The following is a 64,381-nucleotide window of genomic DNA, read 5'->3' as shown; positions in this document are numbered from 1 at the left end:
CATTTGCTTTCAAACCACTACAGGCACAAGTTTCTCACTTACTACTGTGTTAACTACCATCTACTGCTAAAATAAGCTCTCTGGTGAAGGCTGAGCAATACTCTGATCTGTGGGCATAGTAATATGTCATTTGGAGTCATTTTATTGCTATGTTAATTTAGCAAAATAATAGTAATAATTTTGCCCTGGAGTCCATGACCTATGTAGTGTCAGGTTCTTGGCACTACTAACATGTTGGGTATGGGTTCATTCCATCTCAAAGAAGAGGACTTTGAATCACCCAAGAAGGAGGTGGTTACTCCTAACCTGTGCCATAATTGCACTAGTGGGTATATCTTGTAGGCAAGTTGCTGTTTTAGGTCCCAGGGTTTGTAGCTGTAAGAGAGTCATGATTAAGTTTCTTCTCCAGCACTGTGCAGAGTACAAAGAGTACACAAAGTATACCTTCCAGCACCATGAATTCTAGTCAGTAGGAGTAAAGCTTCTAGCTGACACCAGCTCAATTTTTCCATGCTTGATAACATAATTACTCTTTTGTTTCTTAGTTTGATGTGGGATTCTGCTCTGTATGCTGTGAATACCATTGGTGAATAAAGAAATTGCTTTGAGCCTATAGCAGAGCAGGGCAAAACAGAGGTAGGCGAGGAAAACTAAACCAAATGCTGGGAGAAAGGAGGTAGAGTCAGAGAGAAGCCATAGAGGCACCACAAGAGACAGACATGCTGAAACTTTGCTGGTAGACCATGACCTCGTGGTGATTCACAGATTAATGGAGATGGGTTAAATTAAGATGTAAGAGTTAGCCAATAAGAAGCTAGAGCTAATGGGCCAAGCAGTGACTTAAATAATATGGTTTCTGTGTGATTATTTCAGATATAAGCTGCCAGGTGTCCAGGAAACAAACTAATGGCCTCCATACAACATTAGTTCATTGAATTATTTCTTTACATTTCTCTTTTATCAAGATTTATTTATTTATTATGTATACAATGTTCTGTGTGCCTGTATCCCTGCAGGTGAGAAGAGGGCAGTAGATCTCATTATAGATGGCTGTGAGCCACCATGTGGTTGCTGGGAATTGAACTCAGGACCTCTGGAAGAGCAGCCAGTGCTCTTAACTGCTGAGCTATTGCTCCAGCCCCTACATTTCTCTTAAAGCAATTACTTTGAACTCTTTGTCTAGAAACTTATAGCTCTACATTTTTTATGGTAGATTTCTGGTGGTTTCTCTCCAAATGAAAAAAAAAGAAAAAGAAAAGGAAAGGACATGACTGTTCCTAGGTAAGCTGGAGGAGAAAATTTAATATAGATATGTGGGAGAGCATAGTCAGAGGCAAGAATATTTGAAAAAGTCAAGAGTGGACATGACCAGACTGAGCTGGGCCATCTGGAAGATGGGGAGGGGAAGCAGAAAGGAGAGAGGGGAACCAGGTGCAGCAGTCAGAAGGTAAAAGATCCAAAAGGGAGCAGGTAACTAAAATGTCTGGATTACATAGGGAAGTCTCTGGGGGAAGGGCAGCCCAGCTCCTGGACTGGAAATCAGGGTAGAAGGAGGGGTTTGCAAGCCATACTGTAACAGGTAGAGACCAGAGAAGCTGGGAGGACCTGGTGGTCCAGCTTTGATGGGTTAAATAGGCACCTCAGCTGTTTGTCCCCAGTTTCTATGACTGCATTTGAACAATGTGACATCAGTTGGTGCCTGGATGTTTGAAGAAATGTGGACTTGTCTTAGGCACAGTAGTCGCAACATCTATAGTTTATTGGCAGGTCACCTGATTTGGTCCTCAAATGGGCTCTCGGCTAGAGTTGTTGAACAGTTGGCCTGTTACTGGAACGTGATGGTCCCGTGGAAGTATTTCCATAGATAAATGATGTTCTCACTGGTGTTTAGGAACATGGGGGAACATTGTTCCTCCAAACAGCTGCATCACCACCAAGTCCTACCTCATCACAGATGGGAACCTCAAGAGTGCTGTATCATGGACTCACCCTACCCCACCTTTCTGGTTTTGACCTCTCATTTATCATGTGTATATGCTCGGCTTTACGGATGAAATCTGTGCCCAAATAAACACACCTTCCTAATCCCCTTCTTGCCTCCCCTATTCTTCCTTCTTTCTTTCTTTCTTTCTTTCTTTCTTTCTTTCTTTCTTTCTTTCTTTCTTTTTTTTAATCTTTTCTCATTTTACATACCAATCCCAGTTCTTCCCTCCTCCAGCTCCCTTCACCTTCCCCACCATCCCATCCCCTATCCACTCCTCAGAGAGGGTAAGATTTCCCATGGGGAGTCAACAAAATCTAGCACATAGCTTTGAAGCAGGACCTCCCCACTATACCTTGGTTGAGCAAGGTATCCCTCCAAAGAGAATGTGCTCCAAATCCAGCTCAAGCAGTAAGGATAAATCCTGGTCCCACTGACAGTGGCCACACAGACTGCCCCAGTCATACAACTGTCACCCACATTCAGAGGGCCTAGTTTGGTCCTAGGTTGGGTCCCCTGCTGTTAGTCTGGAGTCAGTGAGCTCCCATTAGCTCAGGTCAGCTGTTTCTATGGTGTCCTCATCATGATCTTGACCACTTTGCTCATATTATTCCTCTTCCCTCTCTTCAACTGGACTTTTGATGCTCAGCCTAGTGCTTCACTGTGAATCACTGCATCTGCTTCCATCAGTTACTGTATGAAGGTTCCATGGTGACAATTAAGGTAGTCATCAATCTGATTACAGGGGAAGGCCAGTTCAGGCACCCTCTCTTCTGTTGTTTAGGGTCTTAGCTAGCCTTCCCCATTTCTAAAGGACTATCTTGGGTTGCCTGAACTATTTCCAGGGTCTGGGGTCTTTACAGGGTCCCCCTCACTGAGACAGGGACACACGAAGAGAACTCCTCCCCCTCTCGTCTCTGTCTCTCTGTGTCTCTGTCTCTCTGTGCATGTGTATGTATTTATCATGTGCCATATACACTACTGTCCATTGATATACAAACCCTCTGAGCAAACACTGATGAAACATAAGAGCCCATCATGACATTCAGTTGTGGTCTTCTCTATATTTAAGAGGTGATGGAAAATTTTCCTTTCAGTTGGATGCACACATGCACACACGCAAGATCCGCCAGCATCTGACAAGAACGGCACTCAACCCAGCTAAAAAGGCATTGGTGGGTGAGGGTCTGTAATAAACCCTTTTAGGCTGGGGAATGGAAGGGCAAAATATGTTGAGGTACCTAAAGAACAGCCACAGTAGGAGGTCTTTAGCACCCTAGGCCAAGAAGGCAGGAAGAGACATGGCAGGCTACCCAAGCCGGCTGTGAGCCAAGCTGTGGATCAGAGGCTGCCTTGCAGGAGCAGCCTTGGTGATAGGCTAGAGAACCTGAGACTCACCAACTGGATAAGTACGTTGCCTTCTTCCTCCTTCCTTCCTAGTTTCACTACACCTCAACTCTTTGAACCCAAGAGCAAATCAGCCTACAGGAAAGCCAGCATTCACTAATCCCTGGGAATCCTGGGACATAGGGCCAGACAGAGAAAATCAAACAGAGGTAGACCTGGGGGCAAACACGAAAAGACCATCACCAGTCCCAGCAGAGACTTTTCGTAAGGGTAGTCTCTAAGCCTCACACACGGGAAGAACATTGAGGAAGGGCCTTGGGATCTGTGACTCCTCTGTTTTGACCTCCTTGTTTTCTTGACTAAGTTCCAAAAGAAATAGGCTGTTCCGATGCTCACCTCTCCCCTCAGCCACCACTCTTTCTTTTCCACTGTATACTAATGGATGCTAAGTACATCCTTAGACTAAACTCCAAACAGAGTATTTGTTTATACTTCCACACTTTGAGTTAGAGCAAGGCCGACTTGTCTACTCTTCAAGCTTCCTCAAGCAGACATCGTCTTACATCTCTGTGCCTCTCCTGCCTTGTGGACAACACCCTCTGAGACCCACACTCAACTTCCTCTTCTCCGGCTCACCTCTTAGATGCAATTTATCTACTTTTTAGTTCTCAATCTTTTTTTTCTTAGTCTGCAAATTCCATATGAGCAAGCCAACCAATATCAACCTTGTCAAATAACCAGTGGTTTGCAGATTGCTAATGTTACTGGCTCTGGAACCGCGGGAGTTGAGCACTTACAGTGGTGTAGTTCTATAGTCATTGCTGGGCTGGTTAGGTAGTGAAAGGTGATTGCTACCAAGCCTCACAATTTGAATCTGATCTCCAAGACCCACAAGGTAGAGAGAGCCAACCCCTGAAAGTTATTCTCGGACCTCATTGCTCTTTCTGTGATTCTGAGTCAGTGTTGGGTCTTCACAAGCCAATGACAGTGATTCTAAAAGTTCAATCTTGGATACTGTTCTTAATATACTCCTTATCCTTCTAGATAAAAGCCTTGGCCTTTGGTGATCAATGTCATTTTGAACACATTGTAATACCAAGAGTCATCAGTAATGCAACAGTGTGCATTAAGAACAGAAATCAAAATATTTCCTCTTGGTGTCATTTAACCAAGAGAGAGCCCAGATTTGAAAGCTCAGCTTTCCCTTTTTCTGTGGTGTGGGTCTGAGTCTAGGCCTGCCTGAAGGCCATCTTATCCATCTATCTGTCCCCATCTTTCTGTGTGTCCCTAGAAAAGAGCTTCTGCTTTGTATTTATTGAAGGGCACACACGGGGAAGAAATGAGGAACATTTTACAGAAATCTTTAACATAATTTTATAAGATGTTAAGTCACTGCCTCCACCTGATCCCAACTCACACAGGCAACAAACAGTATTACTGACATCACTGTTTCTCAAGCAATATCCATACACTGTATCCAATACTTGTAGTGGATTACCTGTGAGGCAACCTACAAAGACACATGCATTATTCATGGGTAAGGAGCATGGAAGTCTATATATGTTAAAATTACAGCTGTACATTAGTATAGGTTGTAAAGCTGATTTCCTCAGGGCAGTGGTGGTGCATGCCTTTAATCCCAAGACTTGATCTCTGAGTTAGAGGCCAGCCTGGTCTACAGAGCGAATTCCAGGACAGCTATGGCGGCCGTACAGAGAAACCTTATCTCAGAAAACAAACAAATAAACAAAATAAAACAAACAAAAAAGTTGATTTCATGGGAAAATCAAAGCAAATAAGTTAGACAGCCACACTGTTCTCCTAAGAGCACATTAAATAAACAGGCTGAGTACACAATAGGGGAGTGGTCTTAGGTCTTAAGTGACCCCAAAGTTTATTATTAACTCTGGCTGCCAGGCCCAGCAGGAGTTCCGGGGTCTTAGCATGAAGAGATATTCTCATGGCATTGCATCACCACATAGGGACTCCATCAATGTGTCTCTGTCTTAATTACTTTTGTGTCTTCAGTACAGAGGCCCAGTCCTTCTCAGTCTTGACAGCACCTTGGGGGTTATCTGGGAATTTGAAAACAGACAGTGTCCAGACACACCCCTAAAGACACTGATTCTACCTAAAGTGAACTGGATGCACGTACTGATATTTTCCTTCTGCTGGACAGAGACCCAGGCCTTTGTACGTGCTCCACAAGAGTCTACCACAGGAGTATCTCTGGCTCCAAACCAGGCCTTTTCTCAACGTTCCTTGAGTGTGCCTACCATGAAGGCAAGGTTAGTCACCAGTGCTGCAGATCCTCATAGTGGTCGTGCTCAGGAAGAGGTGACTCACTGTAGAGACACTACATGCAGCACTGAGAAGGAAGCCTAGGCAGGTTCTCTTGGGTTCCTTCTGAAGCTGCAGCCTCTGCAAGCGTGGAGGTTCCACACTTTAGAGGTGTTGGGGCTGCTGTATTCATGCCTGTTCCCAGTGCTGAGGTCTTCCCCAAATGGGATTGTCACCCAATTTCTCAACCCCTGTCCATGTCATCACTGTCTTCTTTCATGAGATTTGCTTTAAGAGCCACACGAAACTGGGATGGCACAGGAGTGCCCTTGGTAACAACACAAACACTAGTAAGTGGCATTAGTAACTCAGCATTGAACTGTGTTCTCAGTGACTTACACATGGCTTCCTCTTGTTTGTTTGTTTATTTTTCAAGACAGGGTTTCTCAATAGCTATGGAGGCAGTCCTGGAACTTGCTCTATAGACCAGGCTGACCTCAAACTCACAGAAATCCACTTGCTTCTGCCTCCCAAGTGTTGGGATTAAAGGCGCGCACCACCACCACCACTGCCTGGTCTACACATGGCTTCTTATTCATTACACAATATTGCCAAGAACTATCAGTTCACAGTTTATAGATGAAGAAACTAAGAGTCAGAAGACGTGGTGGTTTAAATAAGAATGCCCAACCCCAGGCAGGATTATTTTTTTATCAACTTGATATAAACTAAAGTCATCTGAGAAAGAAAATTAAGAAAATGCCTCCAAGTTGGGCAGTGGTGATGCATGCCCTTAATCCCAGCATTTGGGAGGCAGAGGCAGGCGGATCTCTGTGAGTTCAAAGACAGACTGACCTACAAAGGTAGTTTCAGGACAGCCAGGGCTACACAGAGAAACCCTGTCTCAAAACAAAATAAAAATAAATAAATAAAATAAAGGAAGAAATGAAGAAAAGGATATGCTTCCATAAAATCAGACTGTAAGGAAGCCTAGAAGACATTTTCTTAATTAGTGATTGATGAGGGAGGGCCCAGCCATTGTTGATAGAGCCACCCTGGACTGGCAGTCCTGGGTTCTATGAGAAAGCAGGCTGAGCAAGCCACAGGGAGCAAGCAGCACTCCTCTGTGGCTTCTGCATCAGCTTTTGCCTCCAGTTTCCTGCCCTGTTTGAGTTCCTGTCCTGGCTTTCTTCAGTGATGAACAGGAATATGGAAGTATATAAGCCAAATAAACTCTTTCCACCTCAAGCTGCTTTTGATCATAGAATTTCACCACAGAAGTAATAACTTTACTAAATACCCCCATAGGAATATTAGGGAGTGGCACTTCTTGATTCCAAAACCCAAGCCAGGCCCAGAGGTTCTCTTTTCCTGCTGCCTGCAGATCCAGATGTAGAACTTTCTTTCAGCCACTTCTCCAATACCATGTCCATCTTCATGCCTCCGAGCTCCCCACAATGATGACAATGGACTAAACCTCTGAAACTGTAAGCAAGCCCCAATTAAATGTTTTCCTTTATAATAGTTGCCGTGGTCATGGTGTCTCTTCACAGCAGCTACAAAACAATGACGAAGACAGAGGGGTTCTATAGCCTTACACAGTAAGAAAGTAACAGAGTCAGGGCTAGAAATTCCCATCTGATTCCACAGCCACAGCAGAAGGCCATGCCACGCATGAGACAGGCTGTTGGGTATGTTATTCCCTCAGATAATGTGGCTGGGCTCCACTGAGGAATTTTAATGCCATAATCCAAAGAGGCAGCCAAGGATAAAGATTTTCAACTGATACAGATAGAAGAAAAATTACTTCCAGTTCCATCCCCACACCCACACAATAAGTGTTTAGGGCCAAGCACACTTTGTATCAGTTGCCCACCAGATATAACCAAGGTTGTGTGGGTGATGAACTGACCCACGCAGCAATGTTATGTCTCAACTTTCTCTACACTAATCATTTACAGACTGTTGACAGATATTTGATCCTGGGGTCAAGGTGAACATCCACAGTTATATAACAAAACTCTATAAAACCTTTATCAATTGGTGCGTGCCACTATCGAGTCCTCTGCTATGGTGGACCACAGCCTAGAATGGTTTAGCACAATGAAGGTGCTCACTGTAGCACTGCTTCTAGTCACCCTGCAGTATTCCCATGCCCTGAGTCCCACCAACTGTGATGCTTCCGAGCCTTCGGCTGAGAAAGTTCTAGATTTGATCAATAAAGGGCGGAGGAACGGCTATGCTTTCCAGCTGCTGCGAGTCTCAGACGCTCACTTGGACACAGTGGTGAGAATGGCCAATGAGGTGCTGAGCTGGGAGGTCATGTGTGAAGGGGAAAAGGGACTAGAGTCCCTGAGCAGACTGCTTTGCAGAATTAATGACTTTCATCGGGTTTTCCTGTTTAGTTCCTGAAGCTTGCTCGAAATTGTTGGGTTTGCCTCTAAATTAATGTTTGTCGTTGGCATGTCATTAGTGATGCATCAGTCTGTAAGGAGCTAGAAGTACTATGCTGAGCCCATGCACTACTGGGCACTTTGAAAACTAGAACAAGAATCTGCTAAGTGCACAGAGGCCATATTTTGTGACCATGTGCCTGCCGAAGATATTGGAACAATTTAATAACAGATTTCTTAATACCAAAAGGGAAAGATGCTGGTGGGTTTTGGAGGGTGGACGGGGTTTGAATGGTGTATCCTAGCACATTGTCTCCTCTAGGAGAGTGGGGTATCAGAAAGAGGTGTGTTGCGAAGTAATTGAGGAAACAGGGAGGGAGTTACCGAAGTTCAGTGGGGTTCTGAAAAGGGCGGGATTCCGTGTGAAGCTGGAAAAGAGTAAGGCTTATCTTGAAGCCATGCAAACTCGTTGCCTTCATTTAGATTATATGGTTGTTTAGAATGGATTTGATAGGCCAGTAGGGACTGTAGAGAGATGCTGATTCTTCCCATTGCAGCAATAACAGTAACAACAATAGCCTTCATCTTCTCTGGTGAAATGACTGAAATAAGAAAGCCAGACCATGGATAACTGCAGACAACACACAAAACAATTTATACTTTCTACAGCACAGGAGACATGGAAGGACGGCAAAATGCAGAAGATGGGAACACAGGAACTTAAGACAAGCCATTTAATGACCATCTCTACCACTCTAAGCTCTTTGCCACATGTGTTGGACACAGGACGAAAGAGCAAGGCGCTACTTCTACCACTCTAAGCTCTTTGCCACATGTGTTGGACACAGGACGAAAGAGCAAGGCGCTACTTCTGAATGACAGTTCAGAGAGGTGGGAGGAGGGGACACAATGAGGTCGAGGAGACAGAGGCAGGTAATGGGGACATGAACTAAGAAGCTGTTCCTGTATTCAGGAATTTGGAACTGAGGACTAGACTGAGGTGGCAGCAAAGAAAAGGAAGAGATAGGACACAAGAGACATGTCACTGAAAAGCCGTCCAACCTGCTTGGTGATTGGCCAAAGCAAAGAAACTGATCAAAACAAGATCCATTCATCTTTCTCCTTGTTTGTTTATCTTGGCTGCTCCTGTTGCTATTTTTAGCTCAGGCTGGTCTTGAACTCCTGATCTTCCTGAGCTTTGGGGTCCTAGGTATGAACCCTGGGCCTATGCAATTTACATTTGTAGAGCCAGAACCCAAGTAAAGAATTAAGGAAGCCACTGAGGAGGATGAGGAAGTCCAGGGAGATGGAGCGAAAGTGAACAAGTTTAGCTCCAGACAAGATTAAGGAGGGAAAGCCAGTTCAGGAACAGAGGACAGGACCACAAATACAGACCAGAGAAGGCAGTGGCTGCTGTCACTTTGAACTCCAGGCTTGCATTTCCAATACCTCTACTTAAGCCAACAGGGCCATTTAGTGGCACCTTTATAAAGGAGAAAAAAGAAACATCCTGATCCCTAAGGAGAGGATTTAGAAATCACTATTTGAAGCTATTTATTCAAATACCTAGATTAGAGGACACAAGAGAATATCTGCAGAGATTTGGATATGCCAAGAAATTTTGTTTAAGAAGGGCGATTGCTGCCGGGCATAGTGACCTCAGCACTAGGGAGTGTGAAGCAGGACGTTCAATTCCAAGCCAGCCTGGGTTTTCACATCCTAGGATCTGTTCTTAAACAGGAAAGAGAAGAAGCAAGGGACAGAAAAAGGAAAGGGGAGGAGAATAGAGGGGAAGAGGGGGGAAGGGGAACGGAGGGGAATGGAGGATAATGGAGGGTAACAGAGGGGAGGTAAAGAGAGAGAAAGGAAGAAAAGGGAAAGAAAGAAATTCCTATCATTAAAAACAAAAACAAAAAACAAACCAAAACAAGAAATATCTGGATTCCCACATCCTACTGACCTGGTCCTTCCTTGTCATCCTTAGGGAAATGCCACCATCTACTACTTTGTCCTAGATGTGAAAGAATCTGACTGTTGGGTCCTATCCACAAAATCTGAGAATGACTGTCTTGAAGCTTCGCGGCAAACTGAAATCGTAAGTATCTAGGACCGCTGCTCTTCTTTCTTCTATCCACTCCGCTCACTCAGTGGAGCCACATGGAAGCTAGAAAAAGCTGCTTATGCATGAAGATGACGTCAACCTTAAATAGTACTCCCTTAAGAACCATTCTTGGGAACCCCGTTATAGTAAGTCGGCAGGGCTTGTGGCCTCCCCAGGAGAGAATCAGCAGCTAGGAGCCTTGGGCAAATCCCCAAACATCTTAGATGTCAGTCTCCTCAACTGGAACGCCCATGTCATTTCCAGACCCACAGTCTATACATTTATGAACTGGGAACTGTGTGCTGTGAAGACTGATGATCGGTCCTTCTGTTAGCAGTGACAGCCAGGGTTGCAGCGAGGAACACGGCCTTGCTGTGCATGCTAGCCCTGGTTACTGTCACAGGGGACAGCACAAGGGAATCAGCAGACATGGGATGTTAGGGACAGAAGAGAGAGTTTTGCACACCGAGGGGACACACTAGTTCTGTCCCCTTTGAAAATGTTTGGGAAGTGGTCACGATCCATTTAAACAGTTGCTCTCAGCAGGGTGTGGTGTGCCAATGGTGTGCAGCACACGGAGCAGGCTGAAAAAGCCGCTCTGGGACAAGACTGATGGACGAATCCCCAAATACACGTTACATGAGACAGTGTAACACGGCCTTGGTATTCTGCCATAGGCTGTCTGTGCACATGGTTCTGTAAGGGCTTAAAATCGTCTTGTTTTGCAGGTGATTGGACAATGTAAGGTCATAGCTACAAGATACTCTAACGAGTCTCAAGACTTTAGAGTGAACAACTATAACTGCACCACGAGCTCTGGTAAGGTCGTCTGCCGAATTGCTCATTCCAAATTAACACAGAACTCGATCATAAGGTGGTGTTCGTAAGGGAACACATGGTAGCCATCAGAGAGGGCCACAGCCCTTCCCTTCTCCATTCGCACTCACTGCTGAAATAGACAACATCCCCACCCTGGCAAACGTCATTTAAAGAGATTTACTATGTAAACATAGAGACTTCAAGAGGCAGTACACACACCATTAAAGAGATTTAGCTCTGAGTTTCGACCGGCCTGAGCTTAAGTTCAAACTTCCTTCTTTGCCAGTTGCCTCAGAGTCAACACTGTTGGAATGGAATCGTGTCTAGATTTTGTTTCCAAGGTCATGAACTTCTGCCAGCCCAGATATATTATCTTCAAAATAATTGTGGCTTGGGGAGTAGGTTATATAACCTCTTTAGGTTTTTCTCATTTAGGATTCTTGTTGGAATCAAATAGACTGTGTCATCTTCACAGAATCCTTAACACTTGGTAAGAACTGGCTTCGACAGTTAGACGTTCTATATCACTCCACAGTGTACAGAGTAGTTATATATTGTATTTTGTCATGCATTGGTCATTTTGTTTAACCTCACATAAGACTATGAAGTAATCATTGCCAAACTTTCTATTTTAGAGATAAAACTAACTGGATCTGGCAAAGATCCAATGTGTATTTTCAGAAGCGATGGAGACATAATAGATATGCCTATAGCTACAACTCTACAGCGTTGGTTCCAGAGTCCAGACTCCTATTTATTTTTCTGAAAGACTTAGTTTCAGAAAGACAGATTTCAGCATGATTGAACATAGGCAACAACCCAGTAGCTTCTACAGAAAGTTGTTTAAAGAAAGAAAGAAGCAAGGCATGGTGGTACAGGCCTGCCCTCCCAGAAGTCAGGAGGTCAAGGTGTGAGATTGAGGCCAGCTACAGAGTGATTCCTTGTGGTTGGGAAGACAGGAGAGAGCTGGGCGGTAGTGTTGCATACCTTTAGACCTAGCACTCAGGAGGCAGAGACAGGTGGATCTCAGTGAGTTTGAGGCCAGCCTGGTCTACAGAGTGAGTTCCAGGACAGTCAGAGCTACATAGAGAAATCCTGTATCGAAAACCAAAAAATAAAAAAGAAAGAAGAAAGGAGAGAGAGAGGAAAAGAAAGAGACTACTGGATCTTTTTCTGTACCTTTAACTTAAAGCTCGCTCCTTGACAAAGATAACAAGTTGTGAAGTCTGGAGTGGGCAAGGCATCATGGGTAGAGGTCCCAACAAGTACCAGCAGGCAGGGACAGCCTGATGTCTGTGCAGCTTGAATGACTGATCCTGACAAGTTACTTTAAGCATCAGTTCTTCTCTCTTTAATACAGAACCTAGTGTCCCCTGCACACCACACTTACATGAGCTGTATTCAGACCTGGTCCTCTGACCCCGCGGCCTCACCCTCTTTCTTCTTCCTTAGTCTCCTCAGCCCTGAGCAACACCAAAGACAGCCCTGTGCTCCTGGAATACCTTGGAGAGTCCGAGGTTCACAGACAACAAGCCCATAATGCCCTGGAAAAGTACAAAGGGGAGAACAACGGCTTTGCCTCTTTCCGAGTGGACCGAGTAGAGAGGGTTATAAAAGCGGTGAGTTTTCCCTGCTCCGACCTGGTGGGAGAGCTGAGGGGCACACACCATCTACCTGCCTCACCTGGCCAGCTTCCTTTCTGACAGTCACAGCCTTCGATGCTCGGCCACCAGCAAGGCCAATGCACAGCTTTTCTACAACTTCTTGAGAGAGAGTAGAACGAGGAAACACTGAACATCTGAAAGGAAAAAGAAAAGAATCCAAAGGAAAGGCAAGAGCATGATGGGGTTATTTGAGCATTGAAAAACCGTCCAATTTTAGCCTTCTTATATTATGGTTAGAATACTGAGGCTCAAAAAAACAAAAGCAAAATCCTCACCATGACCAGCACTGTCGCTTATGTTACCTCATAGACCACGAATTCTAGGGCCTCCCACACAGAACTGTCTGGTAGAACAGCCAGTTGATGGTTGGCCTTTGCTTTTCATATTTTAAAGATTTTTTATTTGCATGTGTGTGAGTGTTTGCTTGCGTATATGCATGTGCACTTTGAGTGTGCTCTGCCCCCAGAGACCAGCAGAGAGCACTGGATCTCCTGCTGTGGGTACTGGGAATTGAACTCATGTCCTTTGAAAGAGCAGCAGGTACTCTTAACAACCACAGTATTTCTCTAGCCCTGCCAAGTGTTTTGGAAAGGGAAACTCGAATAGGTCATGATGTTTTATGCAACGGGATACATATAATATGGTTTGCCATGAAGAGTGTTCTGGACTCACATGTATTGGCAAGAGAGAAAAAGCAGATTGCAGACCACTACTGAGCTTATGAGCCCATGCAAATGAAATATTTAAATATCTAAATATCCCTTCATGTGGAAAAGCCTAGAAGAAGAAACACATGAAAGCAGTGGCAATGGGGTTGAAGAGATTGTTCACATGTTGAGAGCACTGACCGCTCTTCTAGATGACCTAGGTTGGCTTCCCAGAATCCACATGGTAGCTCACAGCCATCTGTAACTTATTCCATAGGATCTGATACCCTCTTTTGAACTCCTTGGACACTGTGTGTACACAGAGCACAGTCACACATGCAGGAAAAACACCCCACACATAAAAACATAAATAAAATGGAAAAGAAAACAGTAGCAGCGACATCCCCCAAGAATGGGGGTCTGGGTTCAGGGGGGGGTGTTTTCCCTACAGTGCTTCTGCCTGTATATTAGAGTTTCTGCAAAATGGCGATCTCTTATCACCGACGTCATATATTTTTCCAAAGCAGAAGCCATAGAAAAACAGCATGCAGTTGTCATTTTAATTCCCATAGTGCTTTAAGAAATATTGAATAATAAGCATCTATTGCTTTTCCTCTTGATGTTTTCTGCTCCTGAAACTCTACTGATTCCTCTGTTCTAGAGAGGAGGGGAAAGAACCAATTACTATGTGGATTTCTCTATAAGGAACTGTTCTACACAGTATTTCCACAGAAGGCCTCCAGTAAGTATGACACACCTGTGAAACATGTCGTTTAGACAGTGATCACTACTCGAAGGGGCTCTTTCCTGTCAAATTGAGTTCCCTTACCAACACTCGCACCACCACTGCAGAAGGTAAGCGCTCATGTTTTCTCTGGTTTGCAGGTGGGAAAATAGTTTTACCATATACATACACGTGAAATTGAGTTTTCAATTCATCAAGATCAAAGGTTTAGTGAACTAATAACCAGTAGACACTAGGGCCATCAACAACCATGAATCAACCCCCAATGGGATGGTAAATGACAAGAGAAGAAGTGACCCTGGTTCCTGCCCCGGTTCACAGTCGAGCTTGGGTTAGAATCCAGGTCTGTCCAGCAGGACCTCATCCCTGATCAAACTGACCCATTATCTGCCGGAAGATCTTTCCAGAAATACTGGGTATCTCTGCCCCTTAGGCATTGCTTAGCAGGTATTTGGTCACAGTGATGAGAAAGTGGCTAACACATTTACAGCACCTCTCCACCTACTGTCTACTGAGCTTCCCCACAATTCCGCTGAAGCCATGAAAGTGTCTGGCTCCGCTACCCCAGAATAAGGAGGCCTGAAATCTCTTTTCATTTTGGTGGTTTGTTTGTTTGTTTGTTTGTTTTCTAGACAGGTCTCTTTGTGTATCCCTGGCTGTCCTGGAATTTACGTTCTAGTCCAGTGTGGCCTCGAACTCAGAGAAAGTAAAGTGCTGGGATTGAAGGGGTGCTCCACCACCCACCTAGAGAGGCCTGGAATCTAAACCATTTGCCTGTACACTCTTAGCCAGAAAGTGTCAGGAAATAGGAACTCTGTTCCGACCTCAACTCCAGGGCTTGTCCAAAAGGAAGACACAGACCTGGTCCCTTTCCTCGATCTTCACTCCCCTGTACTCAGACACTCACACACACATATGTGCCCATTCACTGTACACGCACTGACATACACTAACAGGCATCTTTTTTCACAGGTCTTTGGATTCTGCAGAGCAGTTTTGTCCTACAATGTAGATGCCACTGACCTGGAAACCCCAGAAAACATTGACATAAACTGTGAAGTCTTCGACTTTGAGGTAGGCTGGCTGAGCATCCTTTGTCATGAGCAGGACCAAGTTAAGTGATCATTTCTGATACATTGTACATTTGACTCATTTGGCTGTTATGACGTGTGTGTGTGTGTGTGTGAGAGAGAGAGAGAGACAGAGACAGAGAGATAGAGACAGAGTAGGTTTGTGTCATCAAGAACATGGCTCTATAGGTTTTATTTATTTTTATTTTATTTCATTTCTTTGGTTTTGTCTTTTTGTTTGTTTTTCTTCTTTTGAGACAAGTCCACACTTCATAACATTGATTGGTCTGGAACTCAGTATGGAAACCAAGCTGACCTCAAATTCCTAGAGATCTGCCTACCTCTGACTCCCAAATGCTAGGATTAGAGGTGTGCACGGTCACACCCAGCCGTATGTAACACTACCATGCCCAACCATAGATTTATTTCTAAGTTAAAGTCTGTTGGTGTAAAACTGTGATTCCAACATGTGGGAAGCTGAAATAGCAGAATAGCCAAATTCAATGCCAGCCTGAGTTACAGAGAAAGACTCTGGGTTTTTTGTTTATTTGTTTTGTTTTTTTTAAAAAAGAGCTCAAGTTCAGGGTTTGGAGACTAATTGTCTTCTGAAAGAGTGGCTATATTCTGGAAGAGTGTCTTTGAAAAACAAAAACAAACAAGCAAACAAACAAAAAAAAAACTGGACAATGTGGCACACACCTGTAATTCCAGCACTTGGGAGGCAGAGGTGAGCAGATCTCTGTGAGTTCAAGGTCAGCTTGGTCTACAGAGTGAGCCAAGGTTACATAGAGAAACCTTGTCTTGAAAAACAAAACAACAACAACAACAACAAAAGGTGTGCCTGTCTGTCCTCCAGAAGAGTGTCTTGGGACTAAGGTGGGAATGTCATATCCGCCATAAGATGCTAGTTTAATAGACAGGTACCATTCCTTGATAGAGTTTCATTACTTTTCATTGAAATGAGAAAAATAAGACAGGGTTTTTCTGTGTTTAGCCCTGGTTGTCCTATAACTTGCTCTGTAGATCAGGGTGGTCTCAAAATCACTAAGATCTGCCTGTCTCTGCCTTCTTAGTGCTGGGATCAAAGACATGCACCACCATTGCCTGGAAAAAATAATATAATTTTTTAAAATGAAACATCATCCAAAGGACCACCATTACTTTTGAGATTATCTTTCTAACTTGTCAAAATAGTATTCCTCTTGGGAAATAATCATGCTATTCAATGACAGTTTTTCTTAGTATTTTCTTTTCTTTTATTTTTTTAAATGTTTTTTAATATTTATTTATTATGTATACAATATTCTGTGTGTATGCCTGCACCACACACATGTAAGAGGGCACCAGACCCCATTACAGATGGTTGTGAGCCACCATGGGGTTGCTGGGAATTGAACTCAGGACCATTGGAAGAGCACGCAATGCTCTTAACCTCTGAGTCATCTCTCCAGCCCGTTTTCTTTGTATTTTAAATGTAATCTGGCTAGAAAAATATTTAAGAACTGGGCTGGCAAGACTGGCTTGACAGTTAAGAATAGTAGCTACTCTTACAGAGGATCAGGGTTCAATTCCTAGCCCCCCCCCCCATAGTAGCTCACAGCTGTTTGTACCTCCAGTTCCAGGAGCTCTGATGCCCTCTTCTGGCCTCCACTGGCACTGCACACACACACAGAGCACACAAACATAGAAGCAGGCAAAACCCCACACACATAAAATAATAATTTCTTAAAAATTCAAAGAGTTTCTTTTGGTATCCTACTTCTTCCACTGATTTGTGAAACCTTTGAGAACCTCTGGTCTAAGTCAAGCCTAACATCTAACTTCTTACATAATTATATTCACTTTCCTGTGTCTTTTAGCAGGCTAGAAACGCGAGTGACATAAAACCCCACTGGGGCCGTGAGCATTCTCCTTTTGGCAAACACCCACGTGGTCCTCATGGTCGTGAGCATCATGGAGCCCCTCCTCACGGACCCCCTTTTTACGGACACCCTCCACATGGACCCCCTCCTCACGGACACCCTCCACATGGACCCCCTCCACATGGGCCCCCTCCACATGGATACCCTCCTCATGGACCCCCTCCACATGGACACCCTCCACATGGACCCCCTCCTCACGGACACGATTTCTATGACTATGGACCCTGTGATCCACCCTCCAATGATCAAGAACACAACGGGCCACCGCATCATCGGGGCCATGGTCCACCACACCATCGGGGCCATGGTCCACCACACCATCGGGGCCATGGTCCACCACACCATCGGGGCCATGGTCCACCACATGGCCACTCAGGGAAAAGGGGTAAAGGGTTCCCTCCTTTCCACCATCGACAAGTCGGAAGTATCTACCGACTCCCTCCACTAAATGCAGGTGAAGTTCTGGCTATGCCTGAAGCCAATTTCCCCAGCAACTCAATGTCGAATTGCAAGACTCCCCTACAACCAGAGATCCAACCCTTCCCCGAGGTAGCCTCAGAGTCATGTCCAGGGAAATTCAAGAGTGAATTTCCACAAATTTCTAAGTTTTTTGCAAATATGCCTCCAAAATAAAACCTGATATCTTGGTGTGGGGAAAAGAGACAAATTCTGAATAAATAAAAATGTGAACAGTAAGAAATGAAAAGTGTGGTTTTTCTAACTTTATTTTCCTACTTAGCGAAGTGTAGGAAAGAAGCCGGCACAAGACAAACAGACAGATGGAATGAGATGAAGGACATCAGTGCTATGAGTCAGGGTTGCATTCTGTCACTGGACACTGCATGGGATGGGGCAGATCTCTAACACTCGGAATTCCTCTCTTTCTTGGGTTAGCTCCCTAATCATAGAGTCTCTGTTCACACTTATGCGATAGCTGGGTGTGTTAGCTACACTGCGGTTACAGCGATACCATACCACGACTAAGGGATCTTACGGAAGCGTTTGTTTTGTCTCGTGGTTCCAGGGAGATGAGAGTCCATTGTGGTGGGGAGGCCTGGCAGCAAATGACAAGCATGGCAGGTGACAGGAACTGGAAGCTGAGAGCTCACATCACAAGCACAAAGTAGAAAGAACTAGAAGCAGCATGGGGCTTTTAATCTCAAAGGTCACATGACCCGCCCCCTCTGGCAAGGCATACTTCCTAAAAGAATCTCCAGAAAAGACCACAAACTGGGGACCCAAAGTTCAAGTATCAGCCTATGGGGACATTCTCAATCAAACCAGTACAGCGGACATACTAAGAAAAAATACATTTTTTAAAAAAGACTGCTAGAAAGGTCACTCACAATGTCTTCTAGTGCATGCTATCAAATTTCATTATAAAGCATTTGATAAAACTGGCTATAAGCTGCAAAGAAAGTTTTAACATAATCAGGAACAAAATTTCAGATGTTCAAGAAATGGCTTTCATGTTCCACCTAATCCCCATTTCACACAGGCGCTCTCTAGGACTAAGGGGACACTAAACCTGGTCCTCTCTGCAGTCTCCCCAGTTTTGTACCGCAGAGTGCTCTGCTTGGGTGAACACAGAAGACCATTGGCCTGTGCTCATCTCTCTTTGAGGCTATTCAATGGCCACTTCTATATCCAACTAAAGATAAAAGATCCCTGGAAGGTCCCCAGGGAACAGGAGCGCCTAGATACACCACATGGCTATACCGAGATGTCTCAGGTGGCTGTGTCGAGACGCCCCACAAAGCTGTGCCTAGATGCCCCATGTAGCTATGCCGAGATGCACCACAGGGATCTTGCCTAGACTGTGTCCTCAGAAGGCAGAATCGAAGACTGTCCCCCAGAAGGGAGAACGGAGCTCGGCATCTCAGGAACCCTTGACCTCTGTTCTTTTCATCTCTTTCCCACAGTCTGAGATGAGTTTGCCTTATTCATTTTTGGTGCTAAACAACTCTTTTTCTTCCACTTGAATACCCTTCTCCCCTTTGTTCTCAATCTGAACTCACACCCCTGGAGCCATATTAATCAGTTCCAGATTTTCTCTACTTCCCAGCCACAATGGTCATCACTCCTCTAAACACCAAATAACCAGCACGGCACAGGCACTGGCCAGTTCTAGCAATCATTTAGGATATTTGGCAACCAGAAATAACCACTGTGACCACTCTATGGGGGCCAGCTAACTGTTGCCCTAGGGAACCTCGTTCTTTTCCAGAAGCACGAACCTAGAGTCAGCTGCCTGAGAAAAGAGCTGAGAAGGGGGTTTTCAGGAAGCCAAGAACAAATAAACTCAGGTTAACAACCCAAAATATTATTTACCACAGATTTGTTTTGTTATTTATGTTGTTGTTCCTTTCTTTGTTTTTGAGGTGGGGTTTCTGTGTAGCCCTGGCTGTCCTGGCAATCACTCTGTAGACCATGTTGGCCTAGAACTCACAGAGATCCATTCACGTCTGCCTCCGGGGTGCTGGGATAAAAGGCGTGTGCCACCACACCCGGCTCGTTCTTTAACTTATAAAGCTTGTTGACAAATATTTCTTGAGTTTATGGAAATACATCTTGAAAAGTACAGATATTAGAAGCCCTGATCATTTTAATAGATATACTATTGAAGTTTCTACAGATAAACAATACAGCAATAAACACAGAAAACAAGCTGGGCACCGTGGTACAGACCTTGAGGGTCCAGAGCACAGGAGGCAGAGGCAGAGGCGGAGGCAGGAGGATCCTTGTGAGTTTGAAACCAGCCTGGTCTACATAATGAGTTCCAGGACAGCCAGAGCTGTGTAATAGAGAGAGCTTGTCTCAAAAATTAAATAAGAAACAAAAGAATCAGCCCTGAAAGGAGTGTCTTTACACTCAACAGGGCCACACCTACTCCAGCAAGGCCACACCTGCTCCAATAGGGCCACACCTACTCCAGCAAGGCCTCACCTACTCCAGCAAGGCCACATCTACTCCAACAAGGTCACACCTACTTCAAAGAGGCCACACCTACTCCAACAAGGCCACACCTACTCCAGCAAGGCCACATCTACTCCAACAAGGTCACACCTACTTCAAAGAGGCCACACCTACTCCAACAAGGCCACACCTACTCCAGCAAGGCCACATCTACTCCAACAAGGCCACACCTACTCCAGCAAGGCCACATCTACTCCAACAAGGCCACAGCTACTCCAACAAGGTCACAGCTACTCCAATAAGGCCTCACCTATTCCAACAAAGGCACACCTGCCCCAACAGGACCACACCCACTCCAACAAGGCCACACCCACCACAACAGGACCACACCCACTCCAACAAGTCCACACCTACTCTAACAAGGCTACACCTACTCCAAAAAGGCCATACCCACTCCAACAGAGTCACCCCTACTCCAACAGGTCACACCTACTCCAACAAGCCACACCTACTCCAATAGGCCACACCTACTCCAAAAAGGCCACACCTACTCCAAAAAGGCCACACCTACTCTAACAAAGCCATGTCTACTCCAAGAAGACCACACCTACTCCTACAAGGCCACATGTACTCCAACAAGGTCACAGCTACTCCAACAAGGCCACATCTACTCCAACAGGGCCACAGCCACTCAAACAAGGCTACACCTACTCCAACAGGCCACACCTACTCCAACAAGGCCACACCTCCTAATAGTGCCACTCCCTGTGGTCCTATGGAATCCATTTTCTTTCAAACCACAAAGTCAGTAACTTTTAGAACTCAGGTTAGAGCTCTGAGCAGCCTCCTCCAAAGCCATATCCTTTACCGGCTGGCTGTTCTGGTTCTGAGTCTCCACTGAAAACATCCACAGTGATCCGTGTCCTTGACAATAGTGTACCTTACTCACTTCCTCTTTTCCTTCTGCTCAACCTGGAAACTTATCTATGGTGAAGAAATACGAAGGCATCTTTATACTCTAAGAGCCTGGAACTGAAAAAGCATGGGACAAAACCGGTCTCGCTGAACATAACGGACAATGAGGACTACTGAGAACTGAAGAACAATGGCAATAGGTTCTTGATCCTATTGCACGTAATGGCTTTGTGGGAGCCCAGGTAGTTTGGATGCTCACCTTAATAGACCTGGATGGAGGTGGGTGGTCCTTGGCCCTCCCACAGGGCAGAGAAACCTGCTTGCTCTTTGGGCTGAGGAGGAAGGAAGACTTGATTGGGGGAGGGGGAGGGAATGGGAGGTGGTGGCGGGGAAGAGGCAGAAATCTTTAATAATTAAATAAATTAATTAATAAAAAAAAGAGCCTGGAACATTAGCGGGGCCTCACAGCCAGAGTTAATGATACACCTTGAAGTCTCTTAAGTCCTAAGACTGCTGTTCTCCTGTGCACTCGGGGTGTTTGTTCGATTTGCCTTCTTGATAACAGTCAGCAACCGACCTTACTTGCCTTAGATTTCCCATGTCAGATTTTACAACCTAAGCTAACACAAAACTGTAATCTTAAATGATGTACTCTTCCATGCTCCTGATACAATGTAATACATGTGTGTGTGCATGTGTGTTATGATAATCATTTGCTGAAAACAGCAAATAGACTGAAGGGGGCTTAATAAAATGAGTCTCAAGCATAAATGTTGAGGGTAACACGGATATTGCTCGATAGCATGTGTTGTTTGTTGTCTGGGTCATTTTGATGTAGGAGAAGCTTGAAGGAGAAACATTGATGCAATAAAGGATTTACAAATGAACATTCTTCAGGAAATATTAAGTTCCAGGAAGTAGAGTTGAGTTGAAGGAGCACTGCCTCTGATACGACCTCAAGGTTAGTGTACTGACCACACTTGTTAGAAACACAAAAGAAATTTTTGTGCCATAATTGAAATGGTAGCATGTGCTGTCATTGTAGGGAAACCTACCCATGTGGAGGGTTTGACTAGTTTAACCATGCACTGATACAGAGGACGTGAAATAGCAATGTAATTAATGTAACAGTAATTGTACCTATTGCATAGCAGGTGAAGGGCTGGCTCCAACAAGGAGCAAGCAAGCGTTACGTCTCTAATGCTCAGACTTTCTTTGCTTCCCCATAATCACAGCTTTGTATGCTACTCTTATTTAATAGAACCTCTGCTGAATTGATTATGTCTGTGTTTTCCTTTGGGGTTTTGTAAACCAGATGATTTGGCCACAGGTTGGAAGACAAGTCACATGATTGAGACATGAGCAGTCAGTCTCTGTAACCTGTGGTGCTGGACTGTTTCATTTACATGAAAGATTACGTGTCTCTACTTTTACCTTCAAAATTTGCTTAAATAAAAGAATTTCTAGGGGATAAAAACAAAAACAACCCCATTAAGATATTTGGCGGGGGGGGGGGGACCTGGAGAGATGGCTCAGAGATTAAGAGCACTGACTGCTCTTCCAGAGATCCTGAGTTCAATTCCCCACAACCACATGGTTGCTCAAGCAATTGTCTGTAATGAGATATTGAGATCTGGTGCCCTCTTCTGGCCTGCAGGCAGAACACTGTAGTAAACTAAAAATGTCTTAAAAAAAAAATTCTTAGCCAGTTCTCCAGTGCCAGAGACAGATTTAAAAGTAAAAGAGAGAGATGGCTCAAAGCTTAACAACACTGTTTGCTCTTCCAGAGGTTCTGAGTTCAATTGCCGGCAACCACATGGTGGCTCACAACCATCTATAATGAGGTTTAGTGCCCTCTTCTGGGAAGCAGGCATACACACAGACAGAACAAAGTATACATAATAAATAAATAAATCTTAAAAAAAAGAAAAGAGTAAAGATATTATGATTTTTAGTCAGGCACTGGTGGAAGATGCCTTTGATCCCAGCAGAGGCAGGTACACTGCTGTGAGTTTGAAGCTAGCCTGGTCTACAGAGTGAGTTCCAGGACAGCCAAGGATACATAGAGAAACCATGTCAAAAAAAAAACAAAACAAAACAAATAAACAAAAAAGATACCATGACTTCCACATTCTTCAGGTGAAGAAACTGAGATGGGAAGGTTATGAGATTCTGACTCACAAACACACATGGGCATACATGGAAACTCACACTCATTCACACCTAGACACATACCCAGCCAAGCATGAAACACACACACACACACACTGACATGCATGCCCTTGCCTGTACAGACACAGTCACATAGACGTTTAGGAGTAGAGCCAGACTGACACCCATGTAGGACCTCTAACCAAGTGCCTATTCCCGCCATGCTCTGTAAAGTCAGCATTCACCCCACATCAACGACAGCACCCCGCCTCGGGCTTCTCAGGCAGGCTCCATCACAAGCTAGAGATTCCCGTGGCACACACAGAGTTCAATCTTTGGGGCTTTTATTACTTCATCCTCTCTTTCTTCTTCCTTTCTTCCCTCCCTCTGTCCTTCCTTTCATTTCTTCTTTGATGTTATTATGTGTGTGTTTATGAGCGAGGATGAGAAGGTGTGGGTGCAGGCACAAAGGCCACAGCCCACATGTGGAGGTCAGAGAAACATCAGGACTATATGACTGTCACCACGGTAAGAAGAGTCTTCTTGTTTCTCCTGCTGTCATACTCCAGGGCTGTGAGCTTCCTGGTGACTCTCACGTCCCCCACCTCCTGGTTCACAGGATCCTAAATGTGTGTCACCATCCAGAGCTTTTTCTCTGACTTCCAGGCATCAAACTCAAGTTGTCAGCATGAGGATCCTGGGGCAGGCACTTTTACCTGCTGGGCTCTTGCTGGCCACTCCCCTCCCGTTTTTGCTTGAATTAATAGAATTGAGCAGAGAGGCTGGTTTTGCAGATGTGCCAGTGCCCTGGGTGGAGCTCCCAGCACTCGGCTGATGTTCCTGGGCTTGCACTTTGCAGGATACAGCAGATCTGACAGAAGCCTGCCTTTGTACACACACATCCCATTTATCCCATTAGCTGCTTCTATACACACTGACATCCCATTAGCCTGCTTCTGAACACACAGACATCCCGTTAGCCTGCTTCTATACACACTGACATTCCATAAGTAATGCTGTGTGGGAGGTTTGTACATTGTCCTCACGTTTACACATGGAGAAACCTTTGTAATTGGCCCAGTAACGTTGCAAGAGGCTAACGGAATTGGTTGTTGCTTTTAGCTCCTCTTTTATTGGTTTCTGCTCTAATTCACTGTACAATGTTGTGCAATGTTTTGGAAATGGGCTCTGCCTTCCCACATTCTTTCCAAAGTCAAAGACGCAGGTCAACAACCCCTGTGTTGCAATGTTCCAGCCTGAAACCTGCTTGGATAGCTAGCTGAGTCTTATTTGTTCTCTGGGAAGAGGGCAAACAGCTTGTGACAGCAGGAATCCAAATAGAGTCCCAGTGGTCAGGCAGGGAGAAAGGAGGACTGGACAGAACAGAGAGGCTGCTAAGAGCAGCTGCTGAGTTGGCTTCCAGTTCTTGTCAAAACGACCCCTCCGATTCTAGAGGGAAACTCGAATCATGAAGCTAATTACTATACTGTTCCTCTGCTCCAGGCTGCTCCCAAGTTTAGCACAGGAAGAAACCACCCAGGAAATCGACTGCAATGATGAGGATGTGTTTCAGGCTGTGGACGCTGCTCTGAAGAAATACAATGCTGGGAACAAAACTGGCAATCAGTTTGTGTTGTACCGAGTGACAGAGGGCACTAAAATGGTGAGTGACTGCTTAACCCTGAGATCACTTGTAATTCGTGCTCTCTGGCATGGGAGTAGAGGACGGGAGGTGGCCAGTCCTTAGGTAAGCAAGAGAGGCTTCCTGAGTGACCCTAAAAGCCGTGTCCTGGGAAGAGAGAAACAGCAGCAGGTGGAGATGTTTGAAAGGGACAAGGCACAGGGCAACCCAGCAACTTAATCAGCCTTGGGTCTGTGAACTCAATGACCTCCCAGTCTTGAGTGAGAGTTCTGCATGGGCGGAATAAAGGGAACAGGAAGAGAGCTGCCATCATTGCCTTGGACCAAGTGAATACCACCGAGTATGTGTAGCTGATTCTTCGAGGTTTATAACAAAATGTCCATTAGTTTTCTTCAGTCTGGGGGGATGCAGGGATGTTGAGGCAGGGTGTCAGGCAGCCTCAGACTGACCACGAGCTTGCTATGGTGCTCATGATAAATGCAAACTTTTCATCTTCCCGTCTGCATCTCCCTAGTGCTTTGATTACAGGCGTGTGCCTCCATGCGAGGTTTATGTGGTGCCAGAGATTCAAACCCAGAGCATGCTAGGTAGGCAAGGACTTCACCAGCTACCCCCCCGCCAGTCCATTTCAGCTGGATTTGACTATGCTTTCATTTCTGCCTTAGTCCACTCAGGCAGGACGCAAATGCAGACAGGATTTATAAATCAGACAAAAACAAAAGCACTAAGAGTTGTAAAAATAGCTGGGTGAAAGCCGGGCAGTGGTGTGCATGTCTTTAATCCCAGCACTCAGGAGACAGAGGCAGGTGGATCTCTGTGCATTTGAGGCCAGCCTGGACTAAAGAGCAAGTTTCAGGACAGTTAGGGCTGTTACAAAGAGAAAACCTGTCTTGAAAAAAGCAACATATATAGATAGATAGACGATAGATAAGTAGATGATAGACAGTTGACAGACAGACAGACAGACAGACAGACAGATAGAGTTCACAGACTAGAGAGGTGGTCGGTGGTTCAGGGCACTGACTACTCTAGTAGGAGACCTGGGTTCAGCACCCATGATCATTCAGAACCATCTATAACTCGGGATCTGGGACCTCTTTTGGCCACGATAGGTACCAGGAACACACGTAGTATATGTATGTATACTCAGGGAAATACTCACACACTTTTAAAACTTTTTAAAAATGTAGAAGTTTTAAAAAATATATAATACAATAAATTTTACTTTTAAAGACTGTTTCTTTGGATTGGTCCAGTACTTCAGCAGGATAAAAATCCGATAACTTGACATGAGAATAAAAAGAAAATCCCAATGAACGTAGACTTGTTTGTTTGTTTTCTGAAGGTAAAACGAAGCCTTTTGTTTCTCGCTACAGCACAGCTCGCATTCTCCCCCCAGACGCTCTGGGCCACTGTGCACTGCTGTCTCCATTGGATGATGGTTGGGTACACGGGAGTCTGTTCTACGATGTCCCTGTAGTCGGCTTCCCCTCCCGGACACTGGGGATTCAGCCCAGGGCACATGTCGCCCGAGCTCTAAGCTGGACCCTGGCCTTTGGGTTTTTGAGGCAGGGCCTCCTTATGTTGTAGCTCTGCTGGCCTTGAAGCCAAGGCCCTCCTGTCTCAGCTCCCCAAGTGTGGTACCCGCATTACAGGCTTCACACTATGCCCACCTTCAACCAGACATTTAAAGACCCAGATATGTACATGTAAACTAGATTTCACAAAAAGAGGGCAGGGCTAATACTATGGGTGCTGCTTTGGAACTGCTAAGAATATAAGTATATTATGAGCATTCTTCCAAGGAGTATTTATGCAAACGTTTATATTTTAAGAAACACAACGCTCCTTGAGTCTGAGATGGTCAGGTATTCATAATGCATCAACTCCCACATATTTGCTGCCGGGTCCACTGAATGCCGCCACGTGTTACCCTTGCTTTCCTCAGGTGGGTTCTGACACATTCTACTCCTTCAAGTATGAGATCAAGGAGGGCAACTGCCCTGTTCAGAGTGGCCTCACCTGGCAGGACTGTGACTACAGGGACGCCGAGGAAGCCGTGAGTCTGCTCTTCCTTCCAAAGTCCCCAGCCTGCTGCGTGGAACCCCCAGGGCTCTGTAACATTTAAATGATAGTGTCAAACTGATAGATCAAACATAAAACTTGTACACATGGTGGGGTACGTCTGAGGATTTGATCCTCATGGGCTTGTTTAAAGCCGGGGTACCTGTCTCCTCAGGCAGCCATCAGCCCTTTATGGTGACAAAATTCAAAACCTTCCAGCCGTTCTGCAAGAACAATATAAAATCCTTGTCTGTATTCACTCGGTATTCTCGCCAGCCCTGTCCTGTCCGCAGCCTCCGGTGTTCTGCTCCTAGCTTCTGTGACATCACCTTTGTTGGCTTTGCTGGCCTGTGCCTGATGCTTTCACTAACCTGCTGGTTCTGGTCCCTTCTGTGCTGCAAGTAACAAGGTTTAATTCTCTAGAATTCTTCCATTATGTATACACACCAACTTCCTTGCCCACTCAGTAGCGACAGACTTTCTTAATTACAAGGGCATGCTTTCTATTATTGAGTTTGTTTATGAAGGATGCACATAAACCTCTCACTATATAGAAAATTTAGCCTCATTCTGTCTGAATTCTTGTGAGGACAGAAAAACCAGGGATATGCCAATCATTAAACAGTCTTGTTGTCCTCCCATGAGAAGATGGTCCTAATAACCAACCAAAGCTTGTGTGTCAGACCCCACAGAGACAACAGATAGACATTTGGGCTGAGTCCAAGGTCTAGTGAAGAAAAATATGGGAACTTCAACTATACTGGGCCTAAGTACAAATCTTGACTTTGCCTCCTAGTGGTAGGAAGTCACTTGGCCTTCCTCAGTAGGTGCTCTAACCTTATTAAAATGAGACAACCTTAGTCTCCCTGGCTGGAGGAGGCTGAAACAAGATTAACTAAACGAAGGATTCTGTTGACAACAGGCATCTTAAAGAAACTCCAGATCTAGCAGCGGATGGATGCCTTGCACGGGTGAGAGGGGATGGCGGGCAGTCATCTGCCTGAGAAGCAGATAATTCTCATAAGCTGTACTCCCCTCCTAGATGGGATATCAGCATCCTCCCGAATGTGCTCACACTGTGGTGCTCCAGGGTTGTAAAAGAGCACAGGGAACCCCAGATTAGGAGACCAGGATTGCTGCGCGCTGGTTCTGCCCCTCACTGAGCCTGTCTGGCAGCTATGCCCTGCAGGGAGGCATGGGGTGAGTTCTAGCCTCACATTATAGCTCCTGATACTCAGTACAGTGGATAAGGCTGAAAAACAAGACAAAAAGCACAGTTCAGTGTTGTAGTAAGAGCAGCGGGCTGCTTTCCCACCGCCCCCGGCTCCCAACAGGCTAGTTTACCCAAAATAATTACGTGAAAACTGTATTCATTTAAACACTCCCTGGCCCACTAGTTCTAGCCTCTTCTTGGCTAACTCTCCCATTTTGCTTTAAGCCATATCTAGTAATCTGTGTATTACCACAGGGTCGTGGCTTACCGGGAAGATTCTAACCTACATCCATCTCAGGCCAGAGCTTCATGGCGTATGCCTGACTCTGCTGTCTTTCTCCCAGCATTCTGTTCTGTCTATTCCACCCACCAAAGGGCTGGCATTTCAAAAGGCCAAGGCAGCTTCTTTACTTAACCAATGAAAGTAACATGTAGACAGAAGGCCCTCCAACGCCAGTTAAGCACCATGTGTGGACAGCCACCATGGAAGTGCTGCTTCACTGGGCTCTTTCTGGCTGTTAGCATGTTTACTCCTCACAATGACCTGTTACATGCATGTGGTGTATCTCTACAAGATGGGAAAACACAGGCATTGAGAGGCACCAGGGCACAGGGAGCTGGCATGCAGCACAACGAAGGGGTATATTCTAAGAGGTGAAACCGAAGATTATGTAGAGAACATGAACCCACTGACTCTAAAAGGGACATCAAGGAGGAGGCTTAGCCTCTTTTCCTGAGGCACAGCATCTGTCTTGGCGACAGAGAAGCCTCTCTAGGACTCCACATCAAGGCTCAAGTTCAGAAGCCTTACTCTGCCTCTCCCTGACCCTTGAAAATCAGTGGCCTGTGGGAGCAGTCACTAAATATTCATTCCTATGTCTCTAAACTTTGTTAGAGGACTGGAGAGATGGCTCAGGGGTTAAGAGCTCTTGCAGAAGACCTGGATTGGTTTCCTAGCGCCCAGATGGATTCCATAACTCTGTGGCTCTAGTTCCATGGGATCTGAGCTGTCTTTTGGCCTCTACAGGCACCAGGATACATACAAGCAAAACATTCATGTACATAAAATCAAATAAATCTTTAAGAAAAACTATTAGGAAAAAACATTAAATCACAATTAACAACAAACAGTACTAGATAGATACATACATGAGAAAGAAAGATTTGACCAATTGGCCTCTTTCTTTTCTTTTAGGCCACTGGAGAATGTACAGCAACAGTGGGGAAGAGGGGAGCTAAGAAATTCTCCGTAGCTACCCAGACTTGCAATATTACTCCAGGTGGGTGATATATCAGGGGGACTTCCCTAGTGGTGGCAGCGGGTAGGAGCCTGGAGGGAGGGTGAACAGTGGGCATTAATTATTTGCATGTACCAGGAACACAACCCAGACCAGACTGCTTTACCTTTGCAGACGGTGACAATGCAATGCCATCTACCGTGTTTGCACTGTGGCAGATGTGTGGGCAGAGTAGCCCTACATAGGTTTTTGGATTGGGTCAGGCTGTGTCAATCATCCCCTCAGACCTATCCTAACTCCTGTGTTGTGTCAGCTGGGATGGTGTGGGTGGAGGCTGAAAGAGGATGAGGAGACTTGGACTTGCCTCCAGTCCCACAGCGCCCCCTACAGGGAGGAGGCTTGGACTCACCTCCAGTCCCACAGCGCCCCCTACAGGGAGGAGACTTGGACTTGCCTCCAGTCCCACAGCGCCCCCTACAGGGAGGAGACTGTGGGCTTTGGGGTCGGCTCTGATCTGAAATCAGTCCAGGTTTTTATCATCTGCACTTCCTGTTTTCCTTGTCTAGAAACGAAGAGAGTAGGACTGCAGACTTCACAGGACTGGTGTGCTAGAAAATGAGATGATGAAAGACGCAATGTCTGGGCATCATCAGACGTAGACAGCAGATGCCAGCGAGAGCTCACGCTCACCAAGCACCTAGGTGCTGCCGTGGGTCTAGGGACTTTACATGTATTAATTACCTCACATGGATCATGTGTTACCTCATTCGACCATTACAGCTCCCCAGCCCCCACACAGCATGCCGACAGCTCTTGCCAACTTCTTCCTTCCAGCTCAGGCAGCTTCAGCATTTTCATAGACATCCTTTCTGATCTCATTTTAGCCTCCTGATTTTCCTAGCTCCTGCCAACCTCCATGAAATGCTGTCTACAACTCTTTCTGTTCTACCTGCTTGTCATTCCTTCATGGAAGTGACACTTAATGTGTCCCTACACCCTAGTTTAGCACCTGGCCTGTGATACAGGGGCAGATGGACTTCAAGGAAAGGCTCCTCTTGAGCTGACTAACAAGAAAACCTCTGGCCTTTTATGCTGGTTGTCTTAATTAGAGTTTCTATTGCTGTGATGAGACACCATGACCATGACAATTCTTATACAGGAAACCATTTAGTTTGTGCAGGTTCACTTACAGTTCAGAGGTTCAGTCCATTATCATTATGGCCGGGAGCATGCAGTGTGCAGACAGACATGGTTCTGGCTACATCTTGAGCAGAAGGCAGCAGAGAATGTACTGTGACACGGGAGGGTATCATGAGCTTAGGAAACCTCAAAGCCTGTCCCCACAGTGACACACTTCCTCCAACAAGGCCACACCTACTCCAACAAAGCCAAAACTCCTAAGAGTGTTACTCTCTGAGATAGTGGGGACCATTTACATCCAAACTACCACACTAATCATAGGAGCACAGAGAAGAGTGCCGTCCTGCCAGCTCACAGCCTTTCACTTTCTACCTGCCAATGATTTCTTTTAGATGATGTATGACAAAAAAAAAATGGAAAGAAAAATCTGTTTGGTAGGGTTTTTCTCCAAGAGTTAAAGATCAGGTTGACTTTGTCAGGATTAATGACAGGAAGTAATTGGAAGGAGGCATAATGGAGCTTTAATTAGCACAAAAGATCATCATATATCTGTAATGTTTCCCTTTCATAAAATGGTGAGTTAATACATTACTGTGATCATTAAAATAAAGGCCTAATGATGTAGCTCAGTTAGTGTCACCGTCCTGGAGGAGGTGGGACCTGTGAGCATGGAGTTGTTAAGTGAGGCAGACTGAAGTCTTCTGCAATAACCAACTTCATTTATAGCCTCAGATAACTTATACCCTGACGGTGAAGAAAGGTCACATGAGGGCCTTGAGACATGGCTCAGATGTTCAGAGCCCTGGCTGCTCTTCTAGATTCCTATGTTCAACCCTCAGCTCACAGTCATCTGCTAAGAGATCTGGTGCCCTCTTCTGGGCATACATGCAGCCAGAACACGGTATGCATAATAAATAAGTAAATCTTTTTAAAAAATCCATAGAAAAGAGAAAGGCCGCATCAGTAAATTTCCCATGAGCACATGCTGTGTACAGTCACAAGGACAAGCCAAACTGTGGCACACATGTGTTTCTCCATAGAGGCATACCAATGAGAGTTTCAATATTCAGTTGACTAATAAGAACAAGCAGTAAATTCGCTTATATTTGCTACCCCTGGGAGGGGCCCAAAACACATCACAAGAACAATTCTGTGTTTTGAAGCAACTGCGGTCACAAGACCCTTGTCTTGTGTCTTGGAGCGTTCTCATTGACACTCAGAATTCTCCTCACATGACTCCATTCCTGGGCCTTTTTCTGACAAGCCAGTATGTATGCCTGAATGCCTGGGTTCAATCCCCATCACCTCAGAAAGCAGGCACAGAGGCCTGCAGAGAAAAGTAGAGGAAGGGGGAATCAGACTTCCCAGGCCATCCTTTGCTACACAGGTAGTTACAGACCAAGACTGGGGTATATGAGACCCATGTCTAAAAAATGAAATAAATGTAACATAAAGAAAAACCATTCCTAGTATCTCCACTTTCCCTCTGACTACACAGGAGCCCTAGACTCTCATCATGTTTAACTCATATGAGAGTTATTGGAAAGTCAGTTATCAGGAGTTTCTAAATGGTTTGCGTTTGGAACGGTGTATATGAGAGATGTTTTCAGTTGTTAACGCTGTCTCTTTTTCTGCTCTTTGTCAAGGTAATGGACCCGTATTGACAGCCCAGTACACCTGTTTGGGCTGTGTACACCCCATACCGCCTGATAGCCCTGAACTGGAGCCTGTACTGAAACACGCAGTTGAGCATTTCAACAACCACACCAAGCACTCCCACCTCTTTGCTCTTGAAGAAGTAAAAGCAGCCCAGAGACAGGTTTGTTTGTTTTTTTTTTAGTGTTTCATGACATAATATGGTTAAAAATTTGTTAGATTAGCATCTTGTCACATAAAATAAACCTGTGTGATTCCTGCTGTTACCCCTGCCAGGAGGAACCTATTTGGTCTCATGCTTAATATACTGGAGTGTCCCTCTGCGTTTTCACGAGAATAGCTCCTAAAGCAAGGGGCTTTCTCTAGGGCCCAAGTGAGCAGAGTGACCCATACAAAGGGAAGGGTGACGCACATCTTCTTCCCTTGGGTTTGTTTGTAACAAATAGTTCAGCATTTCATGAAATTGTCATTCTGGTTTTAGGATTTAAAAAATCTGTATCACTATCTTGTTGTCATTAATTAAATACTGCCTCAAAGTATTAAATTGGTCCTAAAAAGATGGACATGACTTCGTGGGTACACCCTAAATTATACTTGACACTCGCTCATGGTGGTGAGGTGGAAAAGCTGTCTATTCCACAGTCATCTGATTATCTATCTAACTATGTATTTGGGTTTTTGTTTGTTTGCCTGTTTGTTTGAGGCAGGGTGTCTCTGCAAAGCCCCGATTGTCATGAAGCTCACTGTGTAAACAGGGCTGGCCTCAAAATCACAGAGATCTGCCTACCTCTGCCTATGTATCATTCTCTACCTTCAGTTTAACTTGCCACTGCAGGAGATTTGTATTTTACATCTGTGCTCATGTTCAGAGGTCAACATGAGGACGGTAGGTGCTCAGTATTGTGAAGGTGGTCAGCATGGAGTTTGTGGTCAGCATAAGGAGGGTGGGTGGTCAGGATGGAGTTTGTGGTCAGCATAGGGAGGGCAGGTGGTCAGTATGAGGAAGGTGGGTGGTCATCATGGGGAAGGGGGGCGGTCAGCATGAGGATGGTGTGTACCTCAGCATGGAGTTGGCAGTCAGTGTGGGGCCTGTCAAGAACAAAGCAGGAGAATTTCACTAACTGGTGACCTGAGACCCATCAACTCACCAGGAAAGGTCATTCCCATTTCTCACTCCTCCTGCATAGACAATCCTATTGTTTCACCAAGCTGGGGGAAACATGCCCTCTTGGCAACCTGGAAAAGGAAAAATTATGGGGCTTTTATTTCAAGAAATATAATGTATTTATGTATATATACAATTTACAATTACATTGGAGTGTTTGTGTGTAATTTGCAGTTACATGGGAGTGTGTGTGTGTGTGTGCTCAAGTGTGCGAAGATACTCAATTTTTACTCAGTGATCCCTTTGCCTGGTAGCAATGATGTTGTGTATTCCCTGAGCACTTACTCAATCCAATTCAATGTTTAAAGATGTTCATAACTTTTGCTCATTGTGATTAATGTTCATGCTGAACTCCAAGTACTCACTCAATCTAAAATCATTTCAGGTGGTGGGTGGAATGAATTTTGAAATCACCTACTCAATTGTGCAAACTAATTGTTCAAAGGAGCAGTTTCAGTTCCTGTCGCCAGAGTGCAAATCCCTTGCGGATGGAGTAAGTAGGCAAAAGTTGAATGATCGTCTTTAACATTTTGTTAACAGCATGATGGGACTGTCAACCCTGTGGGAAGACTGTCCCTAAACCTGAGATATGGTTTGGTAGTTCACATCCATGGTCACAGAGGATCTCTGGGCCCCACACTGCTGGGTTGAGACACTCCACACGTCACACTGAGTATTTACCTTCACCAGGGATGAGGCCAAGGGCTTGGGCTGCCATCCTCTCGTTGTCTCCTCTGACGTCATGTGTGCTCAGTGTTCCACAGGCTCCTCCAGACCCCGGCTCCTTACTTCAGCTCTTCCCTTCCTGGTTCTTCATCTTCTCAATTCTACATTCATGTTAGTTAACACATTCTGGGATTCTAGCCCTCTGTGGATAACATCATGGCACTCACTGGCCCTAGCTGAATGGGAGAGCTCCAGGGTCAGTGAGAGACTCCATCTCAACCAATAAGGTAGAGAGAAACTAAGAAAGGCCTCTGACATCAACCTTTGGGTCCGAATTTATGTACAAACACGTGCACATGCATGCACACAGATGAAGGTATGCACACCTAATATACAAACAAATAAATCAAGCTACACTAAGCAGAAAATTAGTAGGTGTCCTTGCAATTACACTTCTAGATGTCTCCCCAAAGGAACTCAAAAGGAAGCTCAAACAGAGAAAGTTGTGTTCCCAGCAGCACTACTCATAGAATCCAAAAGTATAAATGACCCATGTGCCCATCAACAGGGGTTCTACTCAGTTCTGTTGCTGTGATAAAATACTGACCAAAAACAACTTGGGAAGGGAAGGCTTTATTTTATCACAAGTCACAGTCTCTCACTGAAGGAAGCCAAGGCAAGAACTCAAACAGCAGCCTGGAGGAATGAACTGAAGCAGAAGCACAGAGCTGCTCACTGGTTTGCTGAGCAGTCTTATTCTTGTTCCTCTGAGGGGCTCCTTTCCAGGGGGTAGGACCATCCACAGTGGGCTGGGACCAGTTATGCCAATCATTAATCAAGAAAATGCTAGGGCTGGAAAAATGGCTCATCACTTAAGAGCGTTTATTGTTTTCCTGAGAACACAGTTTGCATTCTTGGCTGAGTCAAAACCTTCGGGAACTTCAGTTCCAGGGTTTATGATTCCCTCTCAAGGCCTTAGCGGGCACCAGGCACATAGTGGACACGCGCATGTTGGCAAAACACTTGCACATATAAAATAAAATTTAAAAAAGAAAGAAAAAGATATTCCACAGACTTGACAACAAGCCAATCTGATGGAGGCATTTCCCAGTTGAGGCTCCCTCTTCCCACGTGATTCTCGTTTGCATCTAGCTAATAAAAAACTAACCAGGACAGCAGGTGAATGGATGAATGACACACTGTGTACATACACCAAAGGATGATGCACATGTGTGAACTCTGAAGCGTGGGATAAATGAAGTGAGTCAGACACGGAAGTATAAATATTGTATGAAGTCATTTATATGTAATATATAAGGTAAGCAAATTCATAAAGACAGGAAGTAGATGAACATTCAGAGGGACCAAAAAAGGGTAGGATGCTTGCCTATTGTTTACTGGACTTAGAATTTCTGTTGGGGTAAAATTATTTTTCAGTGCAGCAGTGAAGATTTTATAGCATGGTGAATTTTAATCAACAACAGCTAATTCTACAACTTTCAATGTTTTATTATTTTTTTACTTTATTACTTAAAAAAATACCAATTCAAATTCCCATTCCCTCTTCTCATACCACTCCCCTCCCACTCCCTTCACAGACCCTCCTACCCCACTCCCCTCCAATCCTAAGAGAGGGCAATGCACCCCACCCTGTGGAGAGTCCAAGGCCTTCCCTACTACATCTAGGTTGAGCAAGGTTTACATTCAAAGATAATAAGATTCCAAGAAGCCAGTACATGCAGTAGAGACACATCCCAGTGTCACTGTCAGTGGCCCCTCAGTCTGCCTCAGCTGTCAACCACATTCAGAAGGACTAGTTTGATCCCATGCTTACTCACTCCCAGTCCAGTTGGAGTTGGTGAGCTACCATTAGCTCAGGCAAACTGTCTCAGTGGATGAACCCCCTCATGGTCTTGAATTCCTTGCTCATACTCTCACTCCTTCCACTCTTCAACTGGATCTGAGGAGCTCAGTCCAGTGCTCCGATGTGGGTCATTGCCTCTATTCCCAACTGTTGTTGGACGAAGGTTCTATTCAAGATAATTATCAGTCTGACTAAGGGTAAGGTCAGTTCAGACACCCTCTCCTCTATTGCTTAAGGTCTTAGCTGGGGTCACCCCTGTGGATTCCTGGGCAGTTTTCTAGAGCCAGGTTTCTTGATAACCACATAATGGCTTTCTCAATCAAGGTATCTCTTTCCTTGCTCTCATATCTGTCCTTCTTCCATCTCGACTATCCCAATGCCTCAAGTTCTCCTCAACCACCTCTTCTCCCCTTCCTTCTACCCCCTGCCCCGGTGCTCCCAAAATTTTATCTGTTTCCAGTTTCTAGGTGGGTCTATATATGTTTTTCTTTGGGCTCACCTTCTTACTTAGTTTCTCTGGGATCATGAACTATAGGCTCAATGTCCTTTGTTTATGACTTATGAGTGAGTACATACCATATTTGTTTTTTGGGTTCTGAGTTACCTCATTCAGGATAGTGTTTTCTAATTCCATCCATTTGATTGCAAAATTCAAGATGTCATTGCTTTTTTTTACTGCTAAGTAGTACTCTAATGTGTAGACGTGCCACACTTTCTTTGTCCATTCTTTAGTTGAGGGGCATCTAGGTTGTTTCCAGGTTCTGGCTATTACAAATAAATGGGATGTCCTGAAAGTGTCAGTTTGTAATAATTAATTCTGCGCCGGAGTTAAAGAAGATTCTGTAAAGCAAAGAACACAGTCAATAAAACAAAAAGGCAGCCTACTGAATGGGAAAAAATGTTCACCATCCCCACTTCAGACAAAAAACTGATTTCCAAAATATATAAAGAACTCAAGAAATTAGACATTAAAATTCTAAATAACCCAATTAAAGAGTGGTGTACTGAACTAAACAGAGAATTCTCAACAGAAGAATTTCAAATGGCCAAAAGATACTTAAGGACATGTTCAGTTTCCTTAGCTATCAGAGAAATGAAAATCAAAATAACTCTGAAATACCATCTTACACCTGTCAAAATGACTAAAATCAAGAACACCAATGATAGCTTATGCTGGAGAGGATGTCCATTGCTGGTGGAAATGCAAACTTGTGCAAAGACTTTGGAAATCAGTGTGGTGGTTTCTCAGAAAACTGGGAATCAACCTACCTCAGAATCCAGCAATACCACCCTTGGGAATATACCCAGAAGATGCTCAATCATACTAACAAGAACATTTGTTCAAATATGTTCATGGCAGCGTTACCTTCAATGTTTTAAATGGAAAAATTTACATTTTATTCTACATATCCTATCTATCTTTATATCTTATTTCATATACACATAATATATTTACCCCAGGTTCAGCGAGAGACCCTTCTCATAAGCTAAGGTGCAGAGTTTAGAGAGGTGGCTCAATGATTATAAGAAAGCCCTGCTCTTATAGAGGACCTGAGTTTGGTTCCCAGAACCCCCATCCCACATCAGGAAGTTTACAAATTTCTTTAACTCCAGTGTCAAGAGATTCATCATCCTGCACTTGTGAACACACACACATACGGAGACACACAGAGAGAAACCCACTCACTTATACGTTCACCATGTAGTGAACATTCTTATTTCATGCCCCTCTGTTTATTTGTAGCCATAGATACTCTCACGTGCTTCTGGTTTTCTTTTGCTTTCATCTTCTATTCCTTTTTCTCCCCTTTTCCCTATGCAAGAATTTGTTAAGCAAGCATACTCTATTTGATTTTTATTAGTTGTTTGTTTTCAAAATTGATTTTAACTTCTGACTTTGAACCACCAGGATTTTGGGGAGTGTAGAGATAACGCCTTTGTGGATATCAAACAAAACGTTGCTGACTTCTCCCAGGACTGCAACATCTATCCAGGTGAGACAGCACATAGGGGGCCATGGGGAAGCAATGGGGCCTGCCTTCTGACCCAGCTGCAGCGTGTCTGTAAAGGGCCAAGTCAACCCAGGACAGAAGGAACAGTGTGTGCTCTCTGGGTCAAGGCCTTCTTCAGGGGCAATGCCAGCTGGCTTTCCTTTCCTTTTCTACAAATTGTTCTTAAATGTGGGGTTTTGAGTTGGAGAGGACTCATTTTAAGCTATACACAATGGAATCCCTCCAGATAAAGATGGATTTCCCAGCATGTTAGAATGGAAGGTTGTCTGTGAAAAGCTTATGGCTAAATTGGCATTTCTCAAAAGAGAGCTGACTTCTCTCACAGTTAAAACAGTTCTGCACATGTCATAGCCGGAGGCAGCGCTGTGCACAGATCGTGATGAGAAGTACCAAGACACCTCTGTCCACTGTAGCCGTGCTGGAGGCTCATTCATTCATTCCTTTACTTCACCACTGCCTTCCTCTAAGTTCCACATTTCTCCCAAGTTTGCACTGAAGATGCAAAATTTTAAACTGGATGCCTAGCGCACCCCTATAAACACATCACTGGGGAAACTGAAGCAGGGGAGCAGAAGTTCTAGGCCAATTTTTGTTCCATATAGACTTCAAGGCTGGTTTGGGATGATGAATTTTCTTTCACTCTAACCTCACGTTGGGCACCAAAGGTAGTTGGTTGTTTCTTACTCTTTGTGGGGCCTGCCACCCAGTTCCAAAAAAAAAAAAAAATCACACACGGAGTCTTATTCTTCCTTATAAATGCCTGGCCTTAGCTTGGCTTGCTTCTAGCCAGCTTTCCTTAACTTAAATGATCCCATCTATCTTTTCCTGCTATGTTTTTTTCTTTCTTACTTCTGTGTCTTACTTTCACTCTTCCTCCATGGCTGGCTGGGTAGCTGGTCCTTTGTTTTCTCACATCTTGATCTCTCCTGCTCCTTCTTCTCTCCTCCCAGATTTTTCTTCCCTTTTATTCACTCTGTCTTCCAATCCTGCCTATTCTTCCTCCTGCCTTGCGAATGGTTATTCAGCTCTTTATGAGACCATGACGTGTTTTAGACAGGCAAAGGATCAAAGGATCAGAGCTTTGCAGAGTTGCATACATGCAACGTAAAAGACTGCAACACATCTTTGCGTCACAGCATAAACAAATGTAACACATCTTAAATTAATATTCTGCAAGATTGGGACACATCAGAATCTGTCTGGAGGGGAAGGGAGCAAAACAAATTGAACATATGGCTCAACATGGTCAAAGGCATGCTTCCCTAAGCATCTGAGCTGCAAGGACAGAGAGAGAGAAAAAGAGAGGAAGAAAATGACTGTCTCATGGACCACCATTCCTTAACTCTACTCTGCTCACTTCCCACCTTGTGAAAATGAGGATGCTGGGCCTCTGTGTGACAGGAGTCAGGCTAGACTACTGTTTGGGTATATCTACTGATTTTAAATCTGTTTGTTTTTTCAGGAGAGGATTTGACACAACCACTTCCCGAGGGCTGCTTTGGATGCCCCAAGAGCATACCTGTAGATAGCCCAGTGTTGACAGAGCCTCTCGGTCATGCCATCAAAAAGCTTAACACAGAGAATAACCATTCTTTCTATTTCAAGATCGACACAGTGAAGAAAGCGACATCCCAGGTCTGTAAACACACAAAGATGGGAGGTGTAGTCTGTGTGCAGACTGATTGCTAGTTTGATTGCTGGTCTTCACTGTGGTTGGGGAAACTGTACTTGGTAACAGGATTTTGTGGTTTAAATTTCAATTACCAACTCCGCTGTGTGCCTGAGTGTCTCAGACAAGTATCTTTAAAGTTCTGTTTGCCAGAAGGTGATATCACACACCTTTAATCCCAGCACTCAGGAAGTAGAGGTAGGCATATCTCTGAGTTTGAGGCCAGCCTGATCCACAGAGCTAATTCCAGGATAGCTAGGGCTACACAAAGAAACCTGTCTTGAAAAACAAAAAGCAAAACAAAGCAAAGCTCTGTTTTCTACCTGAAAATGTCTGGGACGAAGCTCAAATTAGGCAAAGTTTGACAAATGACTTTCAGACTCCAAGAATCTGGACAACCCCTGGAAACCACTGTAGAGTTAGCAAGGTATTGGGGGAGGAATAGCGAGGCTTTTACTTTCAGCCTTTGCAGGCTCTTCTCTCACAAGGACATTAGTGTAAGGTGTTGTGGTGCACACCCATAATCCAAGTTCTCAGAAACTGAAGCAGAAGGATTGTCACAAGTTCTAGGTCAGCTTGGACTACATAGCAAGATCTGATTTAAAGCACACACACACACAGAGGGGTGGGGTATGAGGGCTTGGGGGGAAGAAATGCTAAACCCCTTGGACTCAGCCACATCACTAGTCATTCACTAAGAACCCATAACTCTCATATGGCCCTGTTCTTTCTCCTTCCTCTCCCTTTGCCATGGATGCCTGAAAATGCTCACCGTTTGGCTTAGTAGTTGGATTTCTAGGCATCTGAAACAAGAGGCTTCATACATAGCCATAGTCATTCTCGTTTCCATTATAAGAGCAAAAGATGTGGTAAAATGTCACACTATCAGGGTGAGTGTGGTGGCTCAGATGGCAGGCACTTTCTATACCCGCCAGACAGACAGCCTGAATCCCATCCCTGGAACTCACGTGGGTGCAAGGAGAGAATCAATTCCGCGAAGTTGTCCTCTGACTTCCACACATGCCATGGCACACACAGACCCACCCCACCCCACCACATCCCCACTGATAATAATAACAGGACCAACAATATGGGAATGATTAAATGAAGCCTACCTTAGGCAGAGACTTAAAGGCATCTCTGTAAGGAGTGTTTGGTGCGGGAGCGTCTTGTGATTAGTAGCCAACAAAAAACAGACTGTAAAAAGGAATCCATGAGTTGGGGCTGTGGTGATGCTCGCCTTTAATCCCAGCACTCAGAAGGCAGAAGCAGGTGGATCTCTGTGAGTTCATGGCCAGTCTGGTCTACAAAGTGAGCTCCACGACAGCCAGGGTAGTTACAAAGAGAAACCCTGTCTCTTTGAGAGAGAGAGAGAGAGAGAGAGAGAGAGAGAGAGAGAGAGAGAGAGAGAGAGAGAATGCACTGATGCCACAGCTGCACCTACAGAAAGCGACACTGAAAAGAGATGATTCGGTGGAGTGCTGTGTGCCTCCCCTGTCCACAGTGGTGGATTTTAGAATGTGGCATAAGGGTCTACTCATTCTCATCTTTCTAGTTTCCTCAGTGTTTTCACCAAAAAGAGTAGACAAAATTTATTAAAATGAATCTCAACTGACATTTGACCTCTGTGTGATGCTCACAGCACTGAGACTCACTGATGTCACAGGCCGGCTCCCTCAAAGGGGCTGCTGCTTTATACTGTTCCTCTTTGTGCTTGCTTTATTCTTGTTTGATGGTTCTGCTGTCCGATGAAATTTCTTTATTCTTAGTGATGTCAGAATTGTGTGTCATGTACTGCACATATGAGGCTTGGGTCTAGGAGCCCTTCATTCATCCGCCTTCTTCTACCTCACCCTTGCATGTGCATGTGTGCATGTATATGCATGTGTGTATGAGTGTTTGTGTATGTGTGCATGTGTGTGTAGTGTGTGGGAGTGTGCATGTGTGTGGGTGTGTATCAAAAATGCCAAGGGAACACTGTGAGATAATACTGCAAGCAGGAAGCAGACTACTGATATGGGATTCTCGTCTGTATGCTGTGAAAATGTTTCATTACCATTGGTTAATAAAGAAGCCGCTTTGGCCTACGACCATGCGGAATAGAGCTAGGCAGGAAAACTAAACTCAATGCTGGAAGAAAGAAGACAGAGCCAAGCAGGTGCCATGTACCTGCCAAAGGAGAAAGACAATGGAAGCTTACCAGTAAGCCACAGCCTCGTGGTGGTCCACAGATTAATAGGAATGGGTTAATTTAAGATGGAAGAGCTAGCTAGGAATATGCCTGAGTCATTGCCCAAACAGTGTTGTAATTAATAGAGTTTCATGTGACTACTCAGCTGGAAAACAAAAAAGCAGTCTCTGTTACAGACAAACCTTCAGTTAGCTGCCAAATCTACTAGAATATAGTATGAATTTCATTTGAAAGCCTCTGTTTGACCTTAAACCAGTCACTCAAAGCAGCCTTTGAAGTAGCAATTTACAGGGACTCAATTAGCTGTTAGAAACTTGTTTTGATACAGACTCTTGATCAAGATCTTGCTAAGTTGCTAATGATATTTTATATAACTGTAACCTTGCCTTGACTTTATCTGTTTAGTCCCATTAGAGTGTGCATCTACTCCAAACTGGATTGATAGATGAGACACCAAGCTCTGAATCCAAATCTTCCATGAGTGAGGTTTCTGCTGCTTCTTGTCAATTGTTCCTGCCCCACTGCTGCTGGCCCTGGGGTGTGAATGATGATTCTCTGGAGCTGTGGATGATGTTCCTTAGGGCTGTGGAAATTGTCCCTGTCTCTGCACAGATGAACAAATGCTGAAAATCTGTGTGCACAGTTTTGAGAATGTTCTTTTAACACAAGTCCTAAGAAGAAATGTAAAAAAAAAAAATGTAGATATCTGATTTTGAGGGATTTGTTTATGTGTTCATTTGTGGTGCTGGGGACCAAACCCAAGGCCTAGGGCTTGCTGCACTGAACTAAACCCTCAATTCAGTTTGCATATACCTGTGACTTTTGAAGCAAACTGTCATAGTAGTGTTATGGAAACAAAATGGAGAGGTAGGTAGGTTCAAGAAAAGAACTGAGGTGAGTGGTGCTGGCACACATCCTTAATCCCAGAACTCAAGATGCAGGTGGATCTCTGGGAGTTTGAGGCCAGCCTGGTCTACAGCTTGAGTTCCGGGACAGGCAGGGCTACCACGAGGAACTCTGCCTCAAAAACCAAGTAGAAAGAAAGGAAGAAATGAAGAGAAATAGAGGGGGGAAGAGAGAAAGAAAAAAAAAGAAGCGTGAGAGAGATAAAACCATAAAAGCATGAAGAGCTATGAAAGGTTCCAGATTTCTTTTTATAAAATGGAATGTGGTATAAGTGTCTAATTCTCCTTTTTTTTCAGTAAGAACTTTTCTTCCAGGTCAATTTGTACAGATGCATTCTTTGCAATAGCTATGTAATACTCTAAACATACACATATACGGTTCAATCCTATAGTATATAAATGGATCACAAAATTGGGTTACTGTTTATAGACAAGATTATGTAGGGTTTAAAACTGTTACCAAAGACAATGAGAAGGACCCTAAGAGAGACATACATGGATCTACACAGGAACAATAAAAGACAAGATCTCCTGAGTAAATTAAGAGCATGGGGGTCACAGGACAGGGTAGAAAGGAAAAGGGGAGGAAATAAGGGGAGCAGAGAAAAAGTATAGCTCAATAAAAGCAATTTTTAAAAAACTGTTACTAAATACTTAACTGGAAGGCCTCTGACATGGCTAAGTGGTTTAGAGGATTGGTTGCTCTTATGTAGGACTGAAGTTCAATTCTCATGACCAACATGGTGGCCCTCAACCCTTGTAACTCCAGATGTTCCTCCTCTGAGCTCTGAGGACACTACTGCACCAGTGTGTTGCACAGATATACATGCAAGAACACCCACACAGCCAAGTGGTGGTGGTGCATGCCTTTAATGCCAACACTTGGTGGGGGCAGAGGCAGTTGTATCTCGGTGAGTTCCAGTCCAACCTGGTCTACAAACTGAGTCCCAGAGCAGCCAGAACAATTTCACAGAGAAACTCTGTCTCGAAAAACCAAATTAATAGTAATAATAATAATAATGAGAAGCAATAGATAATCTAAATATTTTCCTAATTTAATATTACTCTACATAAGAATTTACTGATTCAGTATTTGTTAAAGACAACAAAAAAATGTGTGAAGAAAATATTTGAGTTTGCTCTCCCATACCTCGGATTGCATTGTAACTTAAGTCCTGAGTTCCTGGGGAATGCAGTTTGCAGCTCTTGTGCCTTAAAATTGATACACGTGGATGAAAGTAAATACTGTAGCCAGCTTTTCTTGTACATAGTAAAGGACTCTACCCAATTAATGTCTAGAAATCCTAGATATGCATACAAACCTAAAGTGTGTATCAGATATTGGTAGCTTGGGGAGTATGACTATTAAAATGATGAGTGCATAATCAAAATGCCAAGGTTCTAACTTTAAACTCATCAGAGTAAAAAAGTATAGTTTGTTACACTAATCCTTATTAAAAACTTATCTTGGTTTACCCTGTAAAGATTTGTTTTTTGTACCCATTTAATAAAATGCTGATTGGCCAGTAGCCAGGCAGGAAGGAAGTCTAGGTGGAATGATCAGGCAGGAAGCAGAGGCGGGGCAACAAGAACAGGAGAAATTTGAGAAGAGGAAAGCTCAGTCTGTAGTCGTCACCCAGACGCAGAGGACACAGATGAGAACGCCTTGCTGATGACAGGTACCAAGCCACGTGGCTAACACAGACAAGAATTATGGGTTAAGATGTAAGAATTAAGCAATAAGAAACCTGAGCTAATAGGACAACCAGTTTATGATTAATGTAGAACTCTGTGTATTTCTTTGTCACTGAATGGCTGGGGGACTGAGTGGGACAGAAACCTCTGTCAACATTGTTCTAATTAACTTTACAGGTGGTAGGTGGAATGAGGTATTTTATTGACTTCATAGCCAGAGAAACCAAATGTTCGAAGGAGAGTAACACAGAACTGAAAGAAGATTGTGAGGTCAAGTCCTCTGGTGTGAGTAGCAGGGGGCCTGGGTGATGCTTTAAAATTCATTGCTCACGGGCCTCATGACTAACGATTTTCCTCTTGGCTTCTGCTTTCCTCATCAGCAAAGTCTCAGCTGCAGTGCTAACGTGTACATGAGACCTTGGGAGAACAAAGTCGAACCGACTGTCAAGTGCCAAGTATTAGAAATGGTAGGAGCTCAATTGCGGTCAGCTTGGGGTCAATTCTGCCTATGATTCCAAAAAGTCATATCTGGGTATTCACAATGAATCATTACTGAAAATAAACTTGGGGAGGGGTATCTCTTTTAAAATAGTAAGAAGTTCTACATTTCTATGCTGATCTACCCTGTGTTTTAATAGGTCTTCAAGGGGCTCACACACATGGTTCATGTCTGTAAGGGTGACTCTACATCATCCTTTCCAGTCTTTACAGAGTGCCCCAGGCAAACAGTGCTTTGTGAGTTGTCAAAGATGGGACACTGAGATTTGAAATGCCAGCCAGGCCATGGTGGCTCACGCCTTTAATCCCAACACTCAAGAGGCAGAGGCAGACATATCTGTGAATTTGAGGCCAGCCTGGTCTCCAAAGTGAGTTCCAGGACAGCTAGAGCTGTTACACAGAGAAACCCTGTCTCTAAAAACAACAACAACAAAAACAGGACAAAGAAAAAGATTTGAAAAGCTGTGAGGCTCCAGAGTGAATTACATCACTATATCCCTTGTCCCTGGCTCTGCAAAGCAAATGTCATGCACATTCTCACCAGTCCTTAAGGCCCTGGGAGGCAGTCCTGCTATTTTAATTTTACAGAAAAGTGAAGGTAGTTTGTACAGCATCGAGTGCAGGTCAAATCAGAGCTTACCCTTTCCATCCTGATCCTCACAGCTAGATCTGACTTGAACATTGACTTCACCTGTCTCCTCTCACAGGTGGTGAAAGTGGAGGCGTATTCACGAAACCATGCTTTCGTGCAAGTTGCCACCTCTCTCTCTCTCTAGTTTACGTCCTTGTCGTTTGTATACTGTCTCTAAATCATTGTAAAAAGCCTTGTGATCAAGCTTGCGAATAAGCTCCAGGGTGGTTCAGCCGAAAAAGTGCAACTGTGACGCTGGTCAGGCCTTTAAGGATAAAAGCAGTAATAACTGTTGCAGAAATGATATCAAGCTGGGCTGTGGTGGCACATGCCTTTAATAGCAGCATTTGGGAATCAGGGACAGGCAGATCTCTGTGAGTTTGAGGCCAGCCTGGTTTACAGAGTGAGGGCCAAAAAAGACTCCAAAGCTAGAGAGAAAAATCTGTCTCAAAACAAAACAAAAAGCAAGCAAGAAAGAAATTAAATCAGTTAACAAACAGTGTATTCTTACATAGTTCAACCATCCAGTTTTTTCAAATGAACAAAAACTCTTAGTCTTGGAGTATTATGAAGAACAATAGGCATGCAAGGTTGGGGATGTATCAGTGGTTGGGGCCAACAAGTATAAGGTCTGGAGTTCAGTCTCCAGTACCGCGAAGTCCATAAATCTTAAGAACAATTAAAAGAGAAGAAATTTTGTTAAGTCATTCTTTCTAGAAAATTAATATTATATTTAAAATCTGGCAAGAATCACTCCATTGTAAGCCAAAATGGTATCACCAGGGTTTTAATCTCTGCTTCCCTCATTGACAACCTGATTCTAACAATGCATTCATCTTAATATTTCCTTTCTAGATGATGAGGAGACCTCCAGGCTTTTCACCTTTCCGGTCAGTCCAAGTCCAAGAAGCAAAAGAAGGAACAACTGTAAGTCCACCCTACACTGCCATGGTGCAAGAAGAGCAGGATGCAGAACATGAGCGAAGACCCGCTGAGGGGCATGAAAAACAGAAAAAGCATAAGATTGACCACGGTCATAAGCATGGGCATGACCAAGGCCATTGGCCCCCAAAGACACATGGCCTTGGCCATGGACATCAGAAGCAACATGGCCTTGGCCATGGACATCAGAAGCAACATGGCCTTGGCCATGGACATCAGCTTAAATTGGATTATCTTAAACCCCAAAGGGAAGACAGTTTTGACCATGAACATAAAGAGGAACATGTTCATAAGCATGGTCATGGCCATAATAAACACAAAAATCATAACAGAAACAGTGGCAAGCACACTGAGGAGAGAGCAGAGCCTATGGCAGGCGCTTCTGTAGACAGCTCTACATCCTCCACACAGACACAGAGGAGGACCACCCCTAGCCCTCCCCTAGCTCAGCCCAGTGTCGTGGTTACCCCTTCTGACTTTCAGAATTCAGATTTAATTGATGGTGAGGTGGGTACCACACCACCATATGCCATGGAGACCTATGATGATTTGATCCCTGAAATCCATGTGCAACCAGATAGCCTTTCATTTAAGCTGATATCTGACTTTCCAGAAGCAATGTCTCCCAAATGTCCTGGACGCCCATGGAAGCCAGTTAGTAGAAAGGATCCAACCACAGAAATGGGAGAATTTTCTGATTTTGATCTCGTTGATGCTCTTTCTTAACTTATACAGCCTGCTAGCTCAGAGAGAAAGCGTCCCGCTGACCTTCCTCTTCCGCTGTTGTCCCAGAAGCCACTCCTTGTCTCAAATAAGTCATCTCCAACTCAATGTCTGTCTCCTCTGTTACTTCTGAGTCTCTCTGTCTATCCTCCTGACTTCCTCTTACTTTCTACATTTTTTTCCTAATAATTTATGTTCACTTTCTGTCAGCTGTTTGCTTGCTCTGCCTCTTGATATATGGCTGATTATATTCAATCCTGTTTATGATACTCAGGCAGAAAGCTCTCATATTAAAGGTGTGTGCTAGGGATGAGCCACACCAAAACTAGAAACAGTTTTTTTTTTCAGTAAATAATAAAATCTCGGGGTTCACAGTTTGTCAAATACCCTATTGGTGAGTCCACCAGGCTCCATTAGACAATTCCATACCTATGGACACTAAGACATTCTAGTAGTCACTAAACAAACAAACAAGATAAATAGACCTGTAGGGAGGAGGGGGGCAATAACAGCTATGGGAAGGAGAAAACAGAGTGAGGATAAGAATAATCAGAACTCGCCAAGTGGTGGGGGCACATACATTAATGCCAGCACTAGGGAGGCAGAGGCAGGCAGATCTCTGTGAGTTCAAGGCCAGCCTGATCTGAGGACAGAGTTCCAGGATAGGCTCTAAAAGCTACACTCACTGACTGCTCTTCCAGAGGTCCTGAGCTCAATTACTAGCAACCACATAGTGACTCATGATGGTAAAAATATCTGGTGCCCTCCTCTGACATAAGTCATACATGCAGAAACAGCACTCATATACATTGAATAAATAAATCTTTAAAAGAAAGAATCCCCGAAATGTAAAATACAGGAAGGGATTCCCACACCATGGAACAAATGGTATCAAGGGATTCCCATACTGCAGAGCTGCTGTAAACCTTGGATTTAGAAAAAGCAAAATATCTACAGGCAGGAATAAAGTCAAGAGTAGGAAGGGAAAGTAAAGATACAATTTCACAACCACGCCATGCTGTGAATGCATGCATTGCTGCTGCTGGTGTTTACTGGAAGCATTGCGCTCTGAGTGTGTCTTTCATTTCAATATTGTCTACATTTTAAAATAAAGAACCAGTGACACCAGGAAACATTCTCACCTTGTCAAGCAGTTCATCATTTTGCAAATATCGAGCATGAACATCAAATTAACAGAGTTTTGCTATACTTACAGAGGCTTGCAAAAACCTGCGAATACAAGGGCAGACGCTCAGGGCCAGGGGCAGAGTCAGCGCCTGGGAGTGAGGCAAAATCTTCACTCTTGGCACAATAGCCCCAGCACAACCCCAAGTGGACAGAACAGAAGAATCATGGGATACATGTAAATGGAAGAATATCCCTTCATCACTCTGCCTCTGGGTGAAATAAAATTCAGACTTGATGAGTTCACAGTGGTCTCCTTTAAGCCATACCTGCACTGTTGCAAACTGAAGCCATCACCAAAGCTTGAGTCTGGCCACAGAAGCTTACAACCACACTCTGGAACATTCCCTCTAAATTAGGCAACAATCCTTAGATGGACCTCCTTCTCACTGAGACTCCATAGGTGCTAAGGGAAGGGTTAGGGAGTGCCATTCTGCCAGTATCCAAAGCTTAGCTCTTTGTTCTTCACCCTGCTCCTGTTCCCCAAGCCCATGCTAGGAATGATTAGACTTGCTCAGTAATATTTCTAAATCTGGGTGTTACCCAGATAGAAGATAATCTATGTCAATTCAATATCTACTAGCTTCTCATTATTAGAAACTGTCCAGTGACCATGATGGCATATACTTATAATACCAGAACTGGGGGAGACAGGAAAAGAGGATTGCTGGGAATTTGAGGTCAGCCTGGCATCCATAAAAAGATCCTGGCCGTTCCCCGCCCAAAGAAAAGAATCTAGGCTCAGTTGTGTGACTTTCCCATAATCCCAGAAACTGGGAGAGAGAGGCAGGTGGATCTCTGAGTTCAAGGTTAGCCTGATCTACAGAGAGTTCTAGGATAGTCAGGGCAATACTAGAAACCCTACCTGCCATCTGGGGACCTACTTGAAGAAATCAATCTCTCCACAAATAAATCACCCCACTTTCCCCTTGCACATGAACCCCACCCTTGCAGGACCTACCTGAAACACCTGCTCATTCCACAGATAAAGCCTTCACCCCAGCTCCATTTGGTGTTTCAACCTGAGCCCAACACAACAATAGCCAATATCTCTTAAAACAAAAGCCCTGTAGAGAGACAGACATGATAGTACATGCCTTTAATCTAGCACTCAGGGGGCTCTCTCTGAGTTAAAGCCATCCTGGAAGTCTGCAAAGCAAGTTCCAGGCCAGCTAGAGCTGCATAGTGAGATCCTGTCTCAAAAATCAAACAAACAAAAAACAGTTCTGGAAAGAATATATCTCAATGTAATGAAGGCCACATATGACAAATCCAGGGCCAGGATCATACTAAATGGAGATAAACTTGAAGCAATAATTCTTGCTTGGTTAACTGTTTTATATATATAATTTTACTATGTTAAAGTTAATTTCTTCCTTTTTATTTAGGCAGACAAGGGGAGGTGTTATGGAATTCCCCTCTGTATGCTGTAAATATGTTTTGTTTCTATTGGTTAATAATGAATCTGATTTGGGCCTATTGCAGTGCAGAATAGAACAAGACAGGAATTCAAGCAGAGATAAAGGAAAAAAGAAGGCAGAGTCGGGTAGATGCCATGTAGCTGCCAAAGGGAACAGAAGCACCTCCAAACCACGCCAGTAAACCACGAGCCTCATGGTAATACACAGAATAATAGAAATGGGTTGATTTAAGATATGAGAGCTAGCTAGAAATACTCTTAAGCTAGTGGCCAAACAATATGTAATTGATACAGTTTCTGTGTGATTATTTTGGGTCTGGGCAGCTGGGAACAAATGAGCAGCCTCCACCTACCTACAGCCATTTGATTTTTATTAAAGATGCCAAGTTTACACACTGGAGGAAAGATACTGTCTTCAACAAATGGTGTGGAGAGAATGAATATCCACACCAAAAAACTAAAATGATATTCTTATCTCTCACTCTACACAAAATTCAGCTCCAGATGCCTCAAAGGTCTCAGTGTAAAACCTGAAACTTCAAGAAGAAAAAGAAAGGCATACAAAACAAGACACAGTCATGGGGAAGGGCTTTCTCAGTAGGACTAATGATGCTAAGGGAAAAAGGTGAATGGGACAAAGGGGGCTTCAGCTTCCGTAAACAAAGGAAACACTCAAGTGAATAAGTAGCCTTCAGGATGACTAGTTACACTCAAACAGAGGGTGAACATGGTGGCATGCAGGCAGACATGATGTTGGAGAGATACCTGACAGTTCTATGCATTGCACAGGCAACAGGAAGCAAACTGTATCATTGGACATGGCTTGTGCATATATGAGACTTCAAAGCCAGCCTCCACAGTGACACACACAAGGTCACACCTACTGTAAAAAAGAACCTCCTAATAGTGACAATTTCTTCGGGAGCCATTTCCTTTCAAACCTTCACATACCCTATCACCCAGTTATACCTACTACTCCCTGCATATAGTCAAAGGACCCTGTATCCTAGATAGAGATCTGTATGACCAACCATGTTCATTGCTGCCCTGTTGACAATACCTAGGAAATGGAACCAGCCTTGATGTCATCCAACAGATGAATGGATGATGAAAATATGGCATAATTACACGATGGAATTCTATTCAGCACTTAAAAAAAAGAAATTTGCAGGAAAATGAGTAAAACTGGAAAATACTGTACGAAGTACAGTAAGCAAGGCCTGGAAAGACATGCTGTAGGACTTTTCTCATATGTGAGTCCTAGATTCAAAGTTTAAACTTCTGGGTTTAAATTGGAGTGCATATTATAGAGGCCAGGAGTCAAGAAAGCAACCGTGAGGTAGAGGTGGTGGCAGTGTGGGAAGAAAACTAAAATAGGAGAAGAGTAAAATGTGTGTCACAAAGAAATAGAGGGGAAATGATGTGGTGGCTCTTGGAAGGCAGAGGGAAGACAACCTCTGTGAGTTCAAGGCCAGCCTGGTCTGCAAGGCAAGTTTCAGGACATCCAGGGTTGCTACACAGAGAAACTTTTCTCAAAAACCAAAAAGGAAGTGAGAGAGAGAGAGAGAGAGAGAGAGAGAGAGAGAGAGAGAGAGAGAGAGAGAGAAGAATGCTTAGGTAGTGATTAGAAAAGGAATTCTTAAGTTCTGATTTTTAGGCAAGCTTATTTATTAAAATATAAATAAAATATCACTATATTTCCCCCTTTTGTCTAAAATAAAAATGGAAGGCTATAACTAATATAAGAAACTACATGTGGTAAGTACAATAACTATATGCAATATACACAGGTAGTACACACATCAACAACGTCTAGTTCATTTGCATTTGACAAATTCAGAAAAAATACTCCATATCTATCCTATCTTGGTGAGTCCAAATTCTTGTCCATAATTTACTTTCTATCGTAACTTGCTTTCTGTTTCAGGTAAACAAGGAAAACTATAAAAATACCCATTTGGTCTTTAACTCCCCCAGAGACCCAAGAAGGAAATAATATTAATTGAGTAAGCAGGAAGTGTGAGCAAGTGACTTCCCAAAACTATGAGTAATGACAGAAACAGTTGGCTGCCTGGACAATCACACAAAGTTCCTCTGTCTGCAATGTTAGGGCATCCATCTTCAGCCTATAGCCCTAATATATCGGACAGACTTCTCTGTAAAGCAGGATAGTCTGAAGGACTATTTCTCCTTGTCTTGACAATGTTTGTCAGTCACTTTCTTTGTGTCTTGCTTGTCCAATTAGGACAGCATGCTCTCAGCAATTGTAACAGGAAGTTTTCTTGCCCAGTGGCTTACTTTTTCCACAAAGAAAGTAAACTCCATGTGGAGTTTCTTTGATGTCTAATTATTTTCTTTGAAGTAAATCAGTGATGCCAGGAGCAGGCATGTCTCATTGTCATAAAAAAGGAAGAATCTAGGTTATTAAAGCATTTTAAGTGTTATATTTTATAGATCTCTCAAGTGTCTAAAGACAACCTGTCTATCTAAAATATATCATTGACCTTGAAAACAGACCTAATGGGACTACAACTTTGATTATACTATGTAGAGAGCCATGTGGAGTCACACCTGATGGCTATGTGTAGAGAGCTGTGTGGAGTCACCCCTGATGGTGCTAGCTCCCGCCCTCCGTGATCCCGAAAGCAAGTGCTCTCTGTGATAATCAACTCCTAATATCAACTAGGCCTGACTTATGCTATTATCATGCAATGATTGTCAGCTGCTTGCATATGCATGGACCTATGGGCAGTGCCCACCTGGCAATCCGGGGTTGGTTGCCCATGCCTACTTAAGGGCTGGGAGGTTTTGCCTGAGAAGAGAGGAAAAGAGAGAGGAAGAGAGAGAGAGAGGGAGAGAGTGAGTGTGAGTGAGTGAATGAGAGAGAGAAAGGGAGAGAGAGATATAATTGTAAAAAGGTCCTGAATAAACTGCTTAGCAAGAAGAGCTCCCGTGTTGCGTCCTTCTTGCTGGCCGAGGGGGACCGCGACAATACTAGGTGGTTACTAACCTGCATTTCCTTATTATCCTAAACAGTTGATAATAATTTTCAAGAACTAGAAATTTGCATTACTTTATTAAATGAGTTATATAGGTACAATACCTTGAACAAGAGTATAAATGTATGTACAGTATGTTCTAACAAAATTAATCTCCATATACAAAATTTGTGTGTGAGTATATATATATATATATATATATATATATATATATATATATATATGTCCAATTCAATGTAAAACATTTAAAACTAGTAGTTGCTTTTTAAAAGTAGGTTTAATAATTACCTTTTTATCTTATCATATCTAAATCCTCCTTTTTTTTCTTATCAGAGTAGATTCAATAATCTACACTTTTATCCTATCATATCTATAAGGTGTGGGCGAATGGTCTGTATTCTGTCAATTATATTTTAAATAAATGCTGATTGGCCAGTAGCCAGGCAGGAAGTATAGGTGGGACTACCAGACAGGAAGTAGAGGTGGGTCAATGGGAACAGGAGAATTCTGGGAAGGAGGAAGCCCATTCCTCTGTAGTCCCATCCAACCACAGAGAATCAAGATGTGACTGCCCTGCCAAATAAGGTACTGCCATGTGGCTAACATAGATAAGAATAAAGGGCTAACATAAGTTGTAAGAGTTAATAAGAAGCCTGAGATACTAGGACAATCAGTTTATAACTAATGTAGACCTCTGTGTGATTTCTTTGGGACTTAACGACTGTGGGGACAGGTGGGACAGAAAACTCAGTCAACATCTAAATCCCCTTTGTTCTTTTCAAAACAACAGTCTTGAATCTAATTTCCATTGTTCAGCTTTTTTTCCTGGCGATTACCAATAATAACTTGTAACCGTCCCCCTAAACAATGATAAATATTCATAACCCATTGAATGACCAAAACCAGAAACCCCACCACTTGGGAATGTGGGCATTGTTGTCTTAAATTTATATCCTGTAGTCTGGGGGCCATGGTATCTTTAGGGGATCCTGGAAGGAAGAAATACATTAATTATCAAGTCCTGGGAGAGGTAGCTGTATCATTTTGTTGTTGTTGTTCAGCCTCTTTTATAGGAAAGTGCAGGGCTTGTCTCAAATCCTGGCTAGAGTAGTCTGTAGACTAGATCATCTCAGCTAGCCACCTCAAAATTATTCTTAACAGTTTGTAGTCTAAAGCTGATCCTTGGGTGGTATTTTTCAGCTTGGTGGTGTTATCATAGTACTAGATGAATTGTTATTATGGGACCCCATCCTCCTTATGGAGACTTTAAAGATTAAAGATTGTTAGCTATGTTTATGGATCACTGCAGAAAACTGATGGACTCAAACTTGAAATCATGTACAGGAAAGTAGATGAAACATTTTTCTAGAATTAGTTATTACTCTATGTGACTACTAATATCATCACAAAAAGTTTAATATATATCTTATACCTTAAGAAAAGCTGCCAAAGGGTCAATATAAAACCAAAGGATTATGAGATTAGTAGCAATAAAATTGTCTTTAAATTTTTGTTCTTCTTCTGTCTGTCCCATGTCATATGGCTCTTCTGACATGAGACAGAGATTTTGAATTTCACTTTTAAAATCATGCTTAGGTTTAGAGAAGGAGAGACCCATACCCCAATTCCAAAGCCAGCTTTAATCTTTGATTGAACTGGGACTATAAAAGTACCATTTGAATTATAAGTCCATAAAGAATAGCAGAAACAAACATTTGGGAAGATTTATGAAATTTTACTCTGTTAAAAAGGCAATATACCAATGAAACAATTTACTATTTTTCTGAATGATTTGTCCCTTTTCTTCAGATGTCTCATTTGTCCAGTAGTCTTCAGATTCCCTAGCTGAATACATTTATTCTCCTGAAAAGACAGGAACAAAACCCTTGCCCAACTCTAATTTGGGAGAGATTCTCTTTTCACAAGTTCTTTCTGATCAAATGAAAAGCATTTGTTAGTTTTATAGGTTAGTTCAGATTCAAAGGCCATGATATTAAATGAGCTTTCATTTCTTCTAATTAAGAGGTGTCTCTTGTTCAAATTGAATCTTTATTAATTTTGATGATGCCCAAAGTTTTTCTTCTGTGGAAACAAAAGCAAAACCACTTCCCCAACATAAGACATGTCCTGGTTTCCATTCTGAGGTTAGTACATTCTTTAAAGTATATCAGCAGCCGGGCAGTGGTGGTGCACACCTTTAATCCCAGCACTCGGGAGGCAGAGACAGGGGGATCTCTGGGAGTTCGAGGCCAGCCTGGTCTACAAGAGCTAGTTCCAGGACAGGCACCAAAGCTACAGAGAAACCCCGTCTCGAAAAACAAAATAAATAAATAAATAAATAAATAAATAAATAAATAAATAAAGTATATCAGCTGATTTAATTCCATAGTTTTTTCTACTATCCAATGTCTCTCACAACTGTTGTTCATTTCTCAATAGCATTTATAAGATTCAAAGTTAATAAAATATTGTGCAATATATTTCTAGGGATATTTATAATCCCTTTCTGTTTATTTAACATATCCTTTAGAGTTCAATTTGATCTTTCTATAACTGCCTGTCCTGTAGGATTGTGTGGCATACCTGTAATATGTTTTATATTATAATAAGCAAAAAGCTGTTTTACTTTCTTAGAGACATATGCTGGAGCATTGTCTGTCTCTATTTGTGCAAGTGTACCCATGATGGCCATAACTTTTAGCAAATGCGTGATTACCAAATCAGCCTTTTCTGAACTCAAGGTAGTTTCCCATTGAAAATGTGAACAGGTATCAATGGTGTGGTGTACATATTTTAGTTTTCCAAATTCTATGGCACGGAACACATCCATCTGTCAGATTTCATTCCTTTGAGTATCCTTTGGGTTGCTTCCTTTAGATAGTGATATTTGGTTGTATAAAGAACAAGTAGGACATTTCCTTATAATCTTCTTGACTTATTACCATGTAATGAAAAGGTCCTTTTTTAAACCTTTGCTATTGATATGGTTCTTTTAATGAAATAGTGAGGCCTTCAGCACATTTCCAATCAGTAATTGATCAATTTCTGCATTACCTTGTGCTAGAGGACCTGGCAGATCTATACAGGATCAGATGTGTGTTATGTATATGGAATGATGCCTATTCCTAATTATATCTTGTGCTTGTATAATAATGAAGTAAATTCTTTATCATCTGTTATAAATTCAACAGTTTCAATATGCAAAACAACTCTTTCTGCATATTGTGAATTGGTATCGATGTTCAGAGGTTCTTTAAAATTCCCTAGTAACATGAGAACAGCATCTAATTCTGACTTTTGGACAGAATCATAAATGCTTTTTCCTACTTTACTTACTTTTTCTGATTTTAAACCTGCTTTCTTGATTTATTGTTGGGGGCTGAAAACCCCTGGTCCTTTGACTTTCTTTGCCTGACTCACACCCTTTGCCTGCCGGAGTGAACAGAGGAAACAATTTGTTTTGCTGTGCCTGCAGCTGCTCTAGGCATGAGACCCGCATGAGTTCTTGATGGCAGGAGAGTGAATCCTGGTGGGTTTTACAGCTGAAAATCCCAAGAGCTGGGACATGGCTATAAGTTAAGGATCCCTATATAAGCTTCCCTGGAGCACAATAAAAGTTGGCATTCTTGTTTCAAGGATGATCAGTGTTCCGTGTCTCTGTCTGTGTGTATTTGTTTAAATCCCCAACCCCTTTCCCAGCTCACATCCAGTCCAGTAGTACAGGCACTACAATTTATTTGTATCAGTATAGAATGTGGCTGGGGGCTCCAGTTGTTGGTTTGTCATGTAGAATATGAGGAAGGATCAATTAGTTCTCTTTATAAATCAAATTCTCTTGCTTTTGGGATTGTTGGTAATCTCTCCCAAAAAATTACTACAAACTCTTTGACAGGGTTTACTTTCTTCCCATATTTTTTTAATTTCATCATTATTAAAAGGTACTATAATTTCTGATGTGTCTGCAGAATTGATGAAGTCTCAATTTTCCTCTTAGAAAATTAACTCAGAGACCTTTTCCACTTAAGCTTTTAATTTTTTAGCTTGGTTTTTGTTCTAAAACGATCCATTCTCTTGAATCTTCCCTCTGCATTAAGATTCCTGTAGGAAATTATTTGAAGGATAATATGACCAGAATGCATTTAAGATTCAGATCCACACAATCCACATTATCCTCTGTAATTTCTCTTCAATCAAAGTCAATTCTTTCTCAGTTTCTACTGATATTTCCCTAGGACTATTTAAGTACTTTTCACCATCTAAGGTTTTAAATGAATCAGTTCATCAGATTTTATCCCAATAATAGGCCATAGATGGGAAATATCTCCTAGCAATCTTTGGAAGTCATTAAAAGTCTGCAGTCAATCTCTCTTAATTTTCACCTTTCAGGGTCTAATTTTCTGTAACCCTATTTTATAACGTAAATAATTAATATAAGCTCCTCTTTGTATTTTTCAGGAGCAATTTGTTTTTTGTTTGTTTGATTACATGAAGATGTGAGGCTGACCACTGCTGCACAGAACAGTAGAAGCCTGACTGGATTTCAAGGCAGCTACGTAGTTTGGCAGCAGCTGAAAAGGGGGTTCAGAGAAAGCCCATAACCCATGGTCAAGAGGAGAGAGAGAGAGAGAGAGAGAGAGAGAGAGAGAGAGAGAGAGAGAGAGAGAGAGAAAGAGAGAGAGAGACTAGTTGGGAAGGGCTGGAGACCCACATGAAGCCCTGGTCTGTGTTGGTGGCTAAAATGCCTCAGGCAAATGGCTCTTTCGTGAATTTGTACCAAAAAAGTTGGGCATCAAATGTAGTATGAATAATAAAAAAACAGAGACAGATTTTGGGGTTCAATCCAAAAGGCAGAAAGGCAAAGCAGCCAAGTCACTAGAAAATTCTTACCTCTACCAAGGCTAGGCAACCACAGACTAAACAGACTAAGCAGCCTTAGCCTTTCTCTCCCCTCATTTTATATTCCCTCCAGTGCTGGAATTAAGGCATGACTCCCTAGTACTCCGGTTAAAGGTGTGAGCCACCACCACCTGGATTTGGTCCAGCATTGATCTTGTGTGGCTCAACGTGATCTTGAAATCACAAACATCCATCTGCCTCTGTCTTCCAAATCCTGAAAGTAAAGGTGTGTGCTACTGCTATGGGACAATGGTCTTGTGCCTTGTAAAGATTTGTTACTTGAGCCTAGTCTGTTTGGATGCTCACTTTCCTGGACCTGGGGGAAACAGGGAAGACCTTGGACTTCCTATAGGGTAGGGTACCCTGACTGCTCCTTGGACTGGAGAGGGAGGGGAAGGGGGGAGGGGAGGGAAGTGGGAAGAGGAAAAGAGGTAGAAATTTTCAATAAAAAATAAATAAATTTTAAAAAAAGATTTGTTACTTGTATTTTAGTAAGTTGCTGATTGACCAGTAGCCAGGCAGGAAGTATAGGTGAGGACACCAAGCAGGAAGTAGAGGTGAATTCTGGGAGGAGGAAAGGTTCAGGTAACAGTTGTCACCCAGACACAGAGGAAGCATGATGGAGGAGTTAATTTCATTGGTTAAATAAAGAAACTGCCTTAGCCCTTTAATAGGACAGAAAATTAGATAGGCAGAGTAGACAGAACAGAATGCTGGGAGAAAGAAACCAAGTCAGTGAGTCGCCATGATTCTCCCACTCCAGACAGACGCAGGTTAAGATCTTTCCTGGTAAGCCAGCTCGTGGTACTACACAGAATATTAGAAATGGGTTAGATCAATATGTAAGAGCTAGCCAATAAGAGGCTGGAACTAATGGGCCAGGCAGTGATTAAAAGAATACAGTTTCCGTGTAATTATTTCGGGGTATAAGCTAACCATGCAGGCGGCTGGGTGCCGGGGACGTAGCCCTGCCGCTTTTATTTCAACAGAAGCAAGTTGAGAATGCCTCACTGATAAAAGGTACCAAGCCACGTGGCTAACACAGACAAGAATTATGGGCTAATTTAAGATGTAAGAAAGAGTTAATAAGAGGCCTGAGCTAATAGGCCAACCAGTATATAATTAATGTAGGTCTCTGTGTATTTCTTTGGGACTGAACGACTGAGGGACCAGGCAAGACAGAAACCTCCCTTGACATGCCACCACCACCTGACCTCTAGTGTCTTAGCTTTTCCCTTCTAATTTTTAGGCAAGCTTTATTTATGAAAACATAAGTAAAATATCATTACACACACATACACACACAAAAAAAGTGGGAGAAAAGTGTGTGCTTGATGGACAGTGGCAAAAATATTTAGGCTCTCTGACAAAGGCTGGACATAGAAATACGATACTTCCTGTTGTTGAGTGAAGAACTGAGGGATCATCCTGTTAAAACCTAACAATTTGGAGACACTCCCTGGCTCTAGGCCCTTGTCATTCATTTTCTTTTTTTTATTGTTTATTTATTTATTAAAGATTTCTGCCTTCTCCCCGCCACCACTTCCCATTTCCCTCCCCCTCCCCCATCAAGTCCCCCTCCCTCATCATCCCTAAGAGTAATCCGGGATCTCTGCCCTGTGGGAAGTCCAAGGACCACCCACCTCCATCCAGGTCTAGTAAGGTGAGCATCCAAACTGCCTAGGCTCCCACAAAGCCAGTACGTGTAGTAGGATCAAAAACCCATTGCCATTGTTCTTGAGTTCTCAGTAGTCCTCATTGTCCGTTATGTTCAGCAAGTCCGGTTTTATCCCATGCTTTTTCAGACCCAGGCCAGCTGGCCTTGGTGAGTTCCTGATAGAACATCCCCATTGTCTCAGTGTGTGGGTGCACTCCTCGCGGTCCTGAGTTCCTTGCTCATACTCTGTCTCCTGCTCTTGATTTAGACCTTGAGATTTCAGTCCGGTGCTCCAATGTGGGTCTTTGTCTCTGTCTCCTTTCATCGCCTACATGTTTTTCTTTGGGTTCACCTTCTTAATTAGCTTCTCTAGGACCATGCATTATAGGCTCAATGTCCCCTATTCATGGCTAGAAACCAAATATGAGTGAGTACATCCCATGTTCCTCTTTTGGGGTCTGGCTCACCTCACTCAGGATAGTGTTTTCTATTTCCGTCCATTTGCCTGCAAAATTCAGGAAGTCATTGTTTTTTACTGCTGAGTAGTACTCTAATATGTATATATTCCATACTTTCTTCATCCATTCTTCCATTGAAGGGCATCTAGGTTGTTTCCAGGTTCTGGCTATTACAAACAATGCTGCTATGAACATAGTTGAGCATATACTTTTGTTGTATGATAGGGCATTTCTTTTTTTTTTTTTTTTTTTTTTATTCTTTTTTAATTAAAATTTCCACCTGCTCCCCGTTTCCCATTTCCCTCCCCTCCTCCCAAATATTGCCCCCTCCCCCCACTCCCCTCCCCCTATCCCCACTCCTCTTCTCCTCCCCCCACACCATTCCCCCTCCCTCTCGATACTGAAGAGCAGTCCAAATTCTCTGCCCTGCGGGAAGACGAAGGTCTTCTATCTACGTCCAGGAAGGTGAGCTTCTAAACAGGCTAAGCTCCCACAAAGCCAGTTCATGTATTAGGATTGAAACCTAGTGCCATTGTCCTTGGCTTCTCATCAGTCTTCGTTGACCGCCATGCTCAGAGAGTCCGGAATCAACCCATGCTTATTCAGTCCCAGACCAGCTGGCCTTGGTGGGCTCCTAATAAATCAGTTCCACTGTCACAGTGGGTGGGTGCATCCCTCGTGGTCCTGATTTTTTGCTCTTGTTCTCCCTCCTTCTGCTCCTCATTTGGACCTTAAGAGCTCAGACCGTTGCTCCAAATTGAGACTCTGTCTCTACCTTGATCCATCGCCAGATGAAGGTTCTAAGGTGATATGCAAGATATTCATCAGTATAGGATAGGGTCATTTCAGGTTCCCTCTCCTTAGTTGCCCAAGGTACCAGCTGGGGACATATTCCTGGACACCTGCGAACCCCTCTAGAGTCAAGTCTCTTGCCAACCCTAAGATGGCTCCCTTAGATAGGATATATACTTCGCTGCTCCCGTATCCATCCTTCCTATATCCCAACCATCCCAATCCCCCGAGCTCCTCCCATCCTCCCCTTCTCATATTTCTCATCCCATTTCCCCTTTGCCCCATGCCACCTCACCCGCAAGTTCCCATTTTTTGCCCTGCAATCTTGTCTACTTCCCCCTCTCCATGCGGATGACTATATGATTTTCTTTGGGTTCACTTTCTTATTTAACTTCTATAGGATCGCACATTATATGCTTAATGTCTTTTACTTATGGCTAGAAACCGATTATGAGTGAGTACATCCCATGTTCCTCTTTTTGGGTCTGGGATACCTCACTCAGGATAGTGTTTTCTATTTCCATCCATTTGCACGCAAAATTCGAGAAGTCATTGTTTTTTACTGCTGAGTAGTACTCTAATATGTATATATTCCACACTTTCTTCATCCATTCCTCCATTGAAGGGCATCTAGGTTGTTTCCAGGTTTTGGCTATTACAAACAATGCTGCTATGAACATAGTTGAACAGATACTTTTGTCATTTGATGTGGCATCTCTTGGGTATATTCCCAATAGTGGTATTACTGGATCTTGGGGTAGGTTGATCCCTAATTTCCTGAGAAATCGCCACACTGATTTCCAAAGTGGTTGCACAAGTTTGCATTCCCACCAGCAATGAATGAGTGTGCCTCTTTCTCCACAACCTCTCCAGCAAAGGCTATCATTGGTGTTTTTGATTTTAGCCATTCTGACAGGTGTAAGATGGTATCTCAAAGTTGTTTTAATTTGCATTTCCCTTATCGCTAAGGAGGTTGAGCATGACCTTAGGTGTCTTTTGGCCATTTGAATTTCTTCTGTTGAGAATTCTCTGTTCAGATCAGTGCCCCATTTTTTTATTGGGTTCATTAGCATTTTAAAGTTTAGTTTCTTGAGTTCTTTATATATTTTGGTGATCAGACCTTTGTCTGTTGCAGGGTTGGTGAAGATCTTCTCCCAGTCAGTGGGTTGCCTTTTTGTCTTAGTGACAGTGTCCTTTGCTTTACAGAAGCTACTCAGTTTCAGGAGGTCCCATTTATTCAATGTTGCCCTTAATGTCTGTGCTGCTGGGGATAAACGTAGGAAGTGATCTCCTGTACCCATATGTTGTAGAGTACTTCCAACTTTTTCTTCTATCAGGTTCAGTGTGTTCAGACTAATATTGAGGTCTTTAATCCATTTGGACTTGAGTTTTGTGCATGGTGATAGATATGGATCTATTTTCATTCTTCTACACGTTGACAACCAGTTCTGCCAGCACCATTTGTTGAAGATGCTCTCTTTTTTCCATTGAATACTTTTAGCTCCTTTATCAAAAATTAGGTGTTCATAAGTTTGTGGGTTAAAATCAGGGTCTTCTACTCGGTTCCATTGATCGACTTCTCTGTTTTTATGCCAATACCAAGCTGTTTTCAATACTGAGGCTCTGTAATAGAGTTTGAGGTCAGGGATGGTAATGCCTCCAGACGATCCTTTATTATATAAGATTGTTTTGGCTATCCTGGGTTTTTTGTTTCTCCATATAAAGTTGATTATTGTCCTCTCAAGATCTGTGAAGAATTTTGATGGGATTTTAATGGGGATTGCATTGAATCTATAAATTGGATAGGGCATTTCTTGGGTATATTCCCAAGAGTGGTATTGCTGGGTCCAGGGGTAGGTGGATCCCAAAATTCCTGAGAAACCGACACACTGTTTTCCAAAGTGGTTGCACAGGTTTGCATTCCCACCAGCAATGGATGAGTGTACCCCTTTCTCCACAACCTCTCCAGCAAAGGCTATCATTGATGTATTTTATTTTAGCCATTCTGACAGGTGTAAGATGGTATCTTAAAGTTGTCTTGATTTGCATTTCCCTGATCGCTAGGGAAGTTGAGCATGACCTTAAATGTCTTTTGGCCATTCGAACTTCTTCTGTTGAGAATTCTCTGTTCAGCTCAGTGCCCCATTTTTTAATTGGGTTGATTAGCCCTTTACGGTCTACTTTCTTGAGTTCTCTATATATTTTGGAGATCAGACCTTTGTCTGTTGTGGGGTTGGTGAAGATCTTCTCCCAGTCAGTGGGTTGCCTTTTTGTCTTAGTGACAGTGTCCTTTGCTTTACAGAAGCTTCTCAGTCTCAGGAGGTCCCATTTATTCAATGATGCCCTTAATGTCTGTGCTGCTGGGGTTGTACGTAGGAAGTGTTCTCCTGTGCCCATGTGTTGTAGAGTACTTCCCACTTTCTCTTCTATCAGGTTCAGGTGTTTGGACTGATATTGAGGTCTTTAATCCATTTGGGCTTGAGTTTTGAGCATGGTGATAGATATGGATCTATTTTCATTCTTCTACAGGCTGACATCCAGTTTTGCCAGCACCATTTGTTAAAGATGCTCTCTTTTTTCCATTGTATACTTTTAGCTCCTTTATCAAAAATCAGGTGTTCATAGGTTTGTGGGTTAAAGCTAGGGTCTTCTATTCGATTCCATTGGTCGACTTCTCTGTTTCTATGCCAATACCAAGCTGTTTTCAATACTGTAGCTCTGTAATAGGGTTTGAAGTCAGGGATGGTAATGCCTCCAGACAATCGTTTATTGTATAAGATTGTTTTGGCTATCCTGGGCTTTTTGTTTTTCCATATAAAGTTGATTATAGTCTTTTCCAGATCTGTGAAGAATTTTGATGGGAATTTGATGGGATTGCGTTGAATCTATAGATTGCTTTTGGTAGAATTGCCATTTTTACTATGTTGATCCTCCCAATCCAAGAGCAACGGAGATCCTTCCGTTTTCTGGTGTCCTCGTCGATTTCTTTCTTCAAAGACTTAAAGTTCTTGTCAAATAGATCTTTCACTTCCTTGGTTAAAGTTACCCCAAGATATTTTATGCTATTTGTGGCTATCGTGAAAGGTGATGCTTCTCTGCTTCCTTATCCTATGTGTATAGGAAGGCAACTGATTTTTTGGAGTTGATCTTGTATCCTGCCACATTCCCAAAGGTGTTTATCAGCTGTAGGAGTTCTTTGGTAAAGTTTTTTGGGTCGCTTATGTATACTATCATATCATCTGCAAATAACGAAAGCTTAACTTCTTCCTTTCCAATACGAATCCCCTTGTTCCCCTTATGTTGTCTTATCGATATTGCTAGAACTTCAAGCACTATATTGAAGAGGTATGGAGAGAGTGGACATCCTTGTCGTGTTCCTGATTTTAGTGGGATGGCTTTGAGTTTTTCTCCGTTTAATTTAATGTTGGCTGTCGGCTTGCTGTAAATAGCTTTTATTATATTTAGGTATGATCCTTTTATCCCTAATCTCTCCAAGACCTTCATCATAAAGGGGTGTTGAATTTTGTCGAATGCTTTTTCAGCATCTAATGAAATGTTCATATGGTTTCTTTCTTTCAGTTTATTTATATGACGGATTACATTGATATATTTTCTTATGTTAAACCAGCCCTGCATCTCTGGGATGAAGCCTACTTGATCATAATGGATAATTTTTCTGATGTGTTCTTGGATTCGGTTTGCCAGTATTTTATTCAGGATTTTTGCATCAATGTTCATGAGTGAGATAGGCCTGTAATTCTCTTTCTTGGTTGGGTCTTTGTGTGGTTTTGGTATCAGGGTAACTGTAGCTTCATAAAAGGAATTTGGCAATGACTCTTCTGTTTCTATATTGTGAAATACATTAAGAAGTATAGGTATTAGCTCTTCTTGGAAGGTCTGGTAGAATTCTGCATTGAAACCATTTGGTCCTGGGCTTTTTTTGGAAGGGAGATTTTTGATAACCGTTTCTAATTCTTCGCGACTAACCGGTCTATTTATATCGTTCACCTGTTCTTGGTTTAGCTTTGGTATATGGTACTTATCTAAAAAGATGTCCGTTTCTTTTGCATTTTCCAGTTTTGTGGCATACAGGCTTTTGTAGTAAGATC

The 64,381-nt window shown here is 43.3% G+C and overlaps 2 protein-coding genes across 4 annotated transcripts; both read left to right on the top strand.

Moving 5' to 3' along the window:
* Positions 1 to 7,678: 7,678 nt before the first annotated feature.
* On the top strand, positions 7,679 to 17,628 carry Hrg (histidine rich glycoprotein). Of its 2 annotated transcripts, none has more exons than XM_057765435.1 (7): positions 7,679 to 7,894; positions 9,986 to 10,096; positions 10,831 to 10,921; positions 12,374 to 12,540; positions 13,894 to 13,974; positions 14,950 to 15,051; positions 16,910 to 17,628. In XM_057765435.1, exons 1-7 carry the CDS (start codon positions 7,679 to 7,681, stop codon positions 17,600 to 17,602), a joined length of 1,461 nt encoding a protein of 486 aa, XP_057621418.1. In that variant the 3' UTR covers positions 17,603 to 17,628. The 2 variants fall into 2 exon arrangements, with proteins under 2 accessions (XP_057621418.1, XP_057621416.1); XM_057765433.1 differs by having other exon boundaries at positions 16,907 to 17,628.
* Positions 17,629 to 24,230: 6,602 nt separating this feature from the next.
* Positions 24,231 to 48,283, top strand: Kng1 (kininogen 1). Of its 2 annotated transcripts, XM_057765594.1 has the most exons (11): positions 24,232 to 24,614; positions 26,542 to 26,652; positions 29,066 to 29,150; positions 31,895 to 32,067; positions 33,455 to 33,562; positions 37,509 to 37,593; positions 39,074 to 39,246; positions 44,249 to 44,356; positions 44,452 to 44,538; positions 46,056 to 46,127; positions 48,082 to 48,283. In XM_057765594.1, the coding sequence occupies exons 1-11, from the start codon at positions 24,420 to 24,422 to the stop codon at positions 48,178 to 48,180; spliced, it is 1,296 nt and encodes a 431-aa protein (XP_057621577.1). In that variant the 5' UTR covers positions 24,232 to 24,419; the 3' UTR covers positions 48,181 to 48,283. The 2 variants fall into 2 exon arrangements, with proteins under 2 accessions (XP_057621576.1, XP_057621577.1); XM_057765593.1 differs by lacking the exon at positions 48,082 to 48,283 and having other exon boundaries at positions 24,231 to 24,614; positions 46,056 to 48,067.
* The last annotated feature ends 16,098 nt before the right edge of the window (positions 48,284 to 64,381 follow it).

This window comes from Chionomys nivalis, chromosome 3 (assembly GCF_950005125.1).
Source record: "Chionomys nivalis chromosome 3, mChiNiv1.1, whole genome shotgun sequence".
In the NCBI taxonomy this organism is placed as follows: domain Eukaryota; kingdom Metazoa; phylum Chordata; class Mammalia; order Rodentia; family Cricetidae; genus Chionomys; species Chionomys nivalis.
The sequence above is the reverse complement of the archived record's forward strand: the minus strand, read 5'-3'. Positions and strand labels throughout refer to the sequence as shown.

What these genes read in the sequence shown, in the direction of transcription:
- Kng1 (XM_057765593.1), top strand. Translation starts at nt 24,420, where the DNA reads ATGAAGCTAATTACTATACTGTTCCTCTGCTCCAGGCTGCTCCCAAGT. An exon ending in GACTTGCAATATTACTCCAG is followed by an intron (nt 29,151 to 31,894) that starts GTGGGTGATATA and finishes CTCTTTGTCAAG; the next exon opens with GTAATGGACCCGTATTGACA. An exon ending in TAAAAGCAGCCCAGAGACAG is followed by an intron (nt 32,068 to 33,454) that starts GTTTGTTTGTTT and finishes AAATCATTTCAG; the next exon opens with GTGGTGGGTGGAATGAATTT.
- Hrg (XM_057765433.1), top strand. Translation starts at nt 7,679, where the DNA reads ATGGTGGACCACAGCCTAGAATGGTTTAGCACAATGAAGGTGCTCACT. An exon ending in ACGCTCACTTGGACACAGTG is followed by an intron (nt 7,895 to 9,985) that starts GTGAGAATGGCC and finishes TGTCATCCTTAG; the next exon opens with GGAAATGCCACCATCTACTA. An exon ending in GTGAAGTCTTCGACTTTGAG is followed by an intron (nt 15,052 to 16,906) that starts GTAGGCTGGCTG and finishes TGTGTCTTTTAG; the next exon opens with CAGGCTAGAAACGCGAGTGA.